Raw genomic sequence first — 72089 nt, 5'->3', positions numbered from 1 at the left:
TTAATAAACTGAGATTGTTTCCCGACCAGCATGTGATAATACTATTCAATATTTGTTAATGGTTCACCTTATTTGTTACTTCCATGGAACTTCTCTTTAGAAATATTCACAAAGCGTGTCGTCAGTATGACTAGTATAATAGGTATGACTGCTTTTGTGTATCGAAAAATAAATAATCTAAATGTAGTGTTTTTTGTTCTGCATTGCTGTGTAATAAATAGTTCAGATCTGTCAGTTAGATGTGTTCTATTTAAATTGTTTTACATAGCTTGTTACCTTCAAATTACATCAAGACATGAATGATAACAATGGTGTTGAAATTCTTCAAAATTACAACTCACATTTGCTGACTTTTGTTAATACATGAAAAGGTTACAGATGAAATAATATTCTACGAAGGTCTGGAATATTTTATTTCTATAAAATCTGATGACGGCCACATTGTTACAAAAACAGCAGTAGACATCATTGTGACCAAAAAAATAATGTAATAACAGTTTACTGTATGAGGATATCTTTAAATACAGTAAATATTTGACAGTGGTCCTTCCATTGTTGATGCTAATTTTCCGATTCGTGTATGTGTGTGAGGGAGCACGCTGCTTAAAACACTTTAGCAGATACCAGTCGGGAGGGTGCCAATTTCAGAAGGAAATTCACAGTTATGAAAATGGATCACCCACTTATCGTATGTAGGAAGTATCACTACAGAGTTTCCTTAATAAACTTGTTTTAAAAATCACCTCAAACCCTAATGTCAAGCATAAGTCATAACTAATGACTAATCAAACATATCCAATTTTATCACTAAAAGGACTGTTATAAACTGGAAAGGAAAACAAAGAAACAAACAGTTTTTGGGATATCTTTACTGGCCCCAAAATACCTAGTTAGTTATGTTAAAAATGTTCCCTTCTTTCAGAAGCCCAGCATAGCCAAGCAGCTAAAGTGCTGGCGTGGTAGTTTACGAGTTCGAGTCCCTATCACACCAAACATGATTACACTTTCACGTGAAATTTGAAACAAACAAACGAACCTTTATTTGAGAACGCAAGCCTTGTGTGATAATATTAAAGAACAACAACACACAATGGTATCCTACAGTATAAATAATTTGGTTTCTAATACTCACCATTATTAAATAGTTTATTGATTGGTACTGCTGATAAATTATAATATTGATTGAGTTTGAAAATTGTAGGGATCGAACCTCTGATTTTAGTGTTGTAAGATTTTAAATTTATCGCTATCTTTCCGTATGTACATATTAAATAAAAGATGTAAGAGATACAACTCTGCATATTTAGCAGAATAATTCCTTTTTGGAACAAAGTTTTGCTTGTTTGTTTTGAATTTCGCGCAAATCTACACGAGGGCTGTTTGCACTAGCCGTCTCTACTTTAGCAGTGGAAGACTAGAGGGAAGGCAGCTAGCTATCACCACCAACTCTTGGGCTACTCTTTACCAACAAATAGTAAGATTGACTGTTACATCATAAAGCCCCCAAAGCTGAAAGGGCGAGTATGTTTGGTGTGACGGGGATTGTCACAAAGTAAAATGAATCAAAGAAGCTTTACGATTATGAATCCTCAAGAGCTCAAGTACAATCATATGTGACAACTTATAATTTATTCTGAGTATTATATATAGTTCTTTTTTAGAGGAGTAACTGAACTTAGATTAAAATATTTTTTCTTTAATAAATCTGCATAAACAAATATATTTATGAAAACATTTATTATTTTTAGAACTTGCTCCTTCAGAAAAAATGAAAACAATCTGTACTCAATACAATGTTTAAAAATATAAAAAGAATAAAAGTGACAATTTTGGGTTCGAACAAATTTGAATATAAGCTTGAGATTTGAGTGCTCATACTTTATCGCCATCTGTTGTTTAAATTTCTAGCTAATATCACATACGCTGGCTGGTTAAATTAACAATATACAGCAAATTTTTAAATTTTTTATTATATTTAATAGTATGCTACAGAATCAAAAACAAAATATAACTGAAAATTTTGTGTCGATCTAGAACTGTGTTTATGGTTAACGTATGGTCGAACTTTTGAATTCGACAAAATGGAGACATTATACACATAGGCCACTCTATACTCTACATGTCACGCTATGTGCTTCTACTTAGAGTTGTTGTGCTGTTTAAATATGGTAATTTTTAACGGTAATAATTTGCTAATAAATTGAACTAATGTAATCAAAAATTATTTTCGATCCCAGAGAACGAAATTACCGTAAAACAATAAAAGCATTACATTTCATTCAAAGAAGTGTTCAAAAATGATATAATAGTTATTATTCCAGAGTAACATTAATTACACTTGTATAATTTAGTTATTTTATCACCTGAAACTTGTTAGACACTACGTTTCATGCAGTATTAAACTTTTTATGAATGCCTTTGAGAAAATGCTGAAATTTTTCTGATTTCTTCTCCATTCCTTTCACAGATTTTTCAGTTAGGTTCTGCACATATTTTTAAGCCATAGTAATATAAACATCTACTATACCTTATACAGTCTTTGGTAAACGAACGTATATATATTTTGTAATGTTTGGCTGCGTGTTATTACAATGGTAATTATTATCTATCTTCCTGATGGTGAAGCTCCTAGAAGAGTTTTATTCTTTTGTTGTATTTTTACAATGTTCTCCCAATTTTCTGATCTATTTACCCAAAGTTTTGAAAAAGTGTTGTACATACCCAACTTTTTATAAATTTTTAACCTTGTTCCTATAAAGACTTTCAATGGTTGTGGTCATGATTTTTCAAAGTATTTTCAACTTTTTCTTCTCTTTTTTTCACAAATATTTTTCAAATCTTTCTAAATTTCCTTCAGAGCTTTATTTTAAATTTGGTCAAGTTTTTACAAGGCATTTCTAATTATTTCAAATCTTTCTAAACTTTTGGTTGTTTTCTTTTGATTCACTTCACTTCTCTGATGGCTTTCTTGGTTTGGTTTTTTCAGCACTTCTCTAAATTTCTAGTTATGTTCCTTGTTGAGTACTCACTTTATTTTCCACAATGTCCGAATTAAGGCGTAACTTTGGTTTTTAAAATTTGATCCTGTGACAAGCTATTTTCCGTTTCACAAGGGATGCTCGAAAAATGTGTTTTCAGAAATATGTGAAAAAAATATATTAGGATATAATAAAAGCTTGTGGTTCACCACAAATATTAATCAGGTACTTTAGTGAAACACTCATATACCTTTTATCACTCTGACAAGTAAGTAAATCTCTATATAGAACCCAAAAATATTCAGTATCTTTTCCTTTTGAATGTTGGAGTTTTATTGGAAATTAACAACGATATTCAGAAATGCCTGGTCAAAACAATAATGCTGTAAATTGAGGCATGATTTGTGTTCTTCCATTATTTTGAACCATAGCACATAAATAGATTGACCAAAGTTCCATTGTTAGGCAGAGATTTTAATTAGGCGTAGGTTTTAAAAATAAATGTGTAGAAAGTTTGAGTCTTTCATGTGATTTCTTATTCATTCAAACTCAATATTTGAGAGAAACAGTTAAGTTCTTCTGCAGGTTATCCAGAATTAGTTCAGTCAGTTCTTCAAAACTGGATGTAACATCAAAATTACCGACAGATAATATGCTTTATATCAACAGATAACTTCAACCTTTTAGTTCCACGTCTAGTTAATGATAACTCTTTTATTCTTGCTTGTCAGGGGAGTCTGCAACACTCTAAGGAGTAACTGAATAATTTACATTATATATTGCAGAATAGGTAAACGTATTTTACTGTTTGTTTGTTGAATTTTACGTAAAGATACTCGAGGGCCATGTGCATTAGCGATATTTAATTATGTTATTGATGTTTTAGGAAGGGTAACTAATCAACTCACTCACGACCAGCTCTTGAACTACACTGACCGTCACGTCATAATGGCCCGGCATGACCTGGTGGTTAAGGCACTCGACTCGTAATCTGAGGGTCGCGGGTTCGAATCCCGTCACACCAAACATGGTCTCTCTTTCAGCCGTGGGGGCGTTATAATGTAACGGTCAATCGCGCTATTCGTTGGTAAAAGAGTAGCTCAAGAATTGGAGGTGGATGGTGATAACTAGCTGCCTTCCCTCTAGTCTTACACTGCAAAATTAGGGACAGCTAGCGCAGATAGTCCTCGAATAGCTTTGCGCGAAATTCAAAACAAACCAAACTACATCATAACACTTCCCTGATGAAAGGGCAAACATGTTTGGCAGCAGGTTTCTATACACTTGTTATTCATGCACTGTTTACTAATTGGGTGTTTAGGCCTCCGTTTCCCTGTTCCTCTCCTTCCTTTGCTATACAGTTGACGTCACCAAATGAGCGCATTTTCTCCAATGTTCTTACTGTTCTTAGAAGCTCTGCCCATCTTAATAAAGTAGGTGAGTGATGATCAACTTGTAGCTGTTTTGAGGAGGTACTAAGTGGTCAATAGGGTATAAAGTTTCTTACTTATTACAATTTATCTCGGATGATTCTCCAGTTTGTTATTAATGTATCATAATTTCGAATATTCTGAAACTCGGTCAAATAATAATTTAGATCTTAAAGCTAAATAAATGTCGACAGCATCTAATTTATGATACTTGCAAATAAGATAAGTTTTTAATACAAAGATAACATAATATAGAAAAAATGACACAATCTGCAATGACAGTTGTTATAAATAATGATTTTTGTACAAACGTTTTACAAACTTACGAACAACATTAAGTCTTCAACTGATCTGGAATCTTATCGAAGGTTCACGATGAGCAAATTAATTTGAGTTGATGTAGATACAATCCACTTAACAGAGAGCTAACTAATTCCGTGTTCTTCGCCGACCACACGCCGAGTTATACACCACTAAAGTTATACACTGTTTTCGTGTAAATACTAATGTCCATTGTGAATCCGCTAAAGTTAAATGCTTTGTAATGTTCGAAATCTATAAATGTTCCAGGTCAAATATGTGAAGTTACCTATTAATAAGTGTTATAATAATCACTGTTACAGCTTTCGACGTATATAGAACAACAAATGTAACAAATCAATAATATATGTTGCTTTTTAGGGAGTCGAATTGGTTATATTTATAGGCATGAGGAGAGTTTCTCGAAATTTCAGCTTACGCAACAACATAGACGATACACAAGTGTTTACTTACATATGTTATTGATTCTTACATTCCAGAATTTTCTGCAATTTTAGTGAATAGGCAGGAAATTCGCAATACAGATTTAACAGTATAAGTTATATACACTTCTGATTATAAATTTAACTTAAACAAATATTGATATTAAAATAGTAAATCCGTCACAAGATACCCTCTCCCTGTTAGAAGGTTCTCCAGTGCAGGAGCTTAAGCCAATTAACTAGTAACTTGGCATCTTCATGGTACTCCAACCCTCTAGTAACAGTGTCATCTCTGCTTAGTGGTCTCTTAACCTAACATGTTATATAACACTATCTGGTAAAGCTTGCAGATTAAGTTGTGTTTGTCATTGATCCCATATTCAAAGATCCATCTGTTTTTATTCTGCACACAAAAAGCTACATGTGGTTAACACTGGAGCTGATCTTACCAATACATTAGTCCTTATCTCACAACTAAAGTAAGCTTATTAACATTAGTGTTATATTATATGTTTATACTTACAATTCAACTGACACTAACCCTAGTTGCAATTAAAGCTATATTTTAGAGCTATAAACAAAATATAGTGACAGTGTACTAAGCCTAGAAATGAGCACATGACAAAAGTGTAACTAAAAATGAAGCAAATCTCAAATGAACTCTTTAAACTCAAACATCGTAACTTGTATTTAGCCTACAGAGTTGTTAACTTTGCAACGTACTTATACATAACAAATTATACTTATAATCTTAGCTTGAGTGTTGTATCTATTCGTGGACGAGATGTGTATTTATTAATAGAAATAAAAAGCGAAGTCTCACAACAGCTTGATCTCAATAACTGATAATTAATACATTCTCTCTCTCTCTTTCGGGATTTGGGTATTCATATGTACCCTGGAGGGTCAGGTACGCTTTTACCCCTTCCTCCTTCCTTTACTTATATGATCATGCAGTGTTGGTTGGAATGGCTACTGTTTTAGGGTCAGAGTGGATTGAATTTCTCCGACCCTTTTCAGGGCAATGCTCATGTACTAGTTTCATACATATATAAATATTATTTGCCCTATCAGTAGGAAGTCTAGTTTGATGGTGGCCTTTTTCCCTCTACTTTTATATATATATATACACACATCATTATTATTTTTTAATTGATTTATTTTTGTGTTTTAAATATATGTTGATCAGGGAGAGGTGTTTAGGACTATTTTCATCATGTATGAGGTACCTGTTTAATTCGCACAATAATTTATTTTCATCCAATTTTGATCAAAAAACGTTATTGTACTATGTAGGAGCCTATCTGGTATGGTTGGTATGTTTGAATATTTATGTATGAAATTAGATGATGTGGTTCTGAGAACTCTGTATGCCTTTGTGAGTAGTGTGTTTTGCATTGTTTGCAGCTTGGTTTTGATTATTTTGTCACTTACAGTAATCCAAGCTGGAGCTGCATAGTCGATTACTGGTCTAATGTATGTTTTGTAAATTTTTAGTATGTTATCTGTTGATACTCTACTGTTCTTGCCAGTTTAGACTCCTAGCATAGTTGGTTCTTCGTCAGACTTTACTTTTAATTTTACTTAAATGGTTTATTCATGTTAATATTGAGTCATAGGTCAGACCCAGAAATTTTGCCGATGTGGCAGTCTAAGTAATGTTCCATTCATATATATTTCAGGCTGCAGTTTTTTGTATTTTGTCAGCTTTGTAAAGACGACAAGTTATGTTTCTGCTGTATTTATTTTTATTCTGTATTTTTAACAGTATTCGCTTATTCTATTTAATTGTGGTTGTATGTTTGTGGCTGCTATTGTTGGTGATGTAGCACTTTTCCAGACTGCCACATCAGAAGCGAATTGTGAGGAGATTCCATGATTAGCATCCTTTAATGGCAAATTGTTTACATACATGATGAAGAGTATAGGTCTAACCCCTGAGGGATTAAATTTGTTGAAAATGATTGTTTTGTATGTTTGAATTTCGCGCTAAGCTACACGAGAGCTATCCGCGCTAGTCGTCTCTAATTTAGCAGTGTAAGACTTGAGAGAAAGAAGCTAGCCATCACCACTCATTACCACCTTTTGGGCTATTCTTTTACCAACGAATAGTTGGATTGACCGTTACATTAAAGCGCTCTTATAACTGAACGGGCGAGCATGTGTGGTGTAATGGGAATTCGAACCCGTATATTGCAAATCAACCGCCGTAACCACCTAGCCATGCCAGGCCTCCATAGTAAAGGAATACGAGAGAGAAATGCCAAAACTAATTGGAAAAAAAATCCAAGTTCACAGCTCATTTCATTACTGAGCGAGTTCTTTCCGTTTTTAATGTTTCTGTCAGCTCGCTTGAGTTATTTTGATTCTGGAATAGTTTTGATTGATAGAAATTAATTTCGTAAGAACCTAATATTAAAGTCAATTAAAAAAATTTTCTTCTAACAACACCACTCTTTATGTTTCTTTACTGTAATTGAAAGAGTTATGTGACGGTTCATAATCCAAATTGAAATCTGAACCAACTAGACGCACATAACGCAAAGGTGAAAGCAAGAACAAAATAATACTTTAATGGAAAGAAAGGTAATAAACTTTGTTCCTTCTTAGATTATTTCTTCCAAGCTTTATGTCCTAAGGCTATTTCCCAAGCAAAAATTTTCATCCTCTAGACCAACTGTAATTTTCAACAATCTATATATAAAACTCAATGTCTCTCCGTTTGTTTGTGTCTTTGTTTATCTGCCGCGTTTACTACTCAGGCCACAATTTCTTGATGTGAAGGCGTGCAACTCAACAATTTTTCGTTAATATACGAGTACATTGCCTGCTAACCGAACCGGTGATTTGATCGTCAACTTATACATTACACGAATACATTCAAGTCAGACTGGACATTTTTTAGTAATTTTGAGTTAACATCTAATTTAGAATATAGCATTATAAGCCTATTTAATTATATATCATTAAGTATACATCTACTAACACACAATATATTTAACTTGCATACAAAATAAATCTTGTGTGTAAAAAAGTCAATAGTAGGCCTAGCCTATAAAATAAAACCAATCTGCCATGAAACAAAAAGGTATGTGAAAAGTAATAAGGCTCACGTTATAATACTTATTTTGTAAAATAAGATTAAAGTCAAGTCAGGGAAGATATTTTATTCTACTTTTTTTCTCCTGGTGTCTCAATACCTGGAAGTGGATTTTTTTCTTTTGATACGTTATAAAGTGTGATATTGAATTTTGTTTGTAGTATATTGCATTCATGAATGCTATCATGTAAATACGGTAAAAGTATATTGAACTTACATTAATGCATATCCAACATAATATTGCATATATATTTTCGCTTGAAATTTTTAATATTTGATTAGGGACGACTGGAGATGGGAGAAATAGAGCTAGGCTTATTCTGTTCACTAGAACGGGAACTCGCTTCGTGAATAAGATAATCTAAATATTCTTTATAAGGTTCTATATAGTCTTGTCGGTGAAGTAAGCAAAAGAAACGTCGTTTATAAGGAAGTCCCGATATAAAAGAGGTTTGTGGTTTATTTCCAAAAATCAAATCTAAGGCTACTGTCTTTTTTCCCTTACATCAACAAAATATTTTTCACCTTTAGAAATATGGAAGGGAAAACAGATAGAGTAGGATTTTTGTTGTTTTTTTTTAAACTCGCGCAACGCTGGGGGTAGCCCGGCATGGCCAGGTGGGTTAAGGCGTACGACTCGTAATCTGAGGGGCGCGGGTTCGCATCCCCGTCGCGCCAAACATGCTCGCCCTTTCAGGCGTGGGGGCGTTATAATGTTACAATCAATCTCACTATTCGTTGGTAAAAGAGTATCCCGAGAGTTGAAGGTCGGTGGTGATGACTAGCTGTCTTCCCTCTACTCTTACACTGCAAAATTATGGATGGCTAGCGCAGATAGCCCTCGAGTAGCTTTGCGCGAAATTCAAAAACAAACAAACAAGCAACGCTGGGTAACGCTGCCACCAGCCTATATTTTGACCGAGTACTTAGTGAACTAAACATCGTCGCTTGCGGATTTAAATAATGTGCTACAAAACAATATAACGATATTGTTACCAAGTTGACAATTAAAAATAGTAAAACAAAATCATATAGTGTCCGGTCAACATAAAAACTTATTCACCAAAGTTTCAGAAGATGGAATTCTATATGATTTCTTTAAGGGATTATATTAAATTTTTATCGTGTCCTTTGTAAGAGACGAACTTATACAACTAGCTAGAGTGTGTGGGAGCTACACATATTTATATTTCACTTTTTTTCTTTTCATCAAAATCACAGCTTGAGCTGTTCCATTTCTTTTTTGTGATATCTTTATAACGACGTTGAAAGCAAGTTCCTCGATGAATTGAACGAAAACCTAATATCTATGTAAAATACGCTGATGATATATTTACCCTAGCCCTCTAGAGGCACAACGGTATGTTTGCGGACTTATACCGCTAAAAACGGGTTTCGGTACCCGTGGTGGGCAAAGCACAGATATCCCATTGTGAAGCTTTGTGCTTAATTCTAAACAAACAGTTACCTTACTTTTTTATGATAATAAATACACTGAACAATTTAATTAAAAACTAAAATCAGTTCATCTAAACATATGTGATAATTCACTCACGTACTTTAAGTTAATAATCAAATACTTCATCTCAGTGTTAAAATTACACGTTGATCAGATGGCAAGTAAGCACATAAGTATATCTGTAACCAGAAAATGGGAGTCTACTTCCTCTGTTGAACATTTTGATTATGTTGAACATACCATACAAGAGGGAACTTTCTGTATCCCAACCTTCTAAGAACAAGGGTGACTAAATTTATTGATGAACTAATTCACTTCATTTTTCACAGTTTCCCATTCTGATAGTTTTGCTCTGAAAAGATTCTCATTTCTCCTCTGTTTGTGATATCCTACTTCATATTTTACAGAAGTATCAGTCTGTAATCTGTAAGAAGATATTTTATTTTTTAAATTCATTCTATGCGTTTTGGGCCCGGAATGGCCAAGCGTGTTAAGGCGTGTGGCTCGTAATCTGAGGGTCGTGGGTTCGCATCCCCGTCGCGCCAAACATGCTCGCCCTTTCAGCCGTGGGGGCGTTATAATGTAACGGTCAATCCCACTATTCGTTGGTAATAGAATAGCCCAAGAGTTGGCGGTGGGTGGGGATGACTAGCTGCCTTCCCTCTAGTCTTACACTGCTAAATTAGGGACGACTAGCACAGATAGCCCTCGAGTAGCTTTTTGCGAAATTCAAACAAACAATCTATGCGTTTTATGAAGTCCTCTGCCACCTGATTTCTTCTGATTTTTATGAGAAATTTAGCGCTAGGGAGATTGTTTTTTTTTAATTTCGCGCAAAGCTACACGAGGGCCATCTGCACTAGCCGTCCCTAATATAGCAGTGTAAGACTAGATGGAATGCAGCTAGTCTACAACATCCACCGCTATCTCTTGGGCTACTCCTTTATCAACGAATAATAGGATTGACCATCACATAATAACGCCCTCACGGCTGAAAGGACAAGCATATTTGATGTGACGGGAATTCGAACTCGCGACCCTCGGATTACGAGTCGAACGCCTTAACCCATCTGGCCATGCCGAGCCGCTAGGGAGAAGCTTTGAACTAAATCAGATAACTCTGTACGACCGCGGGATGGTTTCTGTTTTATAAGCTAAAAGTCTGGCGATTTGTCTTGCATGATCATCAAGGACATTGCATGTATCTGTCATTTTAACGATAGCAGAAACAGAGTACTTTAAGACCTTAATTGTAGTTGAAATGATTTAACCGATAATTGAGAGCAACATTATATCTAATGTAATAAAAAATATTTTTTTCTACTTCTTTTCATGCATACATCATTTTAAATAGCGACGTTACATAAAACTTTCATTTTTTGTTGATCGTGTTATGGTGTCACAAAATATTACACACTGGTGGTTGAAAAATTCTCATAAATTAGCAAATTTCTTGAGAAAATCGTTAAAATAAATACAGTTAGTTTCTCGACCAAGATAAGAGTAAACTTAGCGACATAAATTAATTTAGTAATGTTTTTCATTCATCTATAAAACATACGAATAACTTTCTACTGTCACATCCTGGAAGAATTTTTACACATATTTTAAGTGTCATTTCATTTTTTTTCTTTGATAGAGTAAACCGTGGTTATGGTTTGTTTACTTTGATTTTTAGACGTACGTAAAAGAAGGGTATATTATAAAAATATAGTTTCAACGTAAATGAATCAAATAGCATATTTTGGCTTATAAGTACTTTAACTTTCAAAATACCGACTTGTTTACTTACCATTCACTACGAGTGGAATCCACGTATTGCATCGTATTGTGTGGCTTTATGTTTCTCTCTGTCACAGTGCTCAGTAAAATACGGAATAAACCACAACATTAATTAGTGAAATTAACTGTGTTATTGACGAGACCTCGGATTTACCTTCTGCTAGTTACGTCAGGATCTAAATGTATCTTAATCGGGTTATTTGCCTTCATCAAGTGTTGCAATTTATATAACAGGAAATACTGGATTGTTCGTACATATTTCTTTCCTAAAAAAGTGAAAATCTGGATGGAGATAGAAGTGAATTCACGATTTTGTTAAATAGGGAGATGATTTATCTACTTAAATTACTAGATCTCTAATAATTCTGGATTCTTATTTACTTACAAAAGCTATAATTTTAAGGAATGTTTTATGATTATTAAATTATTTTATAATTAAAACTACTTAAATGTCTTACTTCAAACATTATCAACAGAAAAAAAACACTTAAATAAACGATTTTCACTTTCTCGGTTTGGTACTGCTCAAGAATCTTGTCATATGTCTGTTTGTTTGGAATTAAGCACAAAGCTACACAATGGGCTATCTGCGCTTTGCCCACAACGGGTATCGAAACCTGGTTTCTAGCGTTGGGAGTCTGCGAGACATACCTCTGTGCCAGTTGAGGGGGGGGGGTTCATATGTCGTCCTAAGTAATAATTGAACTGCAAACTAAGATTTAATGTCGTTGAGACACGATAATTTAAATAAATCAGAAGTACCTTGACGAATAAGGTGATTGTGACTCTGTTCTAATAACTTAAACTTTGAACTTAAACAATACATCAGTATCTTCTTACAACCGCTTTATAATATTAACTGGTGGAGATGAGTAGTAGAATAAGCCATCACTGTATGAACAGCGAGTGATAAAAGCAATTGGTGAAAACTGAGTCAGTGACCCATAAATGCAATTTTTACACAAATATTAATGAACAAAAACTATCACTTTCGTAATAGTAACGAAACTAACTCCTTTTGTTTAGGGCTTTTATCACAGTTGATCGTTTCAACTGAACCAATATAATTCTAGTTGAAGCTACAGAACAAAGAAAACATAAGAAATGTGTTAAACTCTGGTGTTAATAGAAGCTATAACAGTTAGTCACATAAATTTACGTCACATAAAACAAATTTAAATTAAAATCATACAAATTATTTTGGTTGGAATTTCTTAATGCTAATATCCTTCAGTGGCACAGCGGTATGTCTTTAGCGGACTTACACTGCTAAAGACTGAGTTTCGATACCCATAATGGGCAGAGCACTGATGGCTCATTGTGTAGCTTTGCGATTAACTCCACACAACTAACCAGCCAACCAACCAACTAGCTTCATGCTAATACATTCGAAACAGAAGTTCTGAGCTGTATAGTCCAAGGAAGGAATTTCTCGGTGTGTTTAGTTCTAATAAACTTAGCAGCTATAATTATGTTACTTAACGTAAATTATCCAGATGGAAAACTGAAAAAACTTTGCATATCAAGTGTAAAAAGGAATACGTAGGCCTATGATATGTTTCTGGGTTTCTCATACAAACCCAAGATAAAAACAGGATACACTATTTATCTCAATTTCATGGTTCTCCAATCATAGATACAATTTCACTCTTCATCATTCAAAACTATCCTTAGGACTTCCTAAATTTCGTCTATTACTTTTCATAGACAGAAATACCACTATTATCATATAGACCCAGTCGATAATCCTATTACGTTGTCTCCTAAGTGTTATTCATGAATAAGGGAAAAAAACAGAAACAGGAAAAGAAAACATATTACACAATGTGCATGATTCTGCTTATATTGTACTTAAGACTAAAGATCCTCTTGTAAAAAGAACAAACTGTTCAGACAGTGGTATGCTTTACTCTTTGTTGTTCAAATTCGTGATGACGAGAAAACCGACTTGTAGAGACAAAATACATCTGTAAAAACGGCTGGTATGGATAGAGAAAATTCTATGTAGATGAGCGAAAAACGTTTCGACCTTCTTCGGTCATCGTCAGTTATCTCTTTCTTTCTTTGTGAATTTGACGATGACCAAAGAAGGTCAAAACGTTGTTCGCTCCTCTACATAGAGTTTTCTCTATCCATACCAGCCGTTTTTACATATATATGTTGTTCCAATTGTTGTTAGTATATGTGTAATTGAGCTCTGTTTCATTCAGTCAAACGTTTCACAGACTGAATTGTAGATATAAAGTTATAAATGATGACACGCTTTCACCAGCACGAAAACGTAATCTTTAAGTAATTTAAAATAAAATATTTACGAAGTCAAAATGTGCGTTTTGTTATTAAACCCAAACTCACAAAATAGGCTGGATGTGCCGTGCCAACTACTGGTATCGAAATTCGGTTTAATTTTTCTGCATACGCCTCCAGACTTACCGCTGTACCGCAACAGGCAAGTGAGAGATGTGAAAAAGTTTGAAGTCAAAGATAAATAAAAATCATCTAACAATGAGGTTAATATGTAAATATTCTGTTTGTAAACATACCACTCTGCCACTGAGGACTAATGTGTAAAGATGATTACAATTTTCTTCATCTTCAAAGGATTAATTCTATTGTAGAGAGATAAAGCAGAAACGTCATAAACTGTGAGCTTGATCCAACTGACTAGTGTAGAGTTTTCCTTGTTTGTGAATTTCGCGCATAGCTACGCGAGGATTATTTACGTAAACCGTCCCTATTTTAGCAGCATACGACAGAAGGGAAGGCAGCTAATCATCACCACCAATTCTTTGAATACTATTCTACAAACGAATAGTGGGATTGACTGTTAAATTATAAAGTCCATACGGCTGAAAGGGTGAGCATGTTTGGTGTGACGAGGACTCAAACCAGCGACCAGCAGATTGAGAGTTGAGTGCCTAAACCAACTGGCCATGCCGGGCCGGTATGTGTGTTAGAACTTTAATCAAAATAAAGTACAGAAAAACATTATGAAATTCTTAGGTGAACTTCGTTAACATGAATATTTAATCCCGCAACCCGCAGATTGCGAGTCGAGCGCCCTAATCACCTGACCATGCAGGGCTGGACTAGCGTAAAGAAGACGACCTTAGAAGTTGTGTTCTTATTACCACTCTTAAAATATTATCGAAGGTCAAACCTATATAATAATGTATATTATATTACTGTAGCTCACAAAATTAATATTACATGTCTGAACTAGAAAGCGTGCAATAAATAATATTAATTTTTATAGAATGAAAATTATAAAATTAATTAGAAAAAATTTTCACCAGAAGTCTGTAACTTACATTTAGTATATTACTTGTTAAGATTTCATAATTTTACCGTTTGTCAGCTTCAGTATTTACCCAAATAAATAAACAGAATAGCACATAATCCTTAAAAATAAATACACAAATGAATTAATTACTTGTATCTCATTGTTAAAAGAAGAGTATTAGATAAAGAGCGACAAATGTACATATAAATGTTAATATCCGGAGAATGCCAAAAAAGAAAGATAAAACGAGAAACATTTGTCAAATGGCAGTCGACTACATCTTTGAAAAAAAAAAAAAAAAAAAGCGAATTCGTCCTCATCCAATCAGGTACGTTGATGTTTGCTGCCATCTGGTGCTAATTTCTGAAACATGATGCTTCTCCGGACACTTGTTTCTAGTGCCTTCGTGCAAGGTTTAAAGATTTGTGCGTTGCTGAACTCTACGATTGTTGTGTGACGCGTGGACTGGTGAAACGTATTTTACAGGCTTGAGAGTGCGACACTTTCTGTGGCAACTATTAATGACCAAAGAACTTTAGTGTCTAAAATAAATTGTGGAAAATCGACCAAATTAGTTTCTAATCTTTACTGAAGGATATTACTCAGTTGTATTACTTGCTAATAAGTTATTTCTATTAATTTATTTATATTTACAAAAATTCTGACAGTACTTGAGGAACGAGCTATTTAGTTTGTCAGAACGTCTACTTTACCCCGCAAAGCTGGTAGACTTTAAAATAAACTTGGATTTTTAAATGTATTTTTGGTAATAAAAGAAAACGACACTACATTTCGTACTCAAAAGGCAAAGGCTCAACTTGTAGTCTTCTGTGATATAATTCGAGTGCAAGAAATAAAACATTTGCCAGATAATTTTTTACGATGTCAATGTCCAGTGTAGTTAATTACACATTGGCAGCCTGGAACACAACAAAGAGGAACCAGGATAACGACTTAGCTGATCAGGATAACATTGAGACAGACGAATCCATGCGTCATCTCTCCACATTGAATCAAGCTCTTATAAGTTTCTTATACGTGTTTGGGGTTGGAGCTAATATTTGTTCCTTAATTCTCTTAAAACGAGGAGAAACGACACGGAACGGAAAACAGACGTTGATGGTCCGATGCCTCATTTGGAACGATCTTTTGGCTCTTGTGGGATCTTTCTTTCTTATGTACATACAGCTTTACCTGTTGCCAGGAGAGCCAGTAATCCCTCGATGGCTGTGTATACTACGAGTTCTTCTCCGGACTTTCGGCCTCTCCTCCGGAAGTGTGACCACGGTGATGTCTGTGGAGAGGTGGTTAGCACTAACTAGGCCCTTTTTTTACCAGAAGGTAAAGTTTGAAACAGGTCATCCCATGTGTATAAATACTTGATTTTGTAAAGTCACGTACGTAAGCTCAGCGTATAACTCTAATTTGTTATGAATTCAAGAAATGTTAATATGTCTTAAAATGCAAGTGACTTATAAGTTAATGAAAACACATTTCGTTTGATCTTTGAAATAATACATTTCAACTGTTGAAATTAATTTAATTTCCATGTTTTAATATCTTCTATGGCAATACTATTCATTATGGTTTGAGTAAACACCTGAAATATATATGTGTGTTTTCTTATACCAAAGCCATATCGGGCAATCTGCTGAGCCAACCGAGGAGAATTGGACGCCTGATTTTAGTGTTGTAAATTCGTAGACATACCACTGTACTAGCGAGGGTCAGAATTAAGTTTAACAGAACAACTGTTTAATCTGTTTGTACACGTAACTTCGTATACTTTTATTTGAAGACCTTTTCTGCAACTTTATATTTTTCCTAAGCTTTGAAAATCGCCTACTGTAGGTTCACTTTTAACCAGTTTTGTCAATCGATTAATGCGAATCGAATCAGTGACACTTTGATAAAAATGTGAAAAAAATAAGCTTCTCAAAACAATACATAGAATAAAAAGTATTTCTTAATTATTACAAGCAAAATTATATACGTCAATACTAAACTTGGTTAACCTTAAAACTGTGACAGTTGAGTTTTTTACCTTGGACAGATTTTAATTTGATTTGTTTTGAAATACGCGTAAAGCTATATGAGGGTCTATTTGCACTAGCCGTCCCTAATTTAGCAGTGTAAGACTAAATGGGAAGGCATCTAGCATCACCACCCACTGCTAACTCTTGGGCAACTCTTTTAACAACGAATAGTGGGATTAAACATAACGTTATAACACCCCCACGGCTGAAAAGGTGAGCATGTTTGGTGCGACGGGGATTCGAAACCACGACCCTCGGAGTACGAGTTGAGTGCCTTAACCACCTGGTCATGGCGGGCCGAACCGTCTTTTGTGAGTGTGTGTGTGTGTTTTCTTATAGCAAAGCCACATCGGGTTATCTGCTGAGCCCACCGAAGGGAATCGAACCGCTTATTTTAGCATTGTAAATCCGCAGACTTCATTATTATAAACAAATTACTCTGAAATAGATCGGGCAGGAAATATATATATTTATATATATACATACATACAACTGACACAAGACTGCGAATTTGAACTTCATAAAAAATTGTTTTCGTTTTTTAAATAACGGCTTTTACATAATTCAGCTGTAAAGGTTTCGAAAATAATAATATATTTTTCTATCATGTTAGGATTTTTTTTTCTTACAAGTCGGGAAGATAAAAATTATTACTAGATCAAATTATTATCTCTTTTACCAGAATGGACAATTTTTATTATTATGTCTGTTATATTAGGATTTTAAAACGATCTGCAAGACTCTCACGTCTCGATTATATATGATTGACTCAGCTGAATATAATATATTATTTATTTATTCTTAAATTACGTCGGTCTTTATATTGCCTCAGAAGTGTAATATTTTTTCTTTAATCACGTACTTCGTTGATAACATGTTGTTTGCTAAAAGTTGTTTTTGTTTATTGGTTGAGAGCTACCTTGTAGCTGAGTAAATGTAACGTACTTTTATGTTTTATCATTGCTCTAGTTCTACCGTTGAAACATCGGCTTCTTTTGAAATCACGTTCCGAAGAATTAAACAAATATTAACATTTTCCTCATTCCGCATGTAGAAGGTTGTTAGTGTTTACGGCCTTATTTTTTACTTTTTCTGAAGTGTACACTAACATATTCTGCACATCTGTCCTTTGTATTGTTTGTTTGTTTGTTTTGTGTTTTGGAATTTCGCACAAAGCTACTCGAGGGATATCTGTGCTAGCCGTCCCTAATTTAGCAGTGTAAGACTAGAGGGAAGGCCGCTAGTCATCACCACCCCCACCGCCAACTCTTGGGCTACTCTTCTACCAACGAATAGTGGGATTGACCGTCACATCATAACGCCTCCACGGCTGGGAGGGCGAGCATTTTTGGCGCGACGCGGGCGCGAACCCGCGACCCTCGGATTACGAGTCGCATGCCTTATGCGCTAGGCCATGCCAGGCCAGCTGTCCTTTGTAATGAAATTACTTAACGTACACTTGTTATTGTACACATAAACCAAAAATGTGGAAATGTTAAAAACACAAATGAAGCACTTCCTGTATGATGTACGTAGGACAGATATGTAATAAAGAAAACTACGAGTTACGTCAAGTTCTCTCTTCATAAATACATAAACAATGCCAACAGTCCCTTTTAAATATATATATACATATTGCATGATTTACCTTGGTTAGTACATTTTTTATTTTGCTTATAATACTTTAAATTATTCAATTTGTGGTCAGTTATTAGACTTCCATGAAGTTTGATCGATTGCTAAGTTCCTCAAAGTGGTATTTCACTTGAACTTTACACGGTCAAATATTCCATTCTCGTTGAATCTTCTTGAGAGTTAGTTCAGACCCTAAATTTGATCAGAATGTTAATTCAATTAGAACTCTTGGTACAAGTACATGAGAATTCTAAAGAATGATAAGTATTTTCACACTGCCTCATTAAATTGTCAACTGCGATCAGTGAAGTATTACCATAGTTTAATGGGTAAAAGCAATTCACACAAGTGAGATTTTCATATTTCACCTTTGGTAAGGGTTATGTAACATGTGTATTGTTGTTGAGGATTGCCTAACAAAACGTTTTGACTAAAAACTTATAAACTGTATGTATATATCATTTATTATAAAAAAAAACAAGCCCAAACAAAAATCAAAAACGCTATACGAATCAAAAGGATCCCCATGGTACAGGCTATACTGTGGGATATAAAATGTATCCTGGGTTTTGGAGATGATTTCGGGAGTAGGACAGACATTTCGGTGGGGATACACCATCTATCAGTCTTAACCTACGTTCGCCAGTCTCACGTGAAGAAAAAGTTTTGTTTTGTTTTTTTAGTTTCGCGCAAAGCTACAAGAGGGCTATCTGCGCCAACCATTCCTAATTTCGCAGTGTAAGACTAGAGGGAAGTCAGTTAGTCATAACCACCCACCGCCAACTCTGGGGTTACTCTTTTACCAACGAATAGTGGGATTGACCGTAAAATTATAATGCCCTCACGTCTGAAAGTGCGAACATGTTTGGTGTGAGGGGAATTCGAACCTGTGTCCCTCAGATTACGAGTCGAGCGCCCTAATCATCTGGCCTTGCCGGGCCGAAGTAAATAATAAAATAGTCGAAGGAATGTAAATAGTAAAAAAAAACATAGTATATGTATTTATATTGGTAACAGAAAAGTACATTGCGTTTCTACTTATTTTACTCGAGAATGTGCGTGATCTGAACGGGAAAAGTTTGAATGTATGTCTTCTATTATCAAATGTTCAAAATTCCGACGAAATCATTGTTACATAATACTCCATTTATAATGTGATGACATAATTATTACTTTAATGTATTATGGCTTTTTTCAGGCTATCGATGAATAATGTTTGAATTTTAACATGAAACGTAATCATTCACGATTTCCAATTATTTCACAACAATTAAAATAAATCTGATAAATGGACAGAGATAATAGTAAAAAATGTATTGTTAGTAAAAGTATGCTTAGGTAACAGGTATACTATATTATAACACTACAGGTGTATTATAATGACCAATGCGTAAAAACACCTTATGCTTTACATGTAAAAGAAATTACAATTTGTTAAAGGTTGCAAATTTCTATTGTTACTATGAAATTTTACCTGCTAGCTTTACTTACAAATTACATATCAGTGATAGCATGCACTGTGATCTGTTATTATTTTAAATCTATTATCATCGTGTTATATACTTCGTTTACTCGTGATCCAAACAAGTAATAATAACAATTTCTCTAGTTTGAAATGTATGTCATATTCGAAACAATTAAACAATTATATTTTCATTAACCTGTTATTACTATGATATTTTACAATATTACACACTGGGTAAAGATAAAACTAATATTGAAATTATATGAAAGACCATATTAAAATAATCGAAAATTTTTATTATGTCCCTTTCAAGACATTTTCAACATATTTTTCGTATTGTATATATGTTATACATTACATTTCATTAAACTTGAATAATGAGTAATTTGCAAGTACTTTTATCATCATATAACGAAATCTCTGCCAACTGGTTCATATGTTATGTATAAACTCCATAAGTTTCCTTTTTAGAATATATATATATATATGTATATGTCATTGGAATCCAAATCGTCACTTCTTTATTGGAAACGAGTTTCACAATGTTAAATGTGTTTGACCTTTATTTGACAATGAGAAAAAGACATGTTATATGGAATCACAAATTTAAAAAAGTAAAAGAATTGAAGTAGAAAACTGATAAAACCTAGCATTTATCAAGTTGGAAAAAAATGAGTTGGACAATACAAAATAAATAAATGTTACTAATAAATGGAACGAATGGATAAACCAACCTGTACTCGGATGAAATTCTCACTTTAGACCAAACTTCAAAATACGTGAAAGCGTAAGCAATTAGGATTATTTAATGTTATTTTATTGTATTCTATGCATACCTTTGTAGATGATGTTTTATTTGGGGGCTTGCTTTTACATAGTATTTGTATAGTAGGCCTTTCCTTTGATTTCAGGACATTCAGTAGCTATTGTGCTCACCTGCTTGTGAGCACTTGTTCCACTGTAAAAAAGTTAAAAGTTAAATTGGTGTTACTTGTTTTGTTTTGCACTTGATATATTATCAGTTTTGATGATTAACTCGAACTTTGTAACAGAACATGTTTGGTAGTTATAATCTTCAGATCGCTCCAAAGAAATTATTAATAACAATACCGTGTCCTAATTAGAAAACCTAGATGAATTTCTAGAATATCTTACAAATAAAGTAATACAATTAATCACACTGAATTACGTATTACGATTTAGTAACGCTGATTGAGCAAAATTATAAGATATGTTTACGTGATATACAAGAAAGATTCAAGATTTCAAAACGGATTGCTTATCAAGTCCTATATGAATTTAAATGTTAAGAATTATACTCATAGCATGGATCATTTCATCACTTTTGACGATTTCTAATAAAATCACCATGCATAAAATAATTATGATTATTTAACTGCTTACGTAACACGCACAAACAGTTTTGTATACCTATAGGATTCAAATTAATTTATTCGAATGAAGCAACAACATGATTCCCTGGTTAAGTGCAGATGAATTTGCCAGTTTGAGAGATATGCTTCACCCTTGAATATCCTAAGAAAATAAACAGTTTTATATACAGTCATGTGAAAAAGTTAGGACACCCTATGATAGCCTGTGTATTTTTGTAACATTTTTGGATATATAGATATTTAATCTCAATTTTAACAATACTGAGAGATTATAGGAATATAACTAAACAATTAAAACTGAAGAAAAGACTTTTCAAGATCTTCTGTAAATGTAATTCTACAAAAATGGGCATTTTAACTGAGGAAAAAGTTAGGACACCCTCATATTTATTCCCACTTAAAATGGCTCAACTCACGCACAGGTGTATCACACTAGGTGCACATCATTAGAAGATCATTACTCAGCATTTTGAATGAGGCTTGCCCTATTTAAACCTCAGACATATAGTTTGGTGTGCTCCTGACTGTTGAAGTGAGAGTGAGCACCATGGTGAGAGCAAAAGAGCTGTCTGAGGCCTTCAGAAAGAAAATTGTAGCAGCTTATGAGTCTGGTAAGGGATTTAAAAAGATCCCAAAGGATTTTGAAATCAGCTATTCCACTGTCCGTAAAATAGTCAACAAGTGGAGGGCTTTGCCAACATGCCTAGGTCTGGTCGTCCAAGCAAGTTCACCCCGAGAGCAGACCGCAAGATGCTAAAAGAGATCTTCAAACACCCTAACATGTCATCACGGGACCTACAGCAGGCTCTGGCTACTGTTGATGTGAAAGTGCATGCCTCTACAATCAGAAAGAGACTGCACAAGTTTAACTTGTATGGGAGGTGTTCAAGGAGGAAACCTTTGCTCTCTAAGAGAAACATCAAGGCGAGACTGAAGTTTGCCAGACAGAATGTGGACAAAGACCAGGACTTCTGGAATAATGTTCTTTGGACAGATGAGTCCAAAATCGAATTATTTGGACACCAGAACAGAGGACATGTTTGGCGTAAACCAAATACAGCATTCCAGGAAACGAACCTCATACCAACTGTGAAACATGGAGGTGGAATTGTGATGGTTTGGGGCTGCTTTGCTGCAGCAGGACCTGGACAGCTCACAATCATAGAATCCACCATGAATTCTACTGTGTATCAGAGGGTGCTTGAGGATCATGTGAGACTATCTGTATGAAAATTAAAGCTGAAGCGGAACTGGACCCTGCAACACGACAATGACCCAAAACATACCAGTAAATCCACCAAGGACTGGCTGAAAACTAAGAAATGGAGAGTCCTGGAATGGCCGAGTCAAAGCTCAGATCTTATCCCATTGAGATGCTGTGGGGTGACTTGAAACAAGCTGTAAATGCAAGAAACCCCTCAAACATCTCACAGCTGAAAGAATTCTGCATTGAGGAGTGGGGCAAACTTTCTTCAAACCGATGTCAGAGACTAGTAGATGGCTACAAGAAGCGTCTCACTGCAGTTATTTCACCTAAAGGGGGTAACACTAGCTATTAGGCGGTAGGGTGTCCTAACTTTTTCCTCAGTTAGAATATGCATTTTTTTTGAGAATTACATTTATAGAAGATCTTGAAAAGTATTTTTTCTAGTTTTAATTGTTTAGTTATACTCCTATAATCTCTCAGTATTGTTGAAATTGAGATTAAATATCTATATATCCAAAAATGTTACAAAAATACACAGGCTTTCATAGGGTGTCCTAACTTTTCACATGACTGTATGCGTGAAAACGGCTGGTATGGGTTGAGAAATTTTTTTATGTAGAGGAGCGAACAACGTATCGACCTTCTTCAGTCATCGTAAGGTTCATAAAAAATGTTCTCAACCCATATCAGCCGTTTGTACATATGTATTTTTCTCTACAAGTAGGTTTTCTCGCCATCACGGAATAAACAGTTTTCTTAAAATTCAAGATTCCAAAACATTTTACAAAATAATGAGCAATTCCTGAAAAAGCAACGGTTGGAAGTGAGTATGCCTAATAAATTCATTTATCTACATATTAGGCATATAATGAGGTTCACTTTAAAGATAATGACTATTTTTGTTGTATAGGATTTCAATGAGCAACCATATATAAGTGTAAAAGCTTTTTCTCGTTAAGGAACTAGATCTCAGTGTACTTATGATAGTGGATTAAAGTTCCCACAAGGCTTAAAGATCCGTAAAACACAATGCTATTTTTGAACATCCTAAGGTTGGATAAAACGTCGCTAAAAGTATTTTAATGGGTTTGAAATTGGCGCAAAGCTACACGATTGCTATCTGCGCTAGCCGTCCCTAATTTATGAACATAAGATTAGAAAGAAGGAAGCTAGTCATCACCACCTACCGCGAATTCTTGGGCTACTCTTTTACCAACGAATAGCGGGATTGACTGTCATTTTATAACGCCCTCACAGCCGAAAGAGCGAATATGTTTGGTATAACAGAGATTCGAACCCGCGGATTACGAATTAAGCGTCATAACCACCTGGCCATGCCGGGCCAGTATTTTAATATTTAAACTAGTGATATACTGTAAAAGTGACATGTGAATTCTACTAGTGTTTTTTCCACTTTGTTTATAATGTCTTATTGAAGTTTTGTTTCTTAGCATAAAGAGTAAGTTAATAAGAGAGTTTTGTTTTTTTTTGCGTTAGGACAGTTTATTCGGACCCGGCAGAATAAATTGTTGGTATGAAACAAAGTGTTAGTTTTATGCCAGACTATTCTCGTGATCGTAACTTATGACATGACTAGAACTGACAATTTCTAGGTTTTCTTTCTACAAAACGTCACTGAAATCGATCATTTTTTTTTAAATTGTCTTCATATGATTAAAGAAGGTAAGTAGTTAAGGATATTGATGTCCATTTCTCAAGGTCTTGAGTTTTGACAGAATTTCCACGTAGTCTCATTATCTGGCAAGTTTATTATTTGTGTATAGAAGTAGATATTTGGAGAAATTAACCAATATAAACACAAGATTAGGATAATTTAAAAATGAAGCTAATAAAACAAAGAGTGACCTCAGTTACGATGTCTGAAAGTTATTAAATCTGTTGTGGCTTAAAACTATGTTTTACTTCAAGTTTTCTATGACAGGTAAACATTTTCAAACTGCATCTTTCTGAAATCAAATGTTCGGTTTTAAGCTTCTAAGTCTGTAAAGTCATCTCTAAGTAATTTCCCAGTAACTCAAAGTTAAGTTTGCTGGTTTACGACAACATATTTGGGTTTCAATAACCCTGGCTAGCAAAGCATAGAAGTTGTTGTTATTGTTTTGAATTAAGCACAAAGCTACACGATGGGCTGTCCGTGCTCCCCCCACCACGGGTATCGAAACCCAGATTTTAGCGTTGTAAGTTTGCAGACATACCGCTGAGCCACTGAAGGGGGGCAAAGCATAGAAACTCAATAGTGTAGCTTTGTGTTTAATAAGAAACAAACCATCTCAAAGTAAAATCCATAAAGAATTACATAGTTAAATGGCATTTACTACCTTACAATAGTTATTATACTAAATTCAGATGTTGTATTTATCATACTTTGCATTTCTCTAGTATATGTTAAAGATCAGTGCATAAAGTGTTTCGAATGAAAGTACTAAGTCCGCCATCTTTTGTTTCAGATACATTCAAATTTCAAATAAGTAGAGTTTTTATGGAATTCTAATATATAAAATTACCTCATGAGGAATTTGAAATGCTATTATAACCCATTATTTTTGTGGATTATGTAGTATTCGTGGAATAAACAAAAATGATATATTAAACTGATACACTGATGATGATAATTCGAAAATCACACCCTGTTAGGGGTAAACGTCATAAAACTATTAAGACTGTTTTAATGCTCTTCCGAAAACTCGCCAGTTGTTAAACACAAGTCTATATATACAAAATGCTCAGTTATCAGTTCAGTTATAGAAGATTAGTTTGAACTGCGATACACTTTTGTTATTTTTAATTGTGCGTGTAGATTCAGGATGGGTGTTTCCATTTACTGAAGGTCTATTGATATTTTAAAGTCTACGTGTTAAGGCGTCAACGAATTGAAAATGTTTTAGCATCGCTGTGATGAACATCACATTTCTGATCTGAGCGCGTGTGTTGCTTGCACTGTCAGGAGCATCTACTGTTTGAGCTACGCTCGTTTACATGTTCACATACAACGTAGTCACAATTTAGTTGTATTTATATGCTTCTATTGGTGGTACTGGTTGTGGGTACATTTCGAAATGTCATCATAATAATTGTTGTACTTAACTGACTTTAATTTGTTACCGTATATATTTCAATCAAAACTAATCCATACATTTTAGTAGATGAACTGCATAAGTGGTACGGTTTCTTCGTAAACATACGTTTTCAGTCTCTCCATAAATACTCACGTAACCAAAATGTCCTCTCTTAAACTGTCTATACAAATGTGTTGTAAGTATAATTAAATACACTGAACTTGCTATAGCTTTATTACGTTATTTGATTTCAGTATTTTTAATAGGGTGATTAGGAAATTGAATAAAATATTATGTGATAACAAAAAACAATACTAATAAAAATATAAAATTAAAATTAATCTAGACATTTATAAGTACAGTAATGTTATTTTACCTTTCTACCAGTTCTCAGTTCTCGTTAACACGGAATTTTGTCAGATAATAATTCTAGATTCTTTTTTCTCGATTCTATGACCTAAGAAATTGTTTGTTTTTGAATTTTGCGCAAAGCTACTCGAGGGCTATCTGCGATAGCCGTCCCTAATTTAACAGTGTAAGACTAGAGGGAATGGAGTTAGTCATCACCACCCACCGCCAACTCTTGGGCTACTCTTTTACCAACGAATAGGGGGATTGATCGTCACATAATAACGCCCCTATGGCTGAAAGAGCGAGCATGTTTGGTGTGATGGGGATTCGAACCCGTGACCCTGGGATTAGAGTCGACTAACTTAACCACCTGGCCATGCCGGGCCTGACCTAAGAAATAGCATTAGGAAAAATAAATCGTCTGATTGGATTACAATAGCTTTATCCATATTATTTATCACACATAATTTAATTTGGAAAAATAAGATTATTTCTCAATACCACATACACTGAGAGTTTAGATTTTTTCCATCAAAGTTTAAAGTTTTACTGTAAAAATGAATAGTCTCACAGCGCACATCGCCAATGAAACACGCTTTATAGATAAAGACAATATCAAAGAGCTCTCAGAATGTTCTCATTCTAGCAAAAATTAATAACAAATCTAAATGAAGAAATTCATACCTAAGAAAGAAGAGACACCTATCTGAAGAAGCTCGACATTAGTTTTCTATCCTGGAACTGCCAGCACCACATACACAGTTTTGTTTTAAAGTGTGAGTTTGGTAACCGTAATGATAACGTGACTCAAACATTCAGGTGGTGTGTAACTAGTTGGTGAACCGTATGAAAACACTGAACTAATGTCGCATCTCACTGGATGAGAAAAGCCACAAGTAGTAACCTTCGAATAATATATTTATTTACAAAACAAACAAACAATACAGCAGACAACAGAAGTTACAGACAAGCAAATGTTTATGAGAAACGACAACTTGGATTGAACATATCAGATTCTCATTACTATTTCATATAATTCATCTTCTGCTAGGCTACTCAGACTGAAACACAACTCAACTTTTTTCGATTAATGCTAGACAAAAAGAAGTGGCAAAACCAAGTGATGCAGGACAAAGAAAAAACATAATTACACCTAAGCCATAAAACAACCATTCTGTTTTCCTATAATTGTAAGAACGTCAACTTATAAATTGCTATGGCCAAGAAATATCATGAAATAAAGATGATTGTTACTTGGAAAATCTGTAATCCTGAGTCGTTTGTTAAAGGCGTTAATGGTTGGGTTTCTAGGAAAAACGAAAGTTTCGAAATTTCCATGTAAAAAATGTAATTTCTTTTAAAAGGAAATTTTAATATCTAAAGTATTACAAACGTCGAAATAAACATTGTGAACAGATGTATAAATATAAGTGTATTTTTCACTGATTATTCCTTTCATGTTATGTTAATAATGATGAACAATCAGTAAGAATATTCTGGATGTTAAGAGAGAGGTAAGGTGAAATTTGACCCATGAGACCAAAAACATTCTTTCGTTTTCTATCTTTCATAATGTAAAAATCAGCACTGAGCTGTTTACGTGTAAACGTTTAATTTTCAGTTTCAAGCCTAATTAAAAACAGTTCTATGCAACCACAAACATGTTGTTAGAAAAAGATGATATAAACATTCCAGTTATCTGCGATAAATATGATGAGGGTAATAAGCTGGAGAAACGCTATTTAAAAGAAAAATTGCCCAATTAATTTCATACGTTTAGAATATCATGCAAGGTTACACAACGGCTACCCACACGTAACTGTCCTTAATTTCGAACTAATGAATACAGAAAGGGCAGCTAGATAACTGATCCACCGTCAGTTTATGAGTTATTCTTGTCTGACGATAATAATAAATCGTGGAAGTTAACTATCAATTATGGTTCCAAAATGCAAATTGTGTTTGTTGCAGAAATGAACAAGAATTACCGCATTCACAATTCGTGTACATTAACTAACTAATGTGATACATCCGACCAAACTTTACTATGTATGATTATATTTTCTTTTCTAAAATACTTTCCTGATAGTCAGTTGAATAAGCTGTCTTCCATACAATGACTCATTGCATTTATTCTCTATTCAATACCCATATACTTCTGATAAATAGTTTTAACGTGCTCTTTACATGACAAAACCCAAAACTGGTTTAAGACAGATATCGGTCAGCTTTTCATGAGATATATGGTTTAAAAGTGGAAAGTTAACTGAAAATAGCTTGTAATACAAGATGCTGGTAGGACTGTCATTAGATCACATTTTATACATGCTTTAATTTACCTTATGGTCTACTTATTATCTTACTAATAAATATTATGAAAAGTGATTACAATACACATGTCAAGCAATTATTGCATGCGGGAGATAGAACCTTAAAGAAATATTCTAAACTTTAGTTAATCAATAACATTTTTCGACACCAATGAGCATTTTTCTGTATATATTTGTATTTTTGATTATATATTAGACATTTATAAATAGTGTTGCAAATTTTAGAATGCGCAAATGATTGTTTGATTGAATGTAAAATAACAGATCTTACACAATAAACTGTAAGTTTTCTGAATAAATAATATGGAAACAAACTTCCACACTTATTGTTGTGACAAAATGTCTTCTTAGACAAGATTTTGCTCAATTTCAGGTAATGTTGGTGCATTTAAGATATTCTTGATATGAGTATTGCTAATTTTTATCATATGCAAACTATCATATGCATATGATAAATGTTGAAATTATCTTCATCAGATTATAAGGACATTGTTAACTTCCAAGCTTTGCCATTGTCTTCATTAAATTAAAGTTGTAGGAATTTGCATCTACCATCATGATTTGCTAGAGCAGTGATATATTGGCAATATCTGCTGTTATTTTTTGTTCAATTCCCCTCGATGGACACCGCAGATAACCTGATGTGGCTTTGCTATAAGAAAAACACACACAAACACGCGTTATTCTTGTTGTTTTTTTCAAATAACTTTTTGTGTTTTTTCAAGCGTTCCCCTTATGTTTGTTTTGTGTTTTTCGATCACAGCTACTAGAGATTTCCCAACACTTGCAGTACCTCCTTCTGATCAGGGAAATGTTGATCACTTGTTATATGTTATATGAGCATTTCTCCACCATTATCTTCTTATGATGGGAAATGTATTCTTAGCGTTAGCTTCCTGCGTGCATTCAATACGTTGTTCTGATCAGAGACATATTAGAAGATTTCAAAGTGCACTTAATATTTATTCTGATCAGAGACGTATTGATTCCTTCCTATGTTTTATGCTTCTGATAACAAATGTATAAGTATATTGTTAAGTGTTATATATCTTTATTTCGATCAGAAACTGATTTATAGCTTCCAAAATACTGTTGACATTATTTTTTCCTCATCAGAGATGTTTCTAGGATTTTCTAAATGCTATTTTTATCTTTTCAAATAAAAGATGTTTTAGAAGTTCCCTGAATATTTTCTTTCTCTGTTGTAGATAACTTCCTTAGCACACACATTTATCTTTTTTCACTTAAATACGTCTTGATAGCTTTATGTGAGTTGTAATTATTTTATTCCAATCAGAAATATCCTTGTAGTTTACTAATTGTTCTACCATTAGCTTCATTAACCAACCATGGACTTCTTGGTAACATTTGAATTGCTGAAGATTTTTTCTTTCCACCAGTGATATGGACTTCAAAATGCTGGACCTTCTTTATAATGCAGAAATATCTCTTTCTATTTCCTTTCTTTAGACGGATTCCATTTTTGACCAGAGGTGCTTTGATAGCTTCTTACCTGAACATAACGTAGTCTTAAAATTATATTTGTTGTTGAATCTCTCTTTGTTTTTCAAATCTCTTGGAAGTTTTCTTGTTTCTTTGAATTTGAGGTTCTAAAAATCAAGTAATGTATTTTCTAGTTTGTGATTATTTTTGTATTTTCATCCACAAGATTATTTGAATATGACTCATAAATAACAATAAAAATAATATTTTCTCTAATGTAAAGTAAACCTATTTTAATATGTTATAATATTTTAATAGGTACTTGTCAACATATATATATATATTGTGTAAAAACTATAAATATACTTTTTGGTTCCTCTATATGATTTATCATTTCTTTAATGCTGAATAAATATTCATTTTTTTTACTAAACAGTAATCTTAATTCCTTTAGAGTATTATTACAAATTGTTTCAATTGACCTAAATACATTTTCTCTAAATGTTTTTATTTGTCTTAGAAAGTTTTAAATTCCCATAAACTTTACTTTATGTATGATATATTGATTTCGTCTGTTGCTAGCTTTGAATATCCCTACTGAATCAATATAATGCTTTGTGAACATATAATTTACATAGTGATACTATATTTAAATTTACTGTTATCATTTTGAGAAAATGCTAATATATATTTCATGATATTTTTGTAACTTTCTTAAAATCCTTACGTATTTTGAATCATTATTTTCAATTACCTCATTATTCTGCTTCGATTGTAGATTGATACCAAGTCATGCTCAAAAGTTATTTTTCTATTAAACTTATTTTAACATAAATTATTTAAATATAATAAAAAACAATAATAGAATGATTTCTGGGGTACTCCAACAGTTACGTTCTTGTGATGACTTGCAAAATTATTTATTTTAACTACTTTTTGTATTTGATATACATAACTTAAAAAATTTAAAACAGTATCTTTCAGGCCTGGCATGGCCTAGCGCGTTAAAGCGTGCGCTTCGCAATCTGAGGGTCGCGAGTTCGCGCCCGAATCGCGCAAACATGCTCACTCTCCCAGCCGTGGGGGCGTTATAGTGTTGCGGTCAATCCCACTTTTCGTTGGTAAAAGAGTAGCCCAAGAGTTGGCGGTGGGTGGTGATGACTAGCTGCCTTCCCTCTAGTCTTACACTGCTAAATTAGGGACGGCTAGCACAGATAGCCCTCGAGTAGCTTTGTGCGAAATTCCAAAACAAACAGTATCTTTAAACTTTGATTCAACTAGTTTCTATACTGTTAGATAATTCCTATTCCTCTTTTTAGATTAACAAATTTTATGTATCTTTTCCAAATAGTTACAATAATTTTTACTAATTTGTTCATTTTTAATATTCATATAAAATTCATTACATGAACTTAGATATAATGTTGGTTGTTAAGTAAACTTAAATATTCACTATTCACTGCAACACTTGTCAAATTTTCAGTATATTGTGAGTGTTTTTCTTTTATCTCATTTATTATGTCTCACTGTTTTATCATATTGGTTTTACTACAATTTATTCTTATTATAATTTATTTTGATTTGATTTATAAGTCTTCTAGTATAATTTCTATAATTTTAAACTCAATCAATTCATTGTAGGATGGTAATGTATTTTTATATTTCTATGCATTTTAGTTCGTTGTTGAATAGATTATAATAATTCATCTGTCATCTGTAGTTTTAATCAATTTCTAATTTAACTAAATTAAATAATATAAAATGTAATTATATTTTTTAATGTTATAATGAAATATTTATCTGTCAATTAACTGTTTCACTTATTTTCAGTACTTTATTATTATGAAAATTATCATTACTTTTATGCATAGCTTTTAAAATTAATTTTAGAGATATTATATGATGGTCTGTAATTCTAGATTTTAATTGTTGCTCTTTGCATAAAAACTATTTTATACGTTTTCATATAAGTATGATCAAGACAAGCACTTGACTAGTTCTTTATTAATAGTTTGTATAGAAGGATAAAAACCAAAATAAGCTTACATAATATCATATTATCTCACGATTTTCTGTTCAGCTTCAATATTTTTATTTATGTCTCCTATGATGTATACATTTCTCATTTTATTTTCACTGAAAAATTTTAATTATTTAATATAACTCTGTATATTATGCTGGTCAGACTGAGACCTGTAAATGGCCACAACATTAAAATTAGTATTATTTTAAACGTACAATATAGTTATTACTTCAACTGTTATGAGCTCAGTGATTACTTCTTTTACACTTTATTCATTACTAAAAGCACTATAGCACCTACTGATTTATTATGATATCTGATTTTGTAATATATTTTATATTCCTTTAAATTATGTCAATTTAACTCGTCATTTTTGGTTCAAAGTTCTGTATTTACTCTGATATGTATTTTCTATGGAATTAACTGTAAATAAATAATAAAAAGATAAACATGTTTATTTAGGTTACATACATTAATTTGTATCTCATTTATCATATTTGAACTAACAAAGAAGTTATTCTTATACTGATTACAAATGATCATTTCCTGAATCACCATTTAACGTAACTTTAAATGTATCTGTTGTTTTAATCTTATGTTATAGTTTAGTAAAATCTGGTTTACTTTTAATTGTTATTACTTTTCATTTTGTGATATTTTTATTAGTATTGGTTTATTAATCTAAATAAATTTGTAGTTTTGTTTTTATAAGTAATTTAACTGTAACGTTTTATTTAAAATGTAGGAGATGCTTATTTATAAATAATTTACCTTTTTTATAATTCATTTATTACTAGTTGCTTTAATCACATAATTTATTCCTTGCCGAATTTCTCTGATATTCATTTTTGTATTTCTGTTGCTTTTTGAAATTCAGTAATTATATTTCGCGAGGGCCGTTAAAAGACAATTATTTGTTTTTTAAGATATGAGAACCATTTGCAAGATATTAGTTTGTGATTCAAGTTCTTTATTTTGTTTTTCATTTTCCTTAATGTTGACTGTTATTACTGATAATATTTTTCATTAATTTGTAATTTTACTTGAGCAAACGTCTTCTGATGATTTAAGATTTCCTTTCAATTTTACATTCGAACAATTCGTTTAATTTCACATATATTCTGCTTATGTAATTTCAATATTTCCGTTTTTATCATACGAAAATATTCAAACGTTTTACCTTCATTAATATAATCAAGTTGTTTTAAATTTCCATCAGCTTCATATTAAGTACATTCAATATTACATAACGCTGAAACTGCTACCAGCATAGAATGATGTTCTGTTAAATTGGAAATATAAGATACATAAAATCTCTTTCTTTCACACTTTAAGAATTTATAATTTTTTTCGTTACTTAACTGTTAATAATTTACTTCAGTTACTGTTACATGGAGTAGTATTAATATAACATACAGCGGTATAAACATTGCATATAATCGTGTATCTCAGGTTAACAAAAAGATGACTTAGGAAGGTCGAAACGTTGTTCTCTGCTTATTAATAAAAGTGTTAATACCCATACCAGCCATTCTGAGATACATTTTTATTTCAAGTGGTTTTCTCGTCATCAAGGATTGTATACAATTGTTTTGATCACTGATTACTTTGTCATATGTGCTACATGAGATGGTAATATTTATTAATAGTTTTCATTACTTCGATTTCCAATGTTATTTGTAAGTTTTTAACTGTTCTAACTTTTCATTCCTTACTTAGTTCTTGAGTGCTATTCTTTCAATTTGCCAATTAATAAAGTCTTACACCTTTTGTTTTTAATTTTAAGCGCGTTATAAATGTAGAATAAAGTTTCTTATTATTCTATTGTTTCTATGATATATTGATCTAGCAGCCAGTTAAGATTTCGTTAGTTCATGAAATTTGTAATTTTACTCCTTTGACGTATAAACTCCGATCAGTTATTAGTTCGGTCTTCTGGGTAATAACGTCTTGACGGAATTCTCTGGTTGTAATAATGGTTTCTCATTAACAAAGTTTTCATTATAGTTTCCTGATGGTTGACGATCTCATAAGAGTCATTTAGGTCCTCTTACCATAAAGTCTTCACAATTAACTGTTATTAGAGTGAATGATCTGATAACAATAGTTTAAAAAGTTGATGGCATATTTTTTGTTGACAAACTAATAATTTATACTATGCTAATTTCCGTGTCAAAGATATGAAGTAAAACCACCTTTTAAAACCACAAGCACGTGTGGGGAAGAAAAACAAGACTTTTCATGTTACAATAAAATTACTTGATTATTAAGATACAGAAATGCTTACATATCTACATAAACAGTAGAAAGACATCTGAGTTAATATGTCGGTCTATTATTAGTTAACGATGTTATTAGTGGTATTTTTACCATGTAAACAATATATATTATGTATATATATGTATATGTCATTTAGATGTTTGTTTTAATTTCTTTTACTTTTAAAAAATTACAAAACATTCCTGTAAATTGTTTGTGTGTTTTTTTACAAATGGCAAACTTTTATGAAAATAATTCTTTGGTTTTGCAACTAGTGTTTATTGTATAGTTCAGTTCATACATAATGTATTTATGTTTACTGTACAATTCAGTCAATTAATAATGCATTTAACTTGAATTTGATGATGAGGAACTCACTTTAAAAAAATTAGAGCTTAGAGACGACTTGAATGGTAATGAAAAGAACATTTTATAAATGCATAATTGTGCCATCATTAGGTACAAGTAATTTAAACAGACATATTAACATAAATAGATATATACATACAGTGTGGAACAATATCGGGTCATGTAACCATTTCGTTCCATACAGTATTTATATTTCTTTGTCTAGTAATGTATTTGTACCTGAAGATGATATAATCCTATCCAAAAGTTGTACATTCATATTAACGTTTTCTGCATTCCTTATTTAAGCTGTCTCTAAACTTGTATATAACTTAAACCATAAGCACATTTGTACTGATGATTATTTTCACTTCCTATTTCCTTCTCTTCCTCTCTCTCTATCACTTCCTGACATAAATTTAAAAAACAAACAAAATGTTTCAAAATGGATGGTAAACTGAGGTTAGAACAATTGTTAATATATCATAACAGTTAATTTTAGAAACTAATGGGAGTTAAATATTTTGAAAGACTCCAATAAAATGTTGAAAATATTGTCATATTTTAACTGTTGCTTATATAAAAGGATAATTAGATGTTGAGTGATATTCCACTGTTGTTATTACGAGTATTGAATGTTGGGACTTCATTCTGTTACTGATGCCGCAAAATCTTTTGAAGTTTCTATAAAAACCTTATAATTAATCTTCCCCATCTGTTTATAAGCAATTAATTTTGAGGAGTTAATTATATAGTACTAAATCGTTTCGTTCTATGTATATACATATATACACCTGGCCTTGCAGAAATGAAATGTTTGAATCCAAACTCTTATCGAAAGGTAGAACTTTGCTGAGAAAGAATGGACCATCCTGTAAAGAAGCATGTGCCTAAATTCATTTGAAATTCAATTTATGGGTTTGTGCATTTGTTTGTTTTCGATAAAAACTTAAACTAATACCAAATTATAAAACAACGTGCTATGAAGTAGGAATCAATTGATTTTAAATTTGTAAGCCAAGTTCTTATTTCAGATACATTTGTCTGCGCACTTTCAATGGCAAGATCGCTTTTATGTATTGTAACACTCATGTACTGCAACTTCACTTGTGTCCTGATTCGTTATCAGTAATGAGTACCATTCCTAGGTATTAATTTCCACCTCTGAAATATAACATGCTAGTGTTTAGTTTATATTATTAGAATATTGCATCTATAACATGTACTTAAACAAGATTTGCCAGTTTATCGCAGTGCTATTCAGCGATTACTCTGGATGGGTAGATACACGCAAGAAAAGTTCCTACCATAGAGTCACTGCACACATCAACAGCACGACGAAAAAATATGCATTACCTTATTTGGTTACTTTTCTTTTTGACCTTTGAGAGATTGTCACCATTATTGTTTCCATAACTTATTTTGTCATATGACTTCCATATATAGTTTTGATTCGAAATGTTCACTAGTTTGTTATTACTGTCTGCTCTTATATCATGAGCTATGTAAGGTATTAAGTAACAGCAGCTGACCCGTATTCATCGCATGTGATACGTTTCATATACTGTATCTTCCCTTTCCTGCTCTAGGTGCAAACATGTATTCTGATAAACACGGATATTTCTCAGTCAACCAAGTTACATCAACCTTTTATTTCTCTAACAGTGTGACGATATTACTGAAGCAATCTAAACATTGCAAAAGTCTAAAACGCTAGAGGTCAACATTAATGTCAAAGAGCTTGCTTTCAGAATTGGATGAACTTCATTCATAACTGGTACATAAATTTTTTAGTAAACCATTTGAGCAATGTTCCACCTTTCCTCTTTGTGGATGTGAAACACATTTTTATTTTTTAGAAAATGTAAAATAAAGTAAATAACTGAGACTTTGTTACTCACTTTTATATTAAAAACATTAAAAGAATTTTACCTTGTTGCTGAATTACCATCGGACTAAAACATGGACAATTCAACACTATGCATTCGCTTTTTGTTTGTTTGTTTTGGAATTTCGCACAAAGCTACTCGAGGGCTATCTGTGCTAGCCGTCCCTAATTTAGCAGTGTAAGACTAGAGGGAAGGCAGCTAGTCATCACCATCCACCGCCAACTCTTGGGCTACTCTTTTACCAAAGAAAAGTGGGATTGACCGTCACATTATAACGCCCCCACGGCTGGGAGGGCGAGCATGTTTAGCGCGACGCGGGCACGAACCCGCGACCCTCGGATTACGAGTCGCGCGCCTTACGCGCTTGGCCATGCCGGGCCCTATGCATTTCGCAGTTCGTCTAGACGAATTTTAAGTACATTCACATTAATACATTAAGAATTAGTGTTATAAAACGAATTGCGTGTGAATGTTATTGACTTAATAATAATATCGTTGTTCAAGTCTAAACACAATTGTGTGGCAAGTCTTTGTTAAATACGTATATCTCATCAAATCTATTGTTTTTATTTTAAAATATTTCCGTACTTACCTTTTATTTGGAGTAAGGCTATCTGTACATTTTAATCTTAATAATGTAAGTGAAATAATAAGTTTAAATTAAGTTGAAATGAAAGATTTAGCGCCTCGTCTGTAAAACGTCTTTCTTCCTAATAACATGTTTATTATTATATGACAGTAATAGATTTACAGAATTGTATCATAAGAACATAATCATTATTAGATCTATATATATATTCGTAACCGTAATTTCGAAACAAGTCAGTCGGTGATGTTGAATGTCAAAAAAATAAGGCTTTTCACTTTTCTAGATATTTAAACACAATTAACGTTAGATGTTTGTTTGTTTTGTAAATTTCGTGTAAACTGCTCGACCACTATTTGTAATAGTCGTCACTAATTTAGAGGTAATATACTAGAAGGAAGACACACGGTCAACACCACTCGCCGTTATTTCTTTGGTTAGTGTAACCAAATAATGGTATTGACTATCATATTACAAAACCATCGCGGCTTAAAGAGCAAGCATGTTCGGTGAGGGGATTAGAACCCGCAGATTTTGAGTTGAGAACCCTAACTCTTACTGCATTTCAGAACATCCTAACTCTAGGATGCTTAGGTTTCCTGTCAAAAAGCTGCCTCAGCTACTGGAGGATACAACTGATCCAATTTGTTGGTGAGAAGACAAATTGAACAACATAACCTCCTAGTCAATATAGAGCTACCAAAGTGATTTTGACTAAACAACTTACATATTGGCGTAAAACTCACTTTTAAAGCCACATCGTTGTCATAAGATAAAACAAAAATATCTGAATGTTCTTAGAATATGGACTTATATCTTTTGATCCTGTCTAGTAATGGTAGAATTTGCATTTGTAACCAAGCGTTTTCGTTATTACTAGCAACTTTAAAGGGGAGAACTTACATCGTATAAACACGTGAACGTCTTCCTGTCGGCTGAAATGTTTCTGGTGACCAGAGTTACAATAGTTGCTCGCACTGTTCTATTTAACTATTGTTTTACAAGGTCTGACATGGCCAGGTGGTTAAGGCACTCGACTCGTAATCTGAGGGTCGCGGGTTCGAATCCCCGTCGCACCAAACATGCTCGCCCTTTCAGCCGTAGTGTGACGGTAATCTCACTATTCGTTGGTAAAAGAGTATATCGAGAATTAGAGGTCGGTGGTGATGACTAGCTACCTTCCCTCTACTCTTACACTGCAAAATTAGGGACGGCTAGCGCAGATAGCCCTCGTGTAGCTTTGCGCAAAATTCAAACTGAACCAAAATTCGGACAGCTTTTTACGTGAAAGTAAATAGCACAAGTGGTAAATTCTGATAGAAGCATTATTGACCCTAATTCGACATCACTTAAACTTGATTATGAACTAGCTATCTGTACTGGTAGTTCTTATTCGTCAGAGGAGTATGGATTATATGAACGCGTACTTCATATGTGACCGTTTTTAATCGATAATATTGGACTTTTCACTCCAATTTTAGTCATGTTTAGTATTATAAGATCTTTCTGTATATCTTTAAAAAAATCATAACGGCGCTTAGTTTCCAGAGGTAACATTGTCCAAAATATTGAATGTATAATTCTTTGCATTTGGTAATATTTAGTAAAACCATATAGAATCTGCTGAATATTAACGGAAAACTGTATTCATAACCGTGTTAAGTTATAATTATTTTCATGAATTTGGTAATTTAACTAAATTATTTTTAACCTAATACTTCTGCTCTAATCAAGTATAAAGTTACGAGGTCTATTATATTTTTTGTGTGCGAAATATACTTCTAACTACCTAAACAAAACAGAACACACTTTAAATTTATTAAAATGACCATTCATTAGTTTCCAGTTGGGAATTTATTGAGATGTTTTTTATAATGTTTGCTTTTTTACTAAAAAACTCATTATATAGAAAAACATCCTTAAGTTTTATTTTTTATAATGAGTTTTAATAAAGAATTAAGACACAGGTTTCCAATGATTATTTCTTACCTCTAAGTCAATTTACTACAAAGGTTTCTTCAGGCAGATGCGTATAACAAATTATAACTCCCCTTCCTGATGACTCAGCTATAAGAGAGCTTCTAACGCTAAAGATCCTGTTTCGATACCGAGAGTGGGTAGATTACAGATAGCCCTTTTATGTAAATATGTGTTTCACAACAAATAATCACGCATAACAAATAGTAAGCTATGCTTACTAAGCTATAATCTTATTGATATAAAACTAGAACTGGGCCTCTGATGACAATCCAAACGCTTTCATTCAACATTTACCTTAAAACACCATCTCAACTCAATTAGTCATCATCTGAGCCCCTTCTATCTATTTCACAGTCTCCCCCACCCTGGAGGCTCAACGGCAAGTCAGTGAGACGCCAACGCTCAGTATTGGGCAGATTGCAGATAGCCCATTGTGTAGCTTTGCGTTTAAGCAAACAAACGATTCGTTTCATAGCTTTCGGCGTTCCAAGTTTAATTCAAAAGGCATGTAAGGTCAGAGATTTTTATTCTGACTAATACAGTTCAGGTGGTATGCAGACAACTGTTTAGAATTATAATTATTAATATATGTAATTTAAAGAGCGTAGTATATTTTTATTTATTTGTATTTACAGAAACTTTAAACTCACTGCATTTCGGTATTCAAGTTTTGTATTTTTATTCTGTAAGTTTCCTCCGTAATGGGTAACATGGATATTTCACTAAAGAGGTGTGTAACATATTTCGCACACACATTTTTACAATTACTTTTGATTTAAGTGAGACTTATAAGGGGTATGATATGAAAGCTACCACTATTAATAACAGAAATAACGTAATCCATAACTTTAATTAATAATGAAAACTTTATAGATAGCAATTACTTTCTAAGCTATTTTCCACGATAACAATGACTTTAGCTTAATTTGAATTATAGATGAAATTATCTGTAGAATTTAATTAATCAGATATGCCTCGATGTCAATAGTCTAATTTTATATAATTGTTGTTTTATTGATTGAAATACTTAGGAATCTTGCTATCAATGAATACTCTCTAGAGCACAGCTTTGTATCTTCTCATGAAATACAACAGTTAAAGTTTGACGGTAACGTGTATTATTCCAGTTTTGAAGTAGAATTGTTATATACAAATATACCCTTAAAAGAGGACATAGATCAATAATTACAACAACTTAACTCTTCTTAATATCTGTGTTTCTGAAATTAATGAACTATACCACTAACGAATGTCATTTTCATTTATAATTATTAAGAATTAGTTGCAAAACGTCATTCGAAGGATGTAATGGTAGATACATTTAAGATCTGTGTTTGAACTTAATTATCACCTAACGTTTTGTTTTTGTTTTCTTTTTTGGATTCAGAATTTGAATTCTTGTTATATAGTAATCTTATCTAAACTTATAAATGTAAAAAACAAACAAACAAACAACAAGTTGTGTGTTTGTCCACGAGCTATTCCGTGGTCTATAGAACAATGTCGTCCAAACCTGGTAAGATCATACATCGGACCAAAGGCCACGTCATATAATATGCTTATCTGGCTTCACCCTTTTTGAGTCATTCCCAGAACAAACCATATGTTTGTTTAGCTAATTACTCTGTAGATTTGGGCCCATTTGTATACCTAAAACTTTTTATTTTGAGTTTTTTTCACCAAAAAATATCAAATATTTACATTTTTGGGAGGAGAAATAGCAACCAAAGTACAAAATAAGTCAATGTGTCAGGACGTCTTTTGAAAACCTCTTGGTTTTCATATGGTCAACTCGATGTCGGGTTCAAGAGTAGGATCACAAAGAAATCTCGTTATTTTGGCTAAGAAGAAAGAACTTCTAATGTTGTGTATGAAGAAGCACTCCGAATATAAATAAACATTAAGGCTTAGAGAGGGATACGTAAAAGTAATAAAGAAAATTAACGTATGTGTGACACCATTTCTATAGTATAGAATAAAGTAGGTGTGAAATACGTGTGGAATAAACAATGGATACAAATACAAATACGTTTCTATAGTATAGAATAAAGTAGGTGTGAAATACGTGTGGAATAAACAATGGATACAAATACAAATACGTTTCTATAGTATAGAATAAAGTAGGTGTGAAATACGTGTGGAATAAACAATGCATACAAATACAAATGCTTGATTTTCGTAATTAGTTCATGTTCTACTTTTAATCCTTATGCCCTTTATGTTAACATGAGTGAAATAACACGCTAACCTAAGATTCTCCATCAAGTCAAGTGTATTAGAAAACGTTCTTAAGTAATGTGACGTTGTCATTCGGCCTAATCGGTTTTTAGATATCAGAAAAACCAAATAGAGTTTGCTTATTCAGAAGTTGAAGGGCATAGCATGGCATGGTGGTTAGTGTTGGACTCGCAATCTGCGAACATGCTTGTTCTTTCAGCTTTAGAAACGTTAAAATGTCCCGATCAGCCCCACTGTTTATGCCCCCCGCTAGTACAGCGGTATGTCTCCGGATTTACAACGCTAAAATCAAGGGTTCGATTCCCCTCGGTGGGCTAAGCAGATAGCCCGACGTGGCTTTGCTATAGGAAAAACACACCCACTGTTTATTGGTAGTTAAGAGAGTAGTTCAAGAGTGAGTGGTGGATTGTGTTGACTAACTATTGACTCTAAGTTAGGAATGACTAGCGCGGGTATCCTTCAAGTAGCTTTATGCGAAATTCTACAAAATAGAGACAAACAAAAGCAGACGCCCGTGATTGAGATACAGGAACAGATAGCGAATGACTTTAGGCACTGTACATTTGTGTAACATTTCTTCGGAAACTTATACGAGCTACTTTTTATATTATTATTCTCAATCTTTCAGAATAACTGGATTGCGATTGAAAAAGAAACATGTATAATTTATTTGCTAAAACAAAAATTCCTCGTGCGTACTGTTACATAATAAAATGCAATTATGGTAATTTTTAATAGCTTTTACACTATATTACTTTGGTAGGTAAACGTAACTCAAAATCATTATTAAATGCTTTAGGCGTACTAGTAGTTTAGAAAGTTCAGTTTAATAACGTGTACAATATAAATCGTGTTGTGATTGTGCTTAATATACTTTATAATTTTAAGGAGTGACACTATATTACTTTGGTAGGTAAACGTAACTCAAAATCATTATTAAATGCTTTAGGCGTACTAGTAGTTTAGAAAGTTCAGTTTAATAACGTGTACAATATAAATCGTGTTATGATTGTGCTTAATATACTTTATAATTTTAAGGAGTGACCAGACTGTAACACTGTTATTTATTAAGCTTCAAGTGTACATAATGTTTAAATCATGAAGATAAAATCGCAACTTACTTGTTAAAAGTAAGAAAAAAAGATTTTCTTCTGATGATTTTTACCATTTGTCAAATATTAGACCAAATACACTTTCTTCCAACCAAATCTAATGACATCATAATTTGATAAAACTTTATAGAAGTACGAAAAGCCAAGAAAGAATAAAAACACGAGTTAGATAGTTTAAGATTGAGAACTTATCCAATGTGACATAATTACATTTACAAAATTAACTCACCCTCAAAGTTTCACTTGATTCATTGTTTTAAATGCCATTTCCAATTCTATCAAAGTAAACTTTCTCCTTTCATTTTTTTAAGGTTAAGAAATTATTTTATAGTACTTTGTAAACACTAAGATAATAATAATCTCAATAATATAACAACAGTTGTTTAAAAGGTATAGGCACATTTTAAATAGCCTCGGCATGGACAGGTGGTTAAGGCACTCGACTCGTAATTCGAGGATCACGGGTTCGAAGTCCCGTCACATCAAACATGCTCGTTCTATCAGCCGTGGGGGCGTTATAATATACTATCAATTCCATTATTCGCTGGTATAAGAGTATCCCAAGAGTTGGCGGTGGGTTGTGATGACTAGCTGTTTTCCCTCTAGTCTTACACTGCTAAGTTAGGGACGGCTAGTGCAGATAGCCCTCGTGCAGCTTTGCGCGAAATTAAAAACAAACCAAAACCACATTTTAAACGAATTATCTCAAGGCCTAATAAGATTTGTGGTTCACCAGAAGGTAATTTAACCACACTATATTCGTCGTCTTCTTCCTGACTTTAGTTTAACTTATACTAATAGTGTAAAATTATACAGTATTATGGCTAATAATGCTTTCTCACATTAATGGAAGTTTATTATACATGCTTATATCTTCTAAAGCTAATCCTGTTGAAGTTTTTCTTCAGAGCAAAGTGTTCTAGGGAAGGTCACAGTATGATTTGTGAATAGCTGGATGATTCAGTTGAAGTCATGGTGGAGAAGGATCCATGTGTTGAGTAAGATGTTCTATTATACTGTGTGATGTTGTGTTGGAGTTGAGTAAGATGTTATACTTTAATGTGTAATGTTATGTTAGAGCTGAGTAAGATGTTATATTATACTGTGTGATGTTGTGTTGGAGTTGAGTAAGATGTTATACTTTAATGTGTAATGTTATGTTAGAGCTGGGTAAGATCTTATATTATACTGTGTGACGTTGTGTTGGAGTTGAGTAAGATGTTATACTTTAATGTGTAGTTTTGTGTTAGAGCTGAGTAAGATCTTATATTTTACTGTGTGATGTTGTGTTGGAGCTGAGTAAGATGTTATATTATACTGTGTGATGTTGTGTTGGAGCTGATTAAGATGTTATATATTCCCTTGTGATGTGTTGGAGCTGAGTAAGATGTTATATTTTCCTGTGTAATGTTGTGTTGGAGCTGAGTAAGATGTTATATTTTCCTGTGTAATGTTGTGTTAGAGCTGAGTAAGATCTTATATTTTACTGTGTGATGTTGTGTTGGAGCTGAGTAAGATGTTATATTATACTGTGTGATGTTGTGTTGGAGCTGATTAAGATGTTATATATTCCTTGTGATGTGTTGGAGCTGAGTAAGATGTTATATTTTCCTGTGTAATGTTGTGTTGGAGCTGAGTAAGATGTTATATTTTACTGTGTAATGTTGTGTTGGAGCTGAGTAAGATGTCATATTTTCCTGTGTAATGTTGTGTTGGAGCTGAGTAAGATGTTATATTTTCCTGTGTAATGTTGTGTTGGAGCTGAGTAAGATGTTATATTTTACTGTGTAATGTTGTGTTGGAGCTGAGTAAGATGTCATATTTTCCTGTGTAATGTTGTGTTGGAGCTGAGTAAGATGTTATATTTTACTGTGTAATGTTGTGTTGGAGCTGAGTAAGGTGTCACATTTTACTGTGTGATGTTATGTTGGAGCTCATCAATTTGGCGCGCTGAAATATTCTGAATCAAAGAGTACTACTAGGTGCTCATTTCTGTATTTCATCTTTAGTTTTCCAGTTCTGAATCTGTTTTGCTTCTTTGATTTTGCTCTTCTTCCAGTGCCTAGACGTGTTTTAATCTTGAAATATCTCCAATTCTGTGATATATCCAGTCTTGTTTTTCTTCTTCTCTACCACAGAACCATAAACTATTCTTTATGAATGTTTTCCGCATTTGTTTCACCTTCACTCGTACTCTTCTAAATATATGCCAAGTTCTGAGGAGGATCTGAAATTTCGAGCATAGTTTCTTCATATTGTTATTTGTTTTTGGGAGTGGGGCTATACAGCACACTAATCATAACAATTGTAGGTTCTTGTTGATGTCAGGGCCTGACTGAGTGAGGACTAGTTGAATGTTTCTGTCTTATTGTTCAGTTAGGCAAGTATGTAAATATCCTCACTTCTCCTGTATAGACTGTTGTTCAATTCTTACTTTATCTAATGCTACAGTGGTTGGATTTAAGCTGAAGATATATATATATATATATATATATATATATAGTACTTTGCAAAGAAAAGTGTTAGAACTAAAGAAAAATTTACATTTCAAGCTACTTTAAAAGAAACATGGAATATAAATCATACAAATATCATTACTCTTCATCTTTAGCACAACAGAAACTCAGTGGAAGTGTTTGAGTTCAGCAGACAGTTAATATTTTGTGTTTCTCCATTTTGCTTTAATAACTGCAGACAGTCTTTTAGGCATTGTTACAACATAATTAATCAAAGTGTCCTTTGGAATTTTACTGCAGATGCCTATAATATACTCCCATAAAGTGCTTTGGAACTAACTTTTGATCTGTCAAGTTTTTTACCTATCAAATCCCAAATCTGCTCAACTGCGTTGAGAACCGAGCTCTTTGGAAGCCATTGTATCACATGAACGACTTCAGCATCTTCTTTCTTAACTAAATAATTTCTGCATAGTTTTGATGAGTGTTTCAAGTCATTATTCTTCTAATGGATCAGTATCTGATGGTACTTGCACTGGTCCATTATTCCATCTATTTTGCAAATATCTCCTGTTGCCTCAGCAGAAAAGCACTCCCAAACCATCATACTACCTTTTGCTTCATGCTAGGTGGTATGCATTGAGGAAAGTATTTTTCATCTTTCTTCCACAGGACGTACTACCTACACTTTGAACCAAATATTTCATATTTGGACTCATCCGTCCATAAGACCCTTTTAAAACCATCAACAGTGCAGTTTTTGTAATTTTTAAACAAATCTCTCTCTCTTGACAATATTTAGAGCTCGAAAAAATGTTTGTTTAACTGCTACACGATTAAATATTCCATTATTGTTCAGTCTTCTTGATATTATAGACCTGGACACCTTTCTATCATTTGGTACATGGTTGTTTATCTCGTGCTTGTAGTCGTTGCCAGTCTTCCTTCTGTCCCGAAGGTTGCACAAACAAAAATACTTAACATCAGTATCATTGAGTTTCGTTGTTCTGCCTCTTTCTTTCCTATTTTCAAATTTACCTGTCTCGATTTCATAATCTAGGGTGTACTTGACAGTATTTTGGGAGCATTTTAATTTGTCAGAGCCCAACGAATATCACGTAAAGCTTTTATGTAAAATCTTTGCTCTACTGACAATTTTCTACGTTATCTGGACAGTGGCATGACAATAAATCTTAATGTATATCGTTAAGTTTTTATCTAGGTTTATTTGTAGAGTGCTATTAAATTGAGATTTTGCTGAATATGCAAGTTTCTCGCTAACTTCTTTCTATATAATTAAGAAACTGCATGGGATATCATGACTGTTATTTCAGACCATAATTTTAATCAGTATGTTCATTAAAGGTGAACACTTATGACATGCTATTGGTACAAGTATATGGGAATTCTAAAAAATGATAAGTATTCTCACGCCGGCTCATTCAACTGCCATAAAGGATCAGTGAATTAATGACATAAAGTGGATATTTATATTCTGTAATGGCATAGATGAATTAGGCTCATAAAATGGAAAGACTGATAAGATATTCTCCTGTCCTAATACTTTTGCAAAGTGCCGTATTTAAATAACTTGCTTTCCATTATATAAATACCCCCGTTGGTACAGCGGTAAGTCTACAGATTTATAATACTAAAATCAAGGGTTCGATTCCCCTCGGTGGACTTAGCAGATAGCCCTCTGTGGCTTTGCTAAAAGAAAAGATAGACACACGTTCCATTATATGAAGGTAGAGTTCTCTTTTGACCTCTAGGACATTCAGAAAATGAATTGATATACTTATTTTGATTTCGACAGGAAATTGAATGTTTGAGTTCTCTGAGCTAATCAGTTCCAAAATACAACTTTAATGTCTCTTCCATGAGAGCAAATAGTATAAGTGTCGTTTGTGTGCCTTTTCCATAGGCTGAGTTTCAAAGTTACAAAAGTGAATGTTTCTAATTCAGTATCCGTGAAAATGGAAGTTTCATTGTTACGTTAATTTTTCACTTAAATAATTTATAGTTTAACTGAAAATAAGGAGATGGTGTCTCATGCGAAACTACTTCCATTGCACGGTTTATTCTGAGACTGGAACGTCGTTTGAAAATGATATATTCTTATAGGAGTTGTGGAGTGTTTTAGGTACAAGCATCGAAAAAAATGTCTATTGTGTCAAAACTAATCAGATAATTGTTTGAAGTACTTTTAAAATTTTTATTCAAGCTTTATCTCAATGTGTATAGGGTATTATGTGTGGCTTTTTAGATGTATTAAGGTAGGTACAAAATGTCTTGAGAGATTTTCATAAGAAAAAGTTAAGACAACAAAGTTAGGTATAATGGAAACTTCTTCTTTATCCATTAAGTAGGAGTGCTATTGTCACCCTCAATCATTTCAATATGAACTGTTGATTTCGATTCTTTGTCTTGTCACATTTTTGTTCCTTTCAAATATAGTAGCGGGTTCGTCTTTTCACAGATATTTTTTGTTGATCTTTCTTCGGTAGTTTATTATGCTCATCTGAGTAAAACTGTTATTTTATTTCATTTTCTGTTATTGATGATAATTTTGATACAGATGTTCGAATGCTGGTCACGATGCTGTTAAGGGGTGGGATTGGTGTGGTTTCTTTTGAATTTCGCGCAAAGCTACACGAGGGCTATATGTACTAGCCGTCCCTAATTTAGCAGTGTAAAACTACAGGGAAAGCAGCTAGTCATCACTACCAACCGCCAACTCTTGGACTACTCTTTTTCCAAGGAATAGTGGGATTGACCGTTACAAAGAGTAGTGTTACATGGGAAAATGGTGTCAACTATGAACCTTTCATATTATGTGAAGAATATTTTTATTCGATCATCTATTATTGAAACTTCGACAGAGTTCTAATATCTATATCTTCAAGTCATCAGGTGGTCAATATTTCTGTGTTTAAACTTAAACAGGTTTAAAAGTGGAGCTATCTCAGCGACGTTTGGATATTTTTTTATAATAACGTGATCATTCTAACTTTATAATATATATATATATATGCATATATACATTAATGCATATTATGCAAAGGAACTAAAACGCCTTCTTTTTGTTTTGTATAACTTTCGGTACTGCTTTATACATAGAAGTCTAAAAAATGTTAGAAAACACATTTAACTGTATGATTTCTGGTCTTCTTTATAACTTGATATCATATAAAACTGAAACAAGAAATATGATTTTGATACAGTTTAGGTTTCATTTCTCTTAAATTAAACATACTGTTATTCCGGTTATATTTAAATGTTTATGAAACAGAAGTAGAAACGATTTATCATGTACGCTTAGCAGATTCATTTCTGAAATACATATTAAAATACTTCTAAATATAACTTTCTTCTAACATTTTTATAGCTAATTTTTAACTTTTTAAAAACCCCAATTATATTTACAGACAGAGGGTTATTACACTATTTTAAATATATAAAGAACTGCATATCTATATAAAAGCATGTTACATTTTAAAATCTAATAATCTAATCTTTACAAGAAACCAAGACAGGTCTGAAAGGTTTGAACTGTTTGAACGTCTATTCTGAAACGTTATCACATATTATTCATAAAAGAAAAAGCAACGTGAAGTAAACGCAGTAAAACCACTATAATTATTTAAACACATTACTGACTTAGATATTGTATTCCACCCTCTCAAGAGAGCTTGAATCACGCCTTCTAGTCAGTCTACATGATTCACGACAAGTAAATTCGGTATAACTCATGTGTAATACTCAACAGAGTAATCCATAAGTTAAACCTTATATATATATACTTAACTATGGATCCAGCATTCTTTTCAGCCTGTGTTCTTAGAAGAAACTCGTAAATGGTGAACTCGGCCATATAATTGTTTTCCAGCGACAATAAAGTAGTTCCTACATATGATAACCTTGATTTGTGATCTTAATCTAGAAGTCATTAGTGTCCACGAAACTGTTGTGAATGTTCATACTTTCATGAACGCAAGCGCAAAAGAACGCAACTAGATACCATAAAGCTACAACCTGAGCATTACTAAATGACAACTTGTGCACGTAACTATCTCAGTGACAGTCAGTGATTAGCTGTAATTATCTCAGTGACAGTCAGTGATTATCTTTAATTATTTCAGTGACAATCAATGATTATCTATAATTATCTCAGTGACAGTCAGTGATTAGCTGTAAGTATCTCAGTGACATTCAATGATTAACTGTAATTATCTCAGTGACAGTCAGTGATTATCTGTAATTATTTCAGTGACAATCAATGATTATCTATAATTATCTCAGTGACAGTCAGTGATTAGCTGTAATTATCTCAGTGACAGTTAGTGATTATCTGTAATTATTTCAGTGACAGTCAGTGATTATCTGTAATTATCTCAGTGACAGTCAGTGATTATCTATAATTATCTCAATGACAGTTAGTGATTATCTGCAATTATCTCAGTGACAGTCAGTGATTAACTTGACTGAATTCTTCTCCTTTGGCGACCACAAACCACTTTTTTTAAGAGTTACAAGATCAAACTATTTTATAAAGAATAAAAGATAGTAATTTATTTATCTGATGGTTTAAAAATAAGAAAAACTGCATAACGTCATGCTTTTTAGATATAGCTTTCGAACACAGACAGTTGGGACATTTTTCTAACTATCAATGCTTGTTTGCAGTGTGATAAACCTTATGGGGCTGAAAAACTGTATTTACATTTGCTTATTAGTTAACGAGCTCCATTTCAAAATCACTTCCTATGGATTGGTGCCACTATTAAAATTAAATCAATAGTGATTGTTAATTATATAATTTCGTTAGGGTTTTAGTACCCGATTACCTACAGGTTTAACAAAAAAATTTTCTCTTAATGAATTATTTTCATTGTAGATATGCTTCTGAGAATTTCTCGGGAACGGTTTTGAATCGAGTATTTTTTTATTTTGTAGTTTAAAAGATGATTAATATTAGTTACCTGTAGTTTCGTTATTTTAACATGTGAAATATGGAGGGTCAGAAAAGCTCTCTAACTTCGATGACCTTGCCACAATCATGTTTAACTACGTGTAAACAGTACATACAATATAATAAATGTCGGGTTTGTTTACAGCACGTCGATATTTTATACCATACACAACGTATGTGAAGATCACATGGCTAAAAACGTAATTTTAAAAAGTTCCACTAGATTATATTTTTGTTGTTTTTTTTAATTTCGCGCAAAGCTATTCGAGGGCTACCTACGCTAGCCGTCCCCAATTTAACAGTGTAAGATTAGAGGGAAGGCAGCTAGTCATCACCACCCACCGCCAACTTTTGGGCTACTCTTTTACCAACGAATAGTGGGATTGACCGTCACATTATAACGCCCGCACGGCTGAAAGAGCGAGTATGTTTGATGCGACGGGGATTCGAACTCGCGACCCTCAGATTACGAGTCGCACGTCTTAACCCACCTGGCCATGCCGGGCCACCACCAGATTAGATAAGAACAAAACCTGCTATGGTTTCAGGAATTGCTTTATATTTGCCACGGCTAAATGTAACACGTTTCTGATAAAAAAACATAGGCCTGTAAAATTAGCAAAACCAACTCACCTTTCTCCTAGAGAAAAGACTAGTCATTTTTAAACATAATAATGAAGAGTTAATTCAAAGATTTTGTTACTTTTGGTACATGTCTTTAAACCTAGTATTTATTATGATAGGAAATTAAAATATCCTGTGGAGAATGCACATTTTTATATTCCTTTTCATACACAGGCGTACATGGGAAGTCAAAAAGAATCCAATATTGGTTTATCTTATCAGCTTAAAAATGAAAACAAAAAATGTTTTGAGAAGCAACTAACATTTTGGTCAAGACATAATGTTCAATAACTCACAGGAACATTAATTAAATAAAAATTGAGCAAAAACAAAAGCACAGGAGCGCAATGTTTATCCTTAGGAGTTATAATTCCTCATTGTTAAGTGCGTCGTTTTCTGAGCATCTGGTATGAACTGCGCATGACACTAATTAACGTAAAACATGCATATTTGTAATGATTTATTACTATCTTTAATAAATATCATATGACAGCATAATAACCGAGGTTGTTTTTTGTTGTTTTGGCAATGTGTTGAAAATAGACATAGATTATCTCCAACCATGGTTACTACTGTAAAAATAGTTAATTACTTGCGTAAACGCCGTTTCGATATGAAACTCTTGCAGACTTTAATACATTTTTGCTACTGCCCTGATAAAGTAATCAATAACTATCGTGAATAAATAAATATGAAATTATTTAGGTAAAACTGAGTTAACGTTTACGTTTCTTGGATATTATTTTTAGTAAAGAGTAATTGGTTGTAATAAATATTTTGTAACGAGTATAATAAAGACTTAGTTGGTAGTAAAAGAATTGCTTGACATGCATTATATTTCAGTTTATTGAAATTAAAAAAAATGTTTCGTAGTATTGTTTGTTTGTTTGTTTGGAATTTCGCACAAAGCTACTCGAGGGCTATCTGTGCTACCCGTCCCTAATTTAGCAGTGTAAGACTAGAGGGAAGGCAGCTAGTCATCACCACCCACCGCCAACTCTTGGGCTACTCTTTTACCAACGAAAAGTGGGATTGACCGTCACATTATACGCCCCCACGGCTGGGAGGGCGAGCATGTTTAGCGCGACGCGGGCGCGAACCCGCGACCCTCGGATTACGAGTCGCACGCCTTACGCGCTTGGCCATGCCGGGCCTGTTTCGTAGTAATGCTATAAAAAACGAACACTGTAACTATGCGGTTACCATATTACCCTACGTTTATTATTATTGTAATTTATACTCGGAGAAACTCGTGATTCGCGAACGAAGTATTTGTTTGATCGTGGTATCATGTATTTGAATGAACAGAGTTTATATTATGTAAAGGCAGTACTCTAATTATTTAGAATCTAATAAAAACACCTTAGGTGTGAAGAAAACGTGCGACCAAAAAGGATTGAGTGTATGAGAAATGAACTCAACATTGGCGATCAAACTGGTAGATACACTTATAGCAGGATCGAGTGTATAAGAAATGAACTCCACATTAGCGACCAAACTGGTAGATACACTTATAGCAGGATTGAGTGTGTGAGAAATGAACTCAAATTTGGCATTGATAAAAATTGTGCAACAAATATTCATTCATTAGTTAGCCAGTCCGCATAATGGTGGTTAAAACAAAATATACGGTATAAATAACTAATGAATGAATAATTGCTGTGAAAGTCATATCAATAAGTGAGCTAAAACTTTGGTAGCCAGTTTTGATTTCATTTCCTTAGCTTACGCATAAAAATCTTTTAGTTTGCACCTAAAATGTTTTGATTATGTATTATGAATTTTATCAATAACATACACCAACAAACGACAAGTAAGAAAGTGACACTCGATAGTAACAAACATTAGTTTTAGGTTAGCAACTCTATTATTCGGAATGTGTGTGTGTTTCATGTTTGTGTTTTTCATATAACAAAGCCACAACAGGCTATCTGTTGTGTTCACTGAAGAGAATCTAACCCCTGATTTTAGCGTTGTGAATCCGAAAACTTATCGCTGTCCCAGCGTGAGACTATTCGGAATAAACCTTTACTTTACGAAATCAAACGGATCTTAAAAAAATAAATTTGATATATTTTAATCTCTATAACAACGTTAATAACATGTTTTATAGTAACACCGTGGAATTTCGATTAACTGTGTCTTGTCATCAACCCCGTGCAATCGGTACAGCCATATCAAGTATCTTTTTTTATATTAAATGCTTAAGCCAATGTCATGTGACACTCTTTAATTGGGACAATTTCATAAATTCAGTAAACTTGTGTTGTAAAGTTGACAATAAGTAATAACTATTCACCCAGATGATTTGTTTTTAAAACTTGAGATAGAAACTGCTAATCTACTTTGTTTGGCCGAATCACTACCTACCTGGTTATTTCGTATATCTATCTATCTGCACGTCCTTTCACCTATAGCCTTGCTACTCCAAATCAGTCGTCCTTAAACAGTGACAAAAAAACTAAAAAGGGTCCATTTTTACTCTTGGATGAAATTCTAGTAAAAATGTTAGAGCGATAGCTCACGTGATTTTTTGATTAGGCGTGCGCAAATATTTTCGTCAAATATGAACCGTTTTTATTGAATAACTTTGTACATGTGCATTATATTTACTTCAATTGAGACTATTAATTCTAGGTTGTAAAGATCTATCAGTGCAACACATTTGCAAAACATCTATAAAATGTAAGTATGCTTTTACATAAAATAAATTCCCGGACTTCTGAGACGAAGAAAAAATAATGGGAAAAAACTTGATCAAAATGAGGGTTGTTATACCTAAGGTGTTTCTGAATGGATTACTTTGAAATCTGGTATAAGAGGCTCGAGTCTGGTATGTCACACCCTTTGGAAATACGTAGTAATTTGGAATATCGCTAATCTATCACACCTGTTAATAACATACAGTGTATCCTGTAGTCTGTTTGTGCTGCACGACATATTACCACGTGTCTTCATAAACATTTTCTTTTCTCTAAGACCCAGTGTTGATCGTGTTGGACTCTGAATCTGAAAGTCAATGATTCGAATTCCTTTATCGCAATATTGCGTTATGCACTTTGAAGTGCGTTATAAGTGTGATTGTCTAATGGCAATATTCGATTAAATCAGCCAAAGAGTGAGTCTATTGTCTTGACAAAGCTGTGACTTCAAAATTAGTGCGCATAGCTGTTCTCTAACTTTACGCAAATATAAACAAAATCAATCAATCATTTAACTTCCCTTCATACGTTTCGGACATAATCTAGATTTCTAAATTCGAACCATGCCTTTTTTCCAAACTGATTTATACCTCTCATAGAAGATGTCTTATTTGCTTTATTAAAATGAATATTTTGGCATTTATTTTTATTTTCTTTGGCTTGAATTTCACGCAAAGCTACACAAGGGCTATCTGCGCTAGCCGTCCTTAATTTAGCAGTGTAAGACTAGAGGAAAGGCAACTTAGTCATCACAACCCACTACCAGCTTCTACTCTTTTACTAACGAAGAGTTTGGATTGACCGTCACATTATAACGACCCCACGGCTGAAAAGGCGAGTATGTTTGATGTGACAGAGATTCGAATCCTCGACCCTCAGATTACGAGTCGAGCGCCATGTCGGACCATTTTATTTTCTGCTTGTGTATACAAAAGTTTTTATTATGACACAATATGACTTACAGATATATATATATAATTTGTAAGTTATATTATGTCATAATGAAACTGTTTCTAAGCCATACACGTTTTCTTTAGTTCTTATTCCAATAAGGTAAAGAATACTCTGTATAAATTTATATATATACATACTTTTTATTCATAAAAGTAAACGAGAAGCTAGTACTAAATATTGTAAGAATATAATCCAGAATCCTATTTTATATCACCAGTTTAAAGAGGTAGGTTCGCTTTGATGACGTAAACATCATGGCCATTTAGCGCCACGACCGTACAGTTTTCAAGCCGCAAAGTGGAATAACAAAGCTTCCTTTTCCGTCTTCATCTTCCATAAAGGCACATAATTGTGGTGGCTTTTGCGCTCAGTGACATATTTATTAAAGTCAGTTAATTTGGTTGGTCGTAAAAATGTGCGCTAAATGGATGTGGTGAATGTTAGTTTTTTCTTTTACAAATTAAAATTTCATACTGCTCGTTCCTTCTTTATAAGTACAGCAGGAAGCCAGGTTTCTGAATAAAGGATGACTAAATCATTGTTGAAACTGTTTTACTTGACGTAAACTTCATAAACTTTATAAAGCTTTTTGTTTACGACTAACAAAAATAGATTAAAGTTATGAAAGAATCAATTGTAACTGTTGACTTTTCGGATAACTAAGTGCTTAAAGTAGGCATCAGGTAACTCGATAGATCAGTCACAATGTTCTTGTCCCCCGCTGGTACAGCGGTAAGTCTACAGATACACAACGCTAAAACCAGACGTTCGATTCCCCTCGGTGGACTCAGTAGATAGCCCGATGTGGCTTTGCTATAAGCAAACACACACACACACACACACTACTTTCTTAAATCAGAATACAGCGAAAATAGATTACAAGATATTGTGATATTCTTTTGTACAGTATAAAAGTTATTCTGAATATTGCTTGTTAAACCGGCCATTTCTTATTAACAAGCAATTTGAATAACAACATTTCCTTGTAATAGCATTTTACATCAAAGGTTCCATTTAGAACACATTAAATCATTCTAATTAACTGAACGTACTGTGGAAAAGTTTGTTTCCTAGCATTTCCATATCAAGAACTAGGACAAAAATGGTGAATAAATTAAAATATATTTTAATGTTAACGTTGTGTTTCCCACTATGTTCGCTTTGTAACATATAATTTCGGTGATTAGTTGTTTTAACATTTTGAAACAAATAAATTTGATTTGTGTTTCATTTTGAAGTTGATCTATTTACGAGGATTTTTTGCAAATGAAGTCATAATATACTGAAATATAGCACAATGCTTTTTTTTTGCAACTCAATAACATAAACAATATATTAAAGTTGCATTTTGTTATCTGTTTCAGCACATTAATCACAAGATGATTAAGGTTGCTATTGGAACGTTGTGGTCTATTTCATTGCTCCTGGTGTGTTTACCTTTTACGGGGTTTGGACTGTACTACGACACCAATGCCCCAGCACGACATTACACGTGTGTTCGATATCGTTTTGCCGTCAAAACAGTGGACATCGCTTACGCTTATTTCATGTTCACTTTTGGAATAGGCTTTTGTGTAGTAATTGTGTTCTGCAATCTCACAGTGGTTATCGTCCTCAGTAAAGTAGGGAAGACCTCCAAGGGACGCATGGGACGAACAACCATCTCTAGGATCAACCGTGAACTCTTCTTCAACCACACCACCCACGAGGAAATTTCTTTCGCCAAATTAATGTTGATTCTCTGTGTCTTTTTTATAATGTGTTGGACCCTTTAATGGTTAGTAAAGTTTTTTCTACATTTAATATTTTAAACAGTTAAACAAGTTTTATTTAATACATAATCAAATTTTCGAGTCTAACTTGAGCTAATGTTTAAAACTTGTGGTTAAAAAGAAGACATGGTGCGTACAAATCGGTGGCATTCTCAATCGGAAATATGTCTTGTTTCTAGTTTCTACTATGACAATAACACATGCTGCTGCTGCTATATTTGTTGCTTAAGTGGTTTGGTTTATTTTGAATTTCGCGCAAAGCTACACGAGGGCTATCTGCGCTAGCTGTCCCTGATTTTGCAGTGTAAGACTAGAAGGAAGGCAGCTAGTCATATCCACCCACCGCCAACTCATGTTATAATGACTCCACCGCTGAAAGGGCGAGCATGTTTGATATGACGGGGATTCGAACCCGCGACCCTCGGATTACGAGTCGAGTGCCTTAACCACCTGGTCGTGCAGGATCGGTTGCTTAAGTGACAACACGCACATGCTTATATGTTAAAAACTGTTCGAAATAAAGATACATTTGGTAAATTATTTAATAGATCCGTTTATAATAAACTATAAACTAGTATTCTGAGCATTTGATATAAAGGTATAGTGTGAACGATAATTGCGTGTTTTCTGATACCTAAAACTGGCACTGGCCAGTACATGTTGATTTTCTAACGAACTGTGAATTTGTTACGAAAACTGTAAAAATTAGATTCAGAAAATAAAAGAAAAACTGAATTGTCGATGCGTTTTTATACTCTTTAAATTTAAATTCATACTATTACGGCAATAGTTATAGCAACTTAAATGAGTGCTAAACTACTTTTTTGTAACAAACGGCTGAAAGGTCGAGCACGTTTGGTGTGATGGGGATTCGAATCCGCAACCTTCAGATTACGAGTTACTTGTTTATGAATCTTTAAGATAATATTTGCTGAACTTCTAGTTGTGAAGAGAAAGGTCATTTTACTCGCCATCGGAGCGAAAAGAGGACTCTCCAGTGGCACAGCGGCATGTCTGCGGGTTCATCCCGCTAGAAACCGGTTTTAAATACCTGTGGTAGGTAGAGCACACATAGCCCATTGTGTACCGTTGTTCTTAATTCCAAACAAACAAGTTAAATGCCACATTTATTCAAAAGTATTTCATAAAGTTTAATTTTGGAGCTTGATCTTCAGAATCAAAGGCATATTCGTTAATAATAATATTGTTATATTCATGAAATAATACAATTAACAGAGGAAAGACAAATAAAGGACTAATAGAATATCCTAGTGGTGAGCCGCCAATGACATATTTAATCTATGTAAGGACTTCCAGGAGTAGGAATAGAAGCGTCCATGAAAATAGACCAATAACAATGGTATCATTGTCGTTCAAATAATAATTTCTGCACTTTACTACTTGTGGAGTCAGTGAAGGTTGTTATGATTTTGTGTATATGTGTAACATAAACATCAGAAGTGGTATTTTAATGATAAGAAAGTATATTTTCTAAGTTTAAACGTGATTATCTTTGATTAGCCTACAGTATTAGTAATAAATCTTAGTTCAGAAACATAATTATTTCTTTCTGTTAAAATCCTGCAAGAGTAGAATTTATTGTTGGAATAAAATATTACAAGTGTCTTTCTGTGTTAATGCCACACGTGTTCATTGACTAGTGGTTAACATAAAAGCAAATCATTTCACGAATGCTATTACGCCATAACTACACGAAATATCACGCACCATTACACGTGACTACGTATTCCATTGATGTTTGGTTTCGCAACGATAAATTTATTTTTCACACCAACTTCAAACCACCAAAATTCTTACAGCGAATGAACAATAAATTGACAACAGCATTCAAAAGCTCTTTACTTTTGAATACTGGCTAAAAATTAGAATTAATTAGTAAAAATCATGCTCAAATTATTGCATTTCACAACTTCGAAACATTTTATGTTAAAGGCACACTTCAAAGAATATTGAAACATTGTTTCTTCAACTAGAAGACTGAAAAACAATGAAACAAAACATTAGTACCTGAAGAAAGTAAGATTCACGAGTTTAAGCATCGTGTTAATTATAAACAACTCAAGAAATCAGTTGACAAAAATACAGAATGTAAGTTGGGTTAAAATGAGCGAGAAAAGAGCTACAGAAACAGTGAGCATGCTACAGAAGTAGTTTCAAACAAAATGGCTGATAAAACTACATGTGTTTGTTTGTTTTGTTTTATGAATTTCGTGCAAAGCTACACGAGGAATGTTTGAACTAGCTGTTCCTAATTTAGCAGTGTAAGACTAAAGGGAAGGCAGATAGTCATCTCCACCCACCGTCAACTCTTGAGCTACTCTTTTACCAATGAATAGTGGGATTGAGCGTTACATTTTAATGTCCAACGACTGAAAGGGACAGCATATTTGGTACGACTAGGATTCAAACCCGCGACCCTCAGGTTAGGAGTCGAGCGCCCTAACCACGTGAAGGATGACATTAAAGTTGTGACAATTTGATATTACTGACTGCACTTTTTTAAATTGCGGAGATTCCCATGGGGACACTATCGTTAGAATGTTAAATAACTGGGAAAAAGTAAGACAGTGAAATGTTATGGTAAGTTTCAACACTGTGAGGATGCTTACTTCTGAGAGATCGAAAGAAACATAGTGACAATGTCATGAATCAGCGTTATATCACAGCATACTGGTTCACTGTGCAATAGCCTCACAGGGGCACAACAGTGTGTCTGCAGTGATAATGTCATAAATCAGCCTAATATCACAGCATACTGGTTCACTGTGCAATAGCCTCTCAAGGACGCAGCAGTGTGTCTGCAGTGATAATGTCATGAATCAGCCTAATATCACAGCACGCTGGTTCACTCTCAAGGGCACAGCAGCGTGTCTGCGGAAATATACTGCTAAAAATACGGTTTCAATAGCCGTGTGTAGCTTTGTGCTTAATAACACACAAACAAACAACGTGCAATACTAAAAAACAATGTTTAGTTTGTCCTGGCTTTGAATTATTAGTAGAATAAAGGTTCAATACTTACTACGCTTCTCTTAAAAAGACGTGTTTGGGGGGAAAAAAAGAGAAGCAGATATAAACAGTTATGAAATGATCAGCCCAAATTGAATGTTAATCTAACTGTTGTAAATTAGAAATAAACTAGCTTACATCAATTCAGGAAATTGTACAGGAAAAAATTAAAGGTCGTAGACTTCCATTAATAATTTTAAAAGAAGTGGTACTGTCCATTCACAATTGATGACGTCATTTATTTCGGACTAGGAGATGATCTACTTATTATTAATTTTTTATTTATTTTTTCGAAGAATACATTTTATGCCTAATATCATAAAACTCACTATAGATTTTTAATGTAAAGCAAAAACAAAAATTGATATATGTTTATACTGAACATTTTCGAATATTTAAGAGGGGATACGAGTTCAGAATTTTATCGGATATTGCATTTTAAACATTTAAGTTTCAATAATTTATTATGATTTCTATTAATATTAATGTATTTTATGAAATTAATATGTTTGTAGGCTATAAGCCCTATGATGGATCAACTGTACGTCTGCGGTATGCTAAAGATCTGGTTTTGATATTCATGGTGGACACAATATAGTAATCCATTGTGTAGCTTTATACTCAAATAAAAACAAACAAAAAGTAGGTCATAAAGTGTTAAAGTCTATAAAACGATATTTCATGTTTTACATTTAGTTTTCTACAATGTTTGGTAGTATTATGTATGTTGTTGTACTAAGTGTATTATCATATGATCTGTTTTTGTTAACATTAAAACTTTATTAAATGAATCATACCACAGCTAACTATCATAGTGGCTCATTGGGATAAAGAACGAAAACACAAATTATTCTATCGCATAGCCGATATCTGTATGGCTCTCAACTTTATTCTCGACCCAGTGATCTATGTTCTATCAAGGAGACCCTATCGGCGAGAACTGAAAAGCTTGTTGAAGCCATTTTGTCTCGACTGCTATCCTCAGTTGGAATGGATAAACAGTAATGGCTCTAGAACATTTCAGAGGAACAGTGGTTACCCTTGGAACATTGGTAGTAAGTTTTACTTTTACTTATAGCTCCATTATACAGTAAGCTATTTCTTTATTATTAGTGATTGTGTAGTAATATTACTTTATTACATTTTTTCTTACCAATAATCAAGCGTTTATTCACTTCCAATAGATAAAAAGTAGGTTAATATTTTCACTGTCATTATTAAAGTTTGATATATTACTGGAATTTTTTTAATAAGTTACTGTTTATCGACTGATCGTTTACACGGAAACTGTGTATCCAAAGTAATCACATCTTAAAAACTGCTACTTCTAAAAGAAGGAAATTTTACATGAGGTACATTAACAATCAAAGGCTTCTTCAACAAAGATGTGAATGCTTTTATTTCCCTCTCTTCCTCTTTCAACAATAAGGGATCGGTAGCTTGGATGAAACGTCAGTCAGTCAGTATGCAATATATTGCAGGGATTTGTGAATATTCAAAAACAAATTATTGTCGTAGAAGTTTCATTTAGAGATAGACTGTCAGTCACTGTTCAATATATTGTAAAGATCAATGAACATTATAAAATAAATTATTCATATAGTAGAAGTGTCCTCTATGGATAGACTGTCGGTCAGTGTGCAAAATACTGAAAAATCAATGAACATTCTAAAATAAGCTATTTATTTAGAAGTGTCGTTTAGGGATAGACTGTCAGTCAGTGTGCAATATGTTGTAAACGTCAATGAACATTCTAAAATAAATTATTCATGTAGAACTGTTGTTTAGAAATAGACCATCAGTTAATGTGCAAGATAATGCAAAGATCAATGAACATTCTAAAATAAACTATTCATTTAAAAGTGTCGTTTAGGGATAGACTGTCAGTCAGTGTGCAATATATTGTAAAGATCAATGAACATTCTAAAATAAATTAATCATATAGAAGTATCGTTTAGAGATAGGCTTGATGTGCTGATTGTTAAGCATTTTAAACACCAGTTCTTTTGTAAATGTTTTTGAGGTGTCTGTATCACATCCAGTTCCTTTCAAATTAATTTTTCGGTATCTCTGATAATAATTTAGTTCTCCTAGTTAAATTAATTCTGATATATAGCTGTTTTAAATACGGGTTCTTTTCTCTACAATCACTCTATTGGAAGTAATTAAGACTGTCGCGCACTTGTGACGTTTCTTTTCGGTTTTTGTTCTAATTAAAATTTTTATCTTCAAAGTATCTTGTTCAAATCAATTAGAATGTCGTACTTTTAACAAGAGAGTGCGAGAAAAGTGAATAACTCTTCTAAGACGACTTATTTAAATCATACATGATTCATACTCAACTTTAAGCTTTAAAAATGTATAGACAAAAATCGTTAGGAATAAACTTCATACATGCTACATATATAAGTATAACAACGTATAAATATATCATAAAGATATAATACAATAAACATATAAAGGACTATTAATTGATCAAAATAGTGTGCTGATGTACAATATCAAATAGATGATATATTTTCTTAAGAATCAAAGGTAACAAAACATATGTATTATTAACTAACATTTATAAGATAAAACAACAGACTGTTAAATTTTTCAGCTGTTTACAGTATTCTCTAAATGTGAAATATTAGTTATATTGTTATATGAAACGTTTAAAAACACCTGTTCACGAATCTGTTTTTTTTTCTCTTATTACGACAGAATACTTTATACTGATTTTAATAGCTGTAGTTATTCTTTCTATTTTCTGAAGTGTCCGCTATCTACTGCAAGGCATGTCAGGATGAGATGTCCGAAAGGTATGACTTAAATCTGGTACTTACTTACTTAGCAACATTGACTAATTATTGTATTATTTTTTGTTTACAATTTCTATATCTTACTGTCTAATACTGACAATTTCTTTTTATTTCATGCTCTGTTATAATTTATTCTCTTATAATAGTCAAATACTAGTCAGTTTTTACCTCGTTCTATATTCTTCTAGTGCTCGTTGATCACTGTCTAATATTAATTATTGATCATTTCTCTTCTGTACCTTCCTTTCTAACGTTTCCATTCAACTGTGTAAGTTGTACTGACTCCAGCTTTGTTTATCATACGTAGTGTTTTACCCTTTTTTTCTTTCTAATATGTCTTTTCATTGCTTCAACTCTTTTCAGTTTTGTGTTTGTTTTTTTAATTTCGCACAAAGCTACACGAGGAATATGTGCGCTAGCCATCCTTAATTTACCAATGTAAGACTAGAGGGAAGGAAGCTAGTCATCACCATTCACCGCCAACTCTTGATCTACTCTTTTATCAACGAATAGTGGGATTGACCGTAACTTTATAAGGCCCCCACGGCTGAAATAACGAGCATGTTTGGTGTGGTGGGGATTCGAACCCGCGACCCTCAGATTACAAGTCGAGTGCCTTAACCATTTTGAAATGCCGGGCCACTTTAAACATGGAAAACTGTAATAATTAAGATTAAAACATGTATCTAAGATGGCTGGTATGGGTATTAACACTTTTACTAATAAAGCAGAGGACGACGTTACGACCTTCCTTGGTCATTATTCTGAGATACATTTTAATTTCCAGCGGGTTTCTCATCATTTAAAATTGAAACAGTATTACCTCTGTGTGTGTATTTTCCTAAACGAATATTTACTTTTATTATTTCAAGAAATACAATAACTAAAGTAATTCAGGTCTTAGGTGTGCGACATATCAGCAAGTCCAATTTTGTGGAAATATATTCCTCATAATTAAGACTGAATGAAGCCAAGTCGAAAGTTATAAATTCAAATAAATGTTGCATGAAATTTCCTTTTCTAAGTTATGATGGTTTTATATCGATTCTTGAGCAAAAGAAACAAATTGAACTGGATATTGCCTAAGTTATGATGGATCAGTACTAACAGTATATCCTTTCTGCCGTTCACATTTAATCCTTTCTCCATGGTGCACCATTTATTTACTTATCGCTTCACTCGTAAAGGCGTGGAAGTATTATCTACACAGACATGATCAAGATTGTACCATATAAAAAAAATAATATATTTTATCTACATATTATTTTGGTTTAGTTTTTACCGGAACTATATTCAGTTATCGATATCATAAATAATAGATTTTATCCACGAGTTTTAAAACCCGTCTGTATCCTTGGTTTAAAAAGCTCGAAGCCCAACATAACCAGGTGGGTTAAGGCGTTCGACTCGTAATCCGAGGGTCGCGGGTTCAAATCCCGATCGCACCAAACATGCTCGCCATTTCAGCCGTGGGGGCGTCATAATGTGACTGTCAATCCCACTATTCGTTGGTAAAAGAAAGTCCAAGAGTTGGCGGTGGATGGTTATGATTAGCTGCCTTCCCTCTAGCCTTACACTGCTAAATTAGGGACGGCTAGCGCAGAGAGCCCTCGAGTAGCTTTGCGCGAAATTCAAAACAAAAAAACAAAACAAAAGCTCTGGACTACAAGCTAAGCACATGTGGTAGGCTCTAATCTACCAAACAACGCTAACAATTTAGCCTAGAAATACACCATTGTTTCGAGAATAAATACGCATCTCATTATTGAAAACCTAGAATATTGGATCAGTTATAAGCTGAGTTCGTTCCTCTTATTTCTAACAACAATAATTGTTCGAGAATTTTCACTCTAAACCACGCAAAATGTTATCCTCGCGTGGCCATATCTCACTTTGAAATAATGGACTATAGGAATGGTTGTTAGCATCAGCATCAATCACAACTCTTGTTTAACCGAATAGTTGGATTTGTCCGTCAATGTTATAGAACGTCACAGGCTCCAAAGTGCGAAACTTTTTATTGCGACAGTGGGAAGCGAACCATGACTCTTTAGACTAGATCCTCTTCAGACACTCAGATTGGTTGTGTCTGTGCTTTCTTATAGCAAAGCCACATCGGGTTATCTGCTGAGTCCACCGAGGGGAATCGAACACCTGATTTTAGCGTTGTAAATCCGTAGACTTACCGCTGTACAAACGGGGAACCCAAATTATTAATAATAATATTAAAATTAAGGCTAGTCCTCTTGATAGGATCATAAGTACGCATGCGCATGCTATCAAACAAAGTCTGGATGAACTTTTCATTCACATTTTTATTTCCATGTTTTTATTTTTATTTTAAACTTATTCTGAAATGTATAGATTTTATAAAAATCATCCACGCATATGGTAGGAAAATTACACTCTCCAACTAAAAATACTATTCAGAATTTCAAATTTATCATTGAATTACATACAGATTTTTTTATAGAATGCTTTTACACACTTTAATGTAATTTATTTATCCATTTTATTACACCTAATGTTTAAAATTATTTCCATTTTTATTAAAAATCTCGATATCTTGTTACTTTTTCATTTATAATTAATATACATTTTTATATATATTCTGTTAATTTCAAAGAGTATGAAATATTAAACCGCCCCTTTTTAGGACGTTTGTTGTTATTGTTTGTTTTTTAATTTCGCGCATAGCTGCTCGAGGGTTATCTGTGCTAGCCGTCCCTAATTTAGCAGTGTAAGACTAGAGGGAAGGCAGCTAGTCATCACCACCCACCGCCAACTCTTGGGCTACTTTTTTACCAACGAATAGTAAGATTGACTGTCATTTCATAACGCCCTCACAGCCGAAAGGGCGAACATTTTTGGTATAACAGGGATTCGAACCCGCGCCCCTCGGATTACGAGTCAAGCGCCGTAACCACCTGGCCATGCCAGGCCAGTATTTTAATCTTTAAACTAATGATATATAGCCCAATTGACCATCACATTATAGCGCTCCCACGGCTGAAAGGGCGAGCATGTTTGGTATGACCGGGATTCGAACCCGCAACCCTCAGATTACGAGTCAAACGCCTTAACATGCTTTTGTTTTGAGATACTTTGCGTCCGAAAATAGTGTTTCTTGTCTTTATGAAATATAGTACAATAAGATTATCTGTCCTTCTTAAAACACATTTTCATTTGTATATAAATACGTTTATATCTTAGTTCAAAAGCCACACAAAATAATTCTATTACCTGGTCAAGGTCATCTCAATAATAGTAGGTTGAGGAATAATTCGTGAGCGTTTTTAAATAATTTCATTCAAGCATTACATGCAAGACTTCAATGCATGAACACATTACACCCAAAACATTTATTATGATACTTTATTTCATGTAATACCTAGGTATATAGTATGCATTGTTTTAAACGAAATTGCAAGAAATTAAATGCGAAAAGCAGATGGTGTCGAAAATGCTCGATTTTGACCACTTGACAGTCCATTTAATGAGCTGTAATTGAAAGCAAAAATTAAAGACACATGAAAATCAAACACACCATCTATTAGAGCAAAAAATCATCTACCAAATGACATGAAATATTTTGCGAAAGCGTTTCATTTATAAATATATTTTTTTAACTTGAAAAAACGCTCACGAATTATTCCTTAACCCAATAATTACAATAAATTTGTACACCTAGTCATTCAAATGTTTGTCAGCATGAGTTATCCTTATAAATAAGTCGGTAAATTATAACTTTCTCTTTCTATTGGTTAAAAATAATCCACTACATAATGTCAGAGAAAATTATTGACATATTTTTGTAAGCTGGAATGTGATAGGTGGGCATGACATACGAGTTTGATTTTGTGGCTTATATTTTAGTGACGCGATAAAAGTGGAGGTTGTAAGTTTATATTATATATTACTAAAGATATGCTGAAAGTGTGTCATTTTTGTCAAACTAAGAGGATCATAGAGGGATAGTAAGACAATATAAAATGAGCAATTATGAGTAACCAATTGTCACTTGATACACAGAAGCAAAGAGATATAATTTATTTAAATTTTTTTTTTTTGAAATAAGAAATTAAAAAATTGTAAAATATTAAAATATAGGTTTTAAACTTTCTTTATGTATATTGATAATAAACAGATTTTATTAAATTTTGAATGTAGCTCTGTAATAACAAGTGGTGACTCGCGCGTTCTGACCCAATCAGGCATCTTATAGATACGATATTGCTGTTTTAACCAATCTCTGATTTTATGAAAATATAGGTACTAATATTACCATAGTTTTGAAAGCTTACTAAACTTCTTTTAACGATACTGAGAACGCTTTTAGTAAACGTAGAAGGTCTGTTGTAAAAAAATAATATTTTTCAACATTATATATTTAATAATAATACGTTTCTAATTGTCATATTTTAATTACTTTTATAGAAATAGATAAAGAATGTAGATAAAAGAATAACTTTAGTACTTATAGATAACTTCTTATTTATCTATTTTTTTCATTTTCATCTCCCAATGAAAGTGGCTCTATATTTTTGTAACGATTGTAGTAGTACATAGAATAATTTACATATCAAATATTCAGTTAAGAATAGAACACATTAACAGAAAAATACACTTACACAACCCTATTATAAATTAACTTCTCTGCACATTTCGATACATCTCTCATACATATCAAATTTCGAGGTATAACTATAATGTAACGTTCTATGGTTCTATTTATATGATTATGTGCAATAAGTAATAAAATGTAATTATTTATCTCAACACAATGAGTTGTACAGACAATTTTCCAGATATATTTTTTAAATAAGGCTTACTGTGAGTCAAACTAGAGACTTTTTTGCTTTATTTTACTATCCTTAAGAATAAATGCTGTTCTAATAAAACTGTTCATTTTAATTCTAACATTCTAGAGAAAACATAAACACAAAATTGACCAAATAATTTCCAGGTCATTGTCTTGAAAATCGTTTGCTTTTGACCTGTATTGTTTTAGTTGACAAAATTGAGTTGGCACAGTGGTATGTCTGCGGACTTACATACTAAAAATCGGGTTTCGATACCCGTGGTAGGCAGAGCACAGATAGCCCCTTGTGTAGCTTTGTGCTTAATTAAAAAAACAAAACAAAATTGAGTATTATTTCTCATGTGCTCTAGCACTCTCCATGTTGGGATTACACAGACGTTCGCATTAAAGCAATATAAAATTCATCTAGATTTTCTTATAAACGAATCACTATAAGCTAGATATTAAGATCTACTTGGCATAGTCGCTCTATCTCCGGTGTATATGCTGCTTTTTAGCTATTCAGAGCACCCCAAAGTTGAAAATTTGTGACTAACTAAAATTTATATTTCTTACTTTAATTTATTATCATTTTTATTCAACAGTAACTATAATTTTGTCATCACGATCTTTAACTACCTATTTTATTATTATATTATATATAATTTATAAAGTTTTAGAATACACTTTATAACCTACTAATCAATGTACATCATATTATAAAACATAATCAAACAATTATACGGCAAAAAATCTATAAACTAAAATAAATATAGGGCTGGCAATTGAACTTAGTAGACTGAGCCATCTCAACTTTACATGGGAAAATAAAATTCCTACATTATGAACCTTCTTACCAGAAAACAAAGAAAATCAACATTTTCAAGCGTAAAATCTTACGCTATTGTACAACAGTCATAGTAAGAGCATTATAAAGTTAACCAAAGGAAAGATACAGTAACGAAAGCCAAGATTTTATTTCAACACCATTCTTTGGACAGATATACTGGAGAAGCCAGTAATGTATTGTGATTGAATATTTTTAATCAAAGCTCTGTAATTATTAAAATGTTTCTAAATGTTCATATCTTTACAATTTTACCATTTGTAACACAATTAAAAATAGGGTACAGTACAGTATGAACTAGAGAACCACAAACCTTTAGAGCGCAATAAGGTATATACGATTATGTTTCATTTACTTATGATTACTGCCTTTTACAACTTACATTTAGTTCCTCTGCATTCATTTCCTCGTTTCATTTTTGTATATTAATCGTTTTATTATATTTGTCTTTTAATGTCGTTGTTTTACTACGTTTACTTTTTGATGTCCTTTTTAATATCTTGAATTATAATTATCTTTTTTTTTTTTCTGTTACTGACATGTTCATTCTGTTCATAATCCGCAAATCCATAGTGTTTATTTGTCGTTCTTTTACTTTGTTTCATTTGTACTTTACTACGTTTGTCTTCTTATAGGCCCGGCATGGCCAAGCGCGTTAAGGCGTGTGACTCGTAATCCGAGGGTCGCGGGTTCGCATCCCCGTCACGCCAAACATGCTCGCCCTTTCAGCCGTGGGGGCGTTATAATGTGACGGTCAATCCCACTATTCGTTGGTAAAAGAGTAACCCAAGAGTTGGCGGTGGGTGGTGATGACTAGCTGCCTTCCCTCTAGTCTTACACTGCTAAATTAGGGACGGCGAGCACAAATAGCCCTCAAGTAGCTTTGTGCGAAATTCAAAAACAAACAAACAAAGTCTTCTTATATCACTGTTTCATTTTTTTATAACTTTTATAATCCGTATTTCACTTCCTGACCATTTTATTCAAATCATCCGGCTTTTCCTATTTTACACTAAACCCACGAAAAGAGGAGTAATGCCCTATAAGACATACTAGACACTTTTTCGTCTCTTTTCTCTTGGTCCCCCGCTTTTACAGCAAAAAATCTACAGGTTTACAACTCTAAAATCAGGGGTTCAATTCCCCTCAGCAGATAGTCCGATGTGGCTTTGCCATAACAACACACACTTTTCTCATTTGTTGATGAAGCAAAGAGAACGAAAGTCAGTCATCCCCTATTTACTGTCGTGGCGATTATGAAAAATGAGACTGAGAATGACCTAAGCACAAACATAATAATTAACTGTCTGTACTTACTTTGCGCTATTTTTGATTTAGCTTGTTGTCGAAGTTACTTAATTTCTTAAAATAGCAGCCAGCATCTATTTTGGTTTGTTTGTTTTAAATTTAGCTCAGATCTACACGAGGGCTATTTGTGCTGTCTCTAATTTAGCAGTGTAAGACTAGAGGGAAGGCAGCTAGCTAGTCATCGCCATTCACCGCCAACTCTTGGGCTACTCTTTTACTAACGAATAGTAGGATTGACCGTAACGTTATAACGTTCCACCGTTTGAACGGCGAACGTGTTTGGTGTGACGGTGATTCGAATCTTTGACCCTCGGATTACGAGTCGAGCGCCCCTAACCACCTACCCATGCCGGGCCTGTGACGTAAAACACCAAGTTCTTATAAATAACGTACATTTTCTGTTTAAAATGTTAATTTTACAATAATTTCTAATACTGTTATTTTTTTATTTATTTAACTTAAAACAATTATAAATAGTCGTTTTCTCATATTTTGAAATAAAACAGCTGCCGACCAGACAACTGAACATACAATCAAATGTATATAAAATAGTGTGAGGACATTTTGTATTAAATCTGTGTACGTATATCATAAATTATGTTCTAATTTTGAGAAATAGCTTATTTATTGGCCTATCTCCTTTTCCTAAAGAAAAATGAGATCTTACAAGAATTTTAGGCTTGTAGTAGTAAAAAACACAAAAAACACAACAGATAAGCAGATAAACAGCTTCATCACATAATTAAGGAAGAATGAAATTTACAATACCTGAACATAAGCCCCCAAAGCTATAGAAAACACACAAGTCATGTATATATAGATGTATTTATACTCCCTTAACAGCATAGCGGACGTACAACGCTAAAACCCGGGTTATTATATCCGAGGTGTGCAGAGCACAGATAGCGCATTGTGTAGCTCTGTGCGTAATTCAAATCAATAACACACGTACTTCTGCCTCGTAGTTGATTATTAATGTCATACATAACTTGGTTTCATACAAACAGTATTAGTTACCTTACAGTTATATGATTATCTTTTCCGAAATATAATAATCACAAAATAACATTGAAACAACATCATTTGGAAAACAGAATTCTTAAATTAAATTCATTAGATTTATAATTACACCCTACGATAATTATTTTAATATGTCACATGTAATCACTTGACATACGTTATTACAGTAAATAACGTAAAGAAACTTAGCCACGCAGAATAGTCGTTTTCTGATAATAGTCTACGAAATCAGAAAATGTTGTTATTCAGACTTTACAAGCAGTATTCAAAGCGTAATAAATATAAATACGAGTTTATTTAACGGGTCTTCTTAACCCATAAATAAGGATTCTTTTATCGTAACCGTTACTGGGATGTTGTTCGCAATCTTAAAATCTGTTTTCTCATTTTAAATAACATTGAAATTTAATATATTACACATACTTAAATATATAATCGTGTTTCAAAAGCTGCCTCTTTGCTAGTACACGACATTATAAACATTTCATTTAGACGAGCTATAACTTACCATTACATGCACAAGTTAAATACATTGCTATTCCAACTCGTATTTACTACACACTCGCATGCAGTTTATCTTGACTTTTAAATGCTTTCGTTACATTGGGGTATTTTGTGCAAAATTCGCTGGGCTAACAGGGATCAATATCTGATTTGTTTTAGCATATTAAGATAATTGCCTTTCATAAAGACTTTAATAACATACATATTTATTAACATAGTGGTATGGCTAACAATTTTTAGACATTCTAAAGTTAAACTTTAATACTTTGAACTGAGAATTATTCAATATCAGAACTTAATATGACAATACTTTAGAACATTTTAATCTATGCGCGTTATAGAAACGTGTTATAATGTGATATTGACCAACATAGTTCAGTTTCTGAAAGTTATGGCTGAAAATAGATGCTGGGCGCTCGACTCGCACTCTGAGTTGGCGGTGGGTGGTGATGACTAGCTGCCTTTCTTCTAGTTTTACACTGCTGAAGTAGGGACGGGTAATCCTGATAGCCCTCGTGCAGCTTTGCGCGAAATTCAAAACAAACAAACAATTTACGTCACATCGAAAAAGTAAATCGAAAAGTAAAGCAGAATTAACTTCAAGAAAGTATGTTTTGATTATTTAACTATAGTGTAAAAATTTTAATAATTCTATTTTTATGTAAATTGTGTTTATTGTATTAAGGGTCACGAACTATCAGTATATATAATTTAGGCTAAAGTAGGTATAGTGTAACAGCTGCTTTACTTTTTAAAGAAACATTTAATCGCGATTTTAAAACGAAGGATAAACATTACTTTGCTTGTCTTTTTTTGGAAACAAAATGCAAAATAATGTATTTATAAAAGCTGATTTTCAGTAGTATATAAAAAATCTTGAGTGTTGAGTACTTTTTTAAAACTTTCTAGAAAAACTTAAAGAAAAACAGGCAATCATAAGAAATAAATAATTTATGCTTACCTGAAATGCCAACGTGTTTTTTTTAAGTTTATATAGCGATGTATAAATATTCTTATTTCCGAATCTTCGTGTGTTATTTTTTCAGACACTGCTCTAAACATGACCATATAAATCCAATATTCCGTGTCAAAGATCAGTTACGACACGGGAAGATAGAGGTACGGCCAAATCAGAAACCAGTAGGAGACGAATCAAGAACATCATATACAGAATCCCAACGTAAGTTTCTCGAATCTATTGTGGTCCAAATAAGAATTCACGACGGACAAAATTCTTCTGTTCATATGTGGAACAATAAGAAAAAACAATGGTCCAAGTTCAATAGAAAAAAATGTTCGTGTTGCAAGAAGAACTGCTACAGAGATTTTTTTAGTGATGACTACAAAACACTGGGAAGGACTTCCGTTCACGTTACAGGGGTCTCGCCTCTTAATTATCATTCTCTCCCAGAATCCCTTTGTAAAGAATACTTAGCTAATTCTTGCCCTTCTTCATTTTCTAACGACAAAAAAACATCAGATATTGATCTTAATGCAGACACAACTCAATAAGTAGCATGACTTTCCACAAAAGATCAAATGTTTACAAAAGAAAATCGAGCAGCCAGTATCTGTCGCGCCATTCTAGTCTAGAGCCCTCATCTAGTCAACTCCACCACTCTGAACCAACCAAGCTCGGATCATCTACAATTTATTATCGCCCCAAAACACCATTTTTAGATATTTCAGCTATTAATCAATACCCTCTATGTTCTACACTAAAGTATTCGACCGCTAAACAACGCTCAGAGCTTTTTATGATGAGGTCCTCAACTATTGGTCACATTTCAGAGCGAATTAAGCTGACAGCATTAACCAGTGACAACCATTCAACTCATACTAAAATGAGGTCCTTATCCAATGGCAACCACTCAGAGCACATTAGTTGCATGTCTTCTACAACTGAAAACCACGTAGAATCTACCAAGCAATGATTCTCAACTGTTGAGCATTTCTCATGATCAGTAATGAAATACCCTAACCGTATCTCAGTGTCCACGAGGCTTAGGTCCTGGACCATTAGTTACTCATCAGATTATCGTTTATAGAGCCTTAAACATTTATTTCAAACCAGAACTAACCAGTTTGTAGTTGCAAATGATTCATCTGCACTAAGATTTCTAAAGCATTCATTTATTTACCACCAT

The 72089-nt window shown here is 33.2% G+C and overlaps 1 protein-coding gene across 1 annotated transcript; it reads left to right on the top strand.

Annotated features, from left to right (window-relative positions):
- The first annotated feature begins 15189 nt into the window (after nt 1-15189).
- Nucleotides 15190-71454, top strand: LOC143232476 (prostaglandin E2 receptor EP2 subtype-like). The gene is made up of 5 exons (XM_076468002.1): nt 15190-16116; nt 55221-55628; nt 59461-59713; nt 61417-61462; nt 70989-71454. Exons 1-5 carry the CDS (start codon nt 15658-15660, stop codon nt 71452-71454), a joined length of 1632 nt encoding a protein of 543 aa, XP_076324117.1. The 5' UTR covers nt 15190-15657.
- Nucleotides 71455-72089: the final 635 nt, after the last annotated feature.

This window comes from Tachypleus tridentatus, chromosome 1 (genome assembly GCF_004210375.1).
Source record: "Tachypleus tridentatus isolate NWPU-2018 chromosome 1, ASM421037v1, whole genome shotgun sequence".
NCBI lineage: Eukaryota > Metazoa > Arthropoda > Merostomata > Xiphosura > Limulidae > Tachypleus > Tachypleus tridentatus.
Note: the sequence above shows the minus strand (reverse complement) of the source record. Positions and strands in the feature narration are given on the sequence as shown.

Coding starts and splice junctions, on each gene's coding strand:
- LOC143232476 (XM_076468002.1), top strand. CDS start 15,658: ATGTCAATGTCCAGTGTAGTTAATTACACATTGGCAGCCTGGAACACA. Junction 55,629..59,460: donor TTATAATGTGTTGGACCCTT/TAATGGTTAGTA, acceptor ATCATACCACAG/CTAACTATCATAGTGGCTCA. Junction 61,463..70,988: donor CAGGATGAGATGTCCGAAAG/GTATGACTTAAA, acceptor TTATTTTTTCAG/ACACTGCTCTAAACATGACC.